At 33.6% G+C, this 72,089-nt stretch overlaps 4 protein-coding genes across 4 annotated transcripts in view; 2 read left to right on the top strand and 2 right to left on the bottom strand.

Annotated features, from left to right (window-relative positions):
• LOC132715138 (uncharacterized) overlaps positions 1–7,361 on the bottom strand; it is a 7,387-nt gene extending 26 nt beyond the window's left edge. The window contains exons 1-3 of the mRNA XM_060698111.1: positions 7,203–7,361; positions 3,310–3,532; positions 1–149 (exon numbers count right to left, since the gene is read on the bottom strand). The exon at positions 1–149 is cut by the window's left edge and continues 26 nt beyond it. Of these exons, the coding sequence (XP_060554094.1) occupies positions 1–149; positions 3,310–3,532; positions 7,203–7,215 (385 nt within the window). The 5' untranslated portion in view covers positions 7,216–7,361. The remainder of the gene's footprint in view (positions 150–3,309; positions 3,533–7,202) is intronic.
• Positions 7,362–22,696: 15,335 nt separating this feature from the next.
• LOC132715137 (mucin-2-like) lies at positions 22,697–29,185 on the top strand. Its single transcript, XM_060698110.1, has 7 exons — positions 22,697–22,851; positions 23,485–23,971; positions 24,320–24,538; positions 24,887–25,957; positions 26,282–26,397; positions 26,917–26,940; positions 28,843–29,185. The coding sequence occupies exons 1-7, from the start codon at positions 22,716–22,718 to the stop codon at positions 28,869–28,871; spliced, it is 2,082 nt and encodes a 693-aa protein (XP_060554093.1). The 5' UTR covers positions 22,697–22,715; the 3' UTR covers positions 28,872–29,185.
• A 7,617-nt stretch (positions 29,186–36,802) lies between these two features.
• LOC132715136 (uncharacterized) lies at positions 36,803–42,139 on the top strand. The gene is made up of 5 exons (XM_060698109.1): positions 36,803–36,821; positions 37,442–37,529; positions 39,174–40,858; positions 41,180–41,254; positions 41,607–42,139. The coding sequence occupies exons 1-5, from the start codon at positions 36,803–36,805 to the stop codon at positions 42,137–42,139; spliced, it is 2,400 nt and encodes a 799-aa protein (XP_060554092.1).
• A 1,075-nt stretch (positions 42,140–43,214) lies between these two features.
• On the bottom strand, positions 43,215–63,024 carry LOC132715135 (RNA polymerase-associated protein LEO1-like). Its single transcript, XM_060698107.1, has 15 exons — positions 62,909–63,024; positions 61,693–61,931; positions 60,517–61,188; positions 56,386–57,286; positions 56,182–56,219; positions 55,743–55,844; positions 55,034–55,152; positions 53,516–53,667; positions 52,672–52,756; positions 51,928–52,046; positions 51,310–51,444; positions 50,603–50,738; positions 49,656–49,836; positions 48,151–48,263; positions 43,215–46,372 (listed from the first exon to the last, which is right to left on the bottom strand). Exons 1-15 carry the CDS (start codon positions 63,022–63,024, stop codon positions 46,211–46,213), a joined length of 3,270 nt encoding a protein of 1,089 aa, XP_060554090.1. The 3' UTR covers positions 43,215–46,210.
• Positions 63,025–72,089: the final 9,065 nt, after the last annotated feature.

The raw sequence follows: 72,089 nt of genomic DNA, 5'->3' as shown, positions 1-72,089 counted from the left end.
CTAACTGGAGCCATTCAGAGACGTCATTGCCGTCACAAAACATGCTTATCTTGTTTCTTAACGAATCAGCCACATCGGCAAACTGTTTGGGACATTCCACAGACAATGTCCCCATACAGTTGATGTAGGAAGGTAGAAGTGTCTCGTTACTGTAAGTGTGTAACTTGTAAATTATTATGATTATTCTTTGCTAGATCTTTGAAACTACGTGTCTAATAGTTTTGAGTACTTGATAAACAACAATATAGCAATAATAGCATTAATAAAACTACGTTTGAAGATATTCCAAAACTGTTCAGTTTGTAAAAAAAGAATTTGTGTTTATAACATCTAAATATCTGAAAAATCTTCTGATAAAGTTATATACTTGTAGTGTTGTTTTCTTTCTAAATGGTGTGCGATTTTTGTAAAACAAGCGAACAAATAGACATATAATACTGTTATGAATATGATTCATTGAGACGTCGCGCTCGCTTGAAAAATGAAATGTTTTAACGGTTACTGCGCACAACAAGATAATTACCGACGATAGAAAAATAACATAAAGATTTATATTTACTAAAATCAATGATCGTTTTGTATAATTGTAAAACGTCACCCCGTTAATGTTGTTAGCACGGGGGTGGAACCCCATATGTACTTCAAAAATGAGCATCGGTAAAAAATACATGTGAATTTCCGCTGCTCCAGATGTGAAGCATAACACCAGATGTGACTGTGAAATTAGGTCAATCGCCTGGTAAGTTTTCAACTTTTTAATAAAATCCAATCTTTTTTTTTTTTAAGAAAATCGAAATGTGATTCTACCCTCCTGACTCTCCTCTATATTGCCCATTTTTGTTTTGGATTTCTATGCAGTCTTCATCGAGATATTCTTTCCGTCGTGGGTTCTGGTGTGTCCAAAACGTGCAATGTGTATGAGGAAAATGTCACTAAACGGAATAAAAAAACAGAGATTTTACGAAAACTCACTACAGACCGATGCTTAACATTCAGACAAATCCTGATTTAAACATTTATTGAGATTTGGGTACAAACGAAGGAATTGCTGCTCAAAAAAAAACATTTGAGCTCCATATGTGCTAAAGAGATCCATAAGTGATATAGAAAACCATCTACAAAACTACTGATCACTTCCATATAATCATTAAATAGCCAATGTAAAGTTCAATAGTAACATAAGTGTGTTTGATCGTCACAATGACAGGGCTTACTAGCTTACGCTAGCATTAGAAATACTAATAGGTCCGAGTACATGAAAATGTTGACGCAGAGCGGATAGTACTCGTATGCTAAACAATTCACTAATAAAGGATATGGAACTTTTACAAGTCAAACTGAAAGTATTGAACTTTGTAAAACTATCGTCTCAAATAATATGTTTCTATAATAGTTTTACATTTATAATAATATTTATCACTTTAAGGTTCCACAAGTTTTAGTTATAGCGACAAGACTGTTATGTGGAAATATCTTGGCCTGTTGCGACATCGAAGGTTTTTCTTTACAGAATATGGGCCGAGAACATTGTCTGTATGCCACCAGGCCATGATGTTTCTACATAATAGTCGAATTCGATATATTATAAATGCTTTATAGCATGATAAACAGAAATAAGAATTTTAATAAACATAAAATTTCAATTTCTATTTGGCTTCCCTTTTATAATTTAAATCCCCCACTCGGAACCTCGGTCACTTTTTATGTAACGTGTCAATGACCGACATTGTAAACCCTACACCATAAACGCCAATCGGAAGTATGTTGGGTGTTCCTGATTGGTTGGATGATCAAAGACACAGAAAAACATTGCTGTAAATAATTGGGACGCGCCAGTAATACGCTAACCACTGTTTCATCAACATTTTTAATGACATGCCAAAAGATAGATTTTTAAATTTATATGAATAAATCGATTAATAACGAGTATTGATTTTATTTTTATTTTTTTTTTTTTTTTTTGGGGGGGGGACTTAAAATTGGTAATATTGCAAGTAATGCTACTCATTAAAAATTCTTAGAGGCAGTACATCTTTGCGCAAATGACATTTAGGAAAACGGATTAAAAGGTTTATAAACAAGTAAGTATGCACTAGACTAAACCCATTAACACATTACCTATCCCCAATCTGAATATATTCGTGCTTTCTTTTGTTTTTTGGGGGGTTTTTTCGGGGAGAGGGGTGCAGCCTTAATTTTGGTACGCTCCAGTGACCCTTGTGTTTTTTTCTACGGTCACAGTTATACACCAACCAAGTGTACTTACATAGCTGTGCTTTATTTGAAATTACGCACACTTTTTCTAAAGAAATGTGCGTTATCTGAGATATCCCACTGTCTGTTATTGTCAAAAGAGCATGCTACTGGCGTGTAACAGTTGAGGAGTATCAAAGAAAAATCACCGCACCACGGGATAACTGAATTTAATAGATGTTCACTCACGGACAAAAATATTTGCTTACAGGTTTACCATGCAGTGATATACAAGTAAACCTCCTCATCAGAATTGTCCCGTAAGAATTATTCTACTCTAGTTCGCGTAAATAACGCAAAAACAAATGAATATTTAAAATGAAAATGGTGCCTTTCTTGTGAATTGCATTTCCTGCAAGAAATAATAACTTTTTGGTCATGTTTTACTCAGACATACGTTGAAAAGGAATTTCTATATGGATACTATGTTATTTAAGCTCGTCTCGTGAAAATGTGTCTATTTCGGATAATAGATGATTCACAAAGGAATAACTTATAGATTGCTTTATGAAAGTGATCCGTAATTATGTTGCTGTTTTTTTTATATTATGCACATATGGATCTCCTCAAAACATATGGAGCTCAAATGCAATTTTGAGCAGCAATTCCTTCGTTGTCATAAACCATGTAGCCAAATCTCAATAAATGTTTAAATCAGGGTTTGTCTGAATGTAAAGCATCGGTCTGAAGTGAGATTTCGTAACATTTTCTTCATACACATTGCACGTTTTGGACACACCAGAACCCACGACGGAAACAATATCTCGACGAAGACTGCATAGAAATCCAAAACAAAAATGGGAAATATAGGGGAGATCCAGGAGGGTAGAATCACATTTCGATTTTCTTAAAAAAAAGGATTGAAATTGATATAACTGTTTTAAAAGTTGAAAACTGACCTTGCGATTGACCTACTTTCACAGTCACATCTGGTGTTATGCTTCACATCTGGAGCAGCAGAAATTCACATATACTTTTAACCGATGCTAAATTTTGGAGATACATATGGGGTTCCACCCCCGTGGTTAGGGTATCATTTTTATTTATTGATACTACCTGCAACGTGCCCCTGCTTCACGAAGAAATTCGTCTCCAGTGATAACATCGTCTCTTAGTTTATCGTCATCCAGCATATCAAACAAGTCGGCAGGTCTACACGAATAGTCGTGTGAAGAATAATCCCCATATCTGTTACAGTTGAAAGGTTCATCAGGAAATGCACCCGGCATGCAATGTATTAGTTGTATATAGAACAGCACAAGAAACAACAAAACTTCGTCTGCAATTGAAACAGTATATATAAACTATTTGATCATTAAAAGAAAACTCAAAACGAATTACAACTTACACAACAGTTAACATTAAGGGTCTTAAGTCCCGGTCTTTATTCACCCGAAACGAAGTTTGGGAGGTATATAGGAGTCACTCGGTGGTCGGTCGGTCAAGCGGTCTGTTGCATTTTCCTTGTCCGGAGCATAACTTGAAGACTAATGATTGGAATTCAATACAACTTCATACAATGATCAAGCACATTGAGAGGAAGTGCAGTGCACAAGAACCATAACTCTATCTTGACTAATAACAGAGTTATTGCCCTTTGTTACTTTTCCTTGTCCGGAGTAAAACTTGAAAACTACTGGTTGGAATTCAAAACAACTTCATACATTAGTCAAGCACAATAAGGGGAAGTGCATTTCACAAGAACTATAACTGTATCTAAAGTAATTACAGAGTTATTGCCCTTTGTTACTTTTTCATAGCTTTCTTTTGTCCGGACCATAATTTGAAGACTAATGGTTGGAATTCCATATCATTTCATACAATGGTCAAGCACATTGATAGGAAGTGCAGTGCATAAGAACCATAACTCCATCTTGACTAATTACAGAGTTATTGCCCTTTATTACTTTTCCTTGTCCGGATCATAACTTGGAAACTACTGGTTGGAATTCAAAACAACTTCATACAAATGGTCAAGCACAATAAGAGGAAGTGCAGTGCACAAGAACCATAACTCTATCTAAAGTAATTACAGAGTTATTGCTCTTTGTTACTTTTCCATTTTTTTGTCCGGAGCATAACTTGAAGACTAATGGTTGGAATTCAATACAACTGCATACAATGATCAAGCACTTTGAGAGGAAGTGCAGTGCACAATAATCATAACTCCATCTTGACTAATTACAGAGTTATTGCCCTTGTTACTTTCCCTTGTCTGGAGCATAACTTGAAAACTACTGGTTGGAATTCAATACAACTTCATACAATCATCAAGCACATTACGAGAAAGTGCAGTGTACAAGAACCATAGCTCTATCTCGACTAATTACAAAGTCATTGCCCTTTGTTACTTTTCCTTGTCCGGAGCATCACTTGAAGAGTACTGGTTGGAATTCAAAACAACTTCATACAATGGCCAAGCACAATAAGAGAAAGTGCAGTGCACAAGAACCATAACTCTGTCCAGAGTAATTATAGAGTTATTGCCCTTTGTAACTATTCTATTGCTTTTTTCTTGTCCAGAGCATAACTTGAAAACGACTAGTTGGAATTCAAAACAATTTCATACAATGGTCAAGTATATTGAGAGGAAACGCAGTGCACAGAAACCATAACTCTTTCTTGACTCATTTTAGAGTTTTTGCCCTTTGTTACTTTTCATTGTACAGTGCATAACTTGAAAATTGATGGTTGGAATTCAATGAAACTTCATACAATGGTCAAGGGCAGTGAGATGAAGTGCAGTGCACAAGAACCATAACTGTATTTTGACAAATTACAGTTATTGCCCTTTGTTACTTTTTTATCCAGTGCATAACTTGAAAACTAGTTGTTGGAATTAAATACAACTTATTATAATGGCCCATTGCAATGAGAGGAAGTGCAGTGTACAATAACCATAACTCCATCTTCAGTATTTGTAGAGTTATTGCCCTTTGTTCCTTTTCCTTGTCCGGTGCATAGCTTAAAAACTAATGTTTAGAATTTAATGCAACTTCATACAATGGTCAAGCGCAATGGGATTAAGTGCAGTGCTCAAGAAGCGTATCTCTTTCTAACCTTATTGCAGGTAATTCAATAAAACGTCATCTATGGTCAACCACATTATAAAGAAATGCAACATACAAGAACCACAACTATCTTTAATTGCCCACAACCATAACTCTATTTCAATTCTTTGTAAGGTATTCTGTTACTAGTAACTTCCTCATTTGCGAGGTATTTATCACATTTAGTGATAGTTCTAGTTAGCATATGATATATTATGAATGATCCCAAAATAGCAGCCAGGGGTGGTAATAATTGGTAATTGTAAATGTTCTGTTTATCAAAAGATTCAAAGTATATAGGGTTTGACAGTTTATCATATTACGAGTTATTCCACCCGTCGGTAATGACTGGCGGACGGAGAGTTTTAAATTATGACGTATGAAAAGTTCTTATTAATTGAGAAGGAAATAATTTATGAAGATACAATTATTTTCAAGTGCAGAAATAACCACTAATGATAAGAATTTAGTAGAACGACTTCTTTGCCTTTCAAAATCGCTTTCATTTAAGCAGCGTCACTCCAGATTTATGCTAATTTTCATGAAAAAAAATGAAAATGTATTTTTTAAGTGCACTGTGAGTTATTTACACTTACTATAAATATAATTACAAAATATGACAAAAAAGCTGTGTTAGTCATGAAGAAACAATATGGTGATAAATAAAATAAAATCAGTCATAAATCGCTCAAATCTTGTAAATGATTACCTTTTTTTCCTTTAAAAAAATCTTAGTATATTTTGCTTATGTATAATTATATTGAATATTTTGGATCAGCTTAAATTGTCTTCCTCTTAAATCACAATAAAGTTATATTTTTTTCTTGCATATCAGACTGGCGTTTCTGCTAGTTTTACCCATGCCGGAAATTTCATCTGGCAAGGGGGGTTCCAGATGAGTCGCGTGCTGTACAATGGCACGATAAAGATGACGTCATTTTACCGTTATGAATGATTTTGTAATTCATACGCTGTTGAATGAAAGTAGTTACGGTTGTAATGATATAAATTTTCATTGGAAATAAAGATAAAGAATTTAAAATATAATGGAATATGGTAGAATATGCAAGAAAAAACATCTGACATATGTTTGCTGTTCGGATCGGAATATCCGTCCCTCGGTCACCCGCCCATGGGCGGTAACTCGGCAAGCCTCGTTACCGCCCAATGGGCGGGTCACCTCGGGACAGATATTCCGATCCGAACCGCAAAATATGACAGATATTATTAGTCTAGTTCATTTCCCAGGTACTTTGGATTCTTTCTATGTATGGAATCTATCCAGCTAGATTACGGAACATCGGTTGATAATTAACGCACGGACGGGCACCTGAGGTCTTCCTCTACTAGTAAAGCTCGCTATATGATCTCTAGTTCGTTGCTGCTAAGTAAAACCCAACCAAAATAAATGTATTGACTTAACTTTATGTCAATATACTGTTATATAAACCTTAAAATATCTGGCATAATATAATCTCACTACAGTTATAAAAATATATTTATATCTCGAATTTAAATTTTTAATTTCCAATATGTTCTTCATTTGATATGATACTTAAGAAAATCACTTATAGACATTGTGATATTCTGAAAGTTAGGTTGTATTGTTAATGACAATATATTTTAATTCGAATTTAAATATAAGTTCAATGTACTTCAAGCACACATACAGAAATACGTGTTTTACAATTTACATTAAAAAGTTGAAAATAAATAGAGGATATTTAGAAGAAATACTTTGTCTAGCAAAACACCAGTGAAAATTCGGATTATCTATTTCACTGCAGTGAAAAATATTTTTCAACAGTAAAAATACGCAAAATGAAAATACGCATTTTATTCCATCAGTATTTCTCAATAATCAATTTATAAATATATAATAAATATTAATTCCCGTACATTGAAATCCCATTTTGAAAACGTCAAAACACTGCTTGTTTAAGCTATATGATATAGCGTTTACCGTCTCACACCGTATAAGGTCGGAAAATAAATGTTTTGCTCGTTATAGTTTCTGTCTAATGTCAAAAATATATGTGGCTGCATTGACGATATATAATGATGATAATATAACGGTAATAACAAAATGATACCAATTACTTGTTAGGATGACAATCGGTGGATGCTTTCATCATATACGATATATAAAAAAATAGACATTTTGAAATGCTATCAGATGTAATATGCCTATAGTGAGCAGATATTTCACTACTTGAATTTACGAAAATAATTCGTATGGCATTCAGAAAACGTTATTTTGTACATTTGACAATTTATATAAATGACTCATATGATAAAGCAGGAAAAACATTATTTTCTAGTCAACACTTACGTTTACAATTTGATAATTTACAATAAACGGTTCATGTGCCATGAAAACACATTTTAGCTATTATATACAATTATATTATTATATTGTAGTTGCTGATGTTGTTGTTGTTATTTTAGATTTAGTTATCAAATTTGAGTGCATTGTTATAGAAGCTTGTTAGAATGCTGTGTATTTTCATTGAGCCATAACTATAGTATCCGGTCTGAACTCTTTGTGGGATGTGTTTGTAATAAAGAACGAACATTCCCTCACCATGCCCCGCCCTTTATGGCCACTATTGTTTCTGTTCGGTACCGTTAGGGGTCGAATAAAGCTGGATTATGTCGGAAAAAGCATTATTAGCTGTCTTATTTGCTCATGATATGTGTTCTCATTCTATTGATACCACTTGTTTAAAAAAAAAGACTTAAAAAATCAAATAATATCATTTGATATACGTACATGTATTTACGGTACAAAGTTTTACGTTCGACTCGTGCACATAAAAATGGTGTTAAGCTATGGTGATATATTTTGGATGTAGTCAAGGTTTTGTTTTCATTAATTGTAAGCTATGGCTTAAAAGAGCATCGGATTAAGAACCTCCAAAACGCCCAAATTTTAAATGTTGCAGGTTCGGTTTGATTGAGCCTGTTCGTGGACGATATTGGCAAATGCATACGTCCGTCCGGGCCCCCTAGCATCGAATAAAGCAGAATTCAACAGATTGCATGAAATAATGAAAATTTGAATTTAGATACATCATTGAAACTTCAATGTGACATGCTTGTGCCGTTTCATGAAAAGCGATGTATGGTCCGCAAGTAAAAGCTAAACGAGTAAACAATAGGTGAAACTAAATTAAACGAATTTTGAAAGGGGATCAAAGGTTCTGAAAATCGGGAAAAGGGGTGATCCCTAAGAAGCACTGAAAAAGCAATATAATTTGAAAATTGCAAACTTGGTTTGATTGAGTCTGTTCATGAGAGATAATGAAATAGAATGATTTTTTTTTATCAAATGGAGTCAAAAGAATGCCTGGTTTGCACGCATTTCTTGTGTCCCTTATTCACTTGTCAATCACATAAACATAGAAGAGAGGGAGGTCTGTGTTGTATACATAACATAAGATACAGTACATCGTTTTTTAACTATTTTGTACATACGTTCTTCAACATAAACGAGTACTGTGTTAACACAGGTGTTATATTTAATACGATTTTATTTCATGCTTTCCAGTGTTTTATTGTAGTATATAGCAGATGATTCAGTACAACGTTTTTTAACTATTTTGTAAATATGTTCTTCAACATTTACGAGTACTGTGTTAACACAGGTGTTATATTTTATACGATTATAATTTTGAATAGAATGTTTTATTATGTTATATGTATGGATGAGAATCAAATAAAGATTATATATATTTTATACGATTCTTTTACTAATTTCTCATAGTGGTCTCGTACAAAGATTTACACACAAATTAAAACAACGCTTTTCAACGACACTATGCCAATCTATAATTTGACTGTATAGCATCAAATTAATACTAAATCAGTGTTAATGTTCATTACCTTCTTATATGGAAATCTGGAGAAAGAGCGACCCACGGAAGTATTGATCAAATCCAAATTACATGTAAATTTCAAATTCGGTTTGATTGCGTTTGTAAATGAGGGATAATGCAAAACGTGCAACATCCGTCACGCCCACTAGCACCGGCTTGAGCGTTACATACAATTATTTATAGTTATCATAGTAAAGACAGTAGTACTTAAACAAGAATTTTTATATAAAGTATATCATATTTGTCGGAACGAAGATATAGATCACGTGTCATTGGAAATTACATAGTATAACAATTCTGGAAAAGGTGGGCCCACCGAGGAAAAAAGATGAAAATGGCAAACTGGGATGAATTAAGCCTGATTATGAGTGATTATAAAACGTGCAACATATGTCACGCTCCATGACACCGCCTTATGCAGGATTCAATCGTCAAGGTTGAAATAATTAGAATTCAATGATTTCGAAGAACTAAAAATACAACACTGGGGTGACATTCATAGCAGCTTTATACACATGTTATTATATTTTATCGCAAATTAAAGTGTTAAACTTAAGAGACGAATCTGACGATTCCAGCAAGACCAAGATAATTTATGTTTATGTACGCTGGGTATAATAGCCAGTCACTTATAAGAGTTACTTCCCTGTAATTGTTCAAATATTTTTGTTCCTTGTCCTAATTGTCCATCAAGAGACGAGTATATAGCCAAAATTAAAACAATATTATTATAACGTGTGACCTTTTTTTGATAAACACATAACCTTATGATATGAACTCAAGTTTCAATCCGACAGCGAGAAGAATTACGTCCATTAGCAATATTTTGAGCAAGTTAGAGTAAACTGAAAACCTCCTCCCCGCAAATTCAAAAGTGTTTGTCCCGAAGAGTGAAAACCCCAATTATTTACAGCTCGAATGATTTAAGATTTAGATTTATTGAACAATAAATATACAAAAACCGTGTTAGCGTACAAAGGTAATCATCGACCGGAAGTGAATGATTATGCAAGACAGTCTTCGACCGAAAATGTTCAAATTTTGTCTTACATTTATGGTGGGTTTTAGTATAACTTGAAACAAATGTTCATCATTCTGAGACGTGGTGTCGTGTACATGTACTTAGATGCCTGTCCCGGTCTAATTAAACATTTTAGACATTTGCTTAATATGAGTTTATTTCTAATAAATTGTATGAAATTAGTTTTTTATCATTTTATTAATCACATTGCGATGAATAAAAATGTACATAAATACTCAATTGAAGTTACCACAATTTGTACTATGATTTACTATGAATTGAATCAAATGAAACTTTTTATTATATTTGACCCGAGATACCAGTACGTCTTCCCAGATTTGGCCGACTTCTTATTGATGATAAGTGTCCGTTTTAGAGTGCACAAAAAGTTGTGAAAAATGTTTTTATCAATCGGTTTTAAATGTTTTATAATCCAAATGAGCTGTCACAACATTTCCATTGTAATTGTTCCAATTCAGACTTTATTCAGGTATGAAGACTAAATTATATACACGTGTATCGTGCATTCATGTTTCAAACTATGGCCGTATTTTCTAAGTTTTAACTTTATTAATTTACTGTATATATATAATATATTTGAATGGTTGAAGCGGATAAAAGATGGAGTTTATTTCTTTTCATGATAAATCGACGCATTATCTGGCCATAGTATGAATAATTTCTACCTATGTAAACATAAGAAGTGTGTACGTTGAATAAACTTTAGAAAAAATCAAAACAAATTATGTAGCGGGAGACCGTACTGTATTATGGGTCTTGACTTATAATTATAGCATTTTAATCAGAATTTTGATGAAATAAAGTGTACGACTTATAGAAATATGTGGACGAGGAGAGGTTATGCTGTTATGTTTCATATTACTTTTAATTTAATCAAGGACAATAGAAATAAAGTGGTATTAAAAAAGAGGCTACCTTGTGTTTTTTGACATGACGGGATTTAAACTATTTTTCCTAGATTATTATACCTATACATATTTGATGAAGGTCTAGACCAAAAACTTGCGTACAAAATTTAAGAACATTCGCTTAATTTGATTCTGTAGAAAAACTATTCCAACTGTGCAAAATTAAGCGTTACTAAAAACTGGCTAAGATTGCACACCCTTCCCTTCCCCCCCCCCCCAAAAGAGAGAGAGAGAAATCGATGCAGTAAAGAGTATATATATTTTTTAATTATTTCCGCATATTTTATCCTGTTTAACTATGTAAAAATGTTGATTTTTATATTTTTTATGCTTTTGGGCCATAGTATGGTGCCCCTTTCAAAACCAAAAACAGACAAATGAGAAACATTCTGTTCTTTATATAGGTTAACAGGCGGAGTTTTAATGTAAACAGATCAATGGCTCCTCTGATTCTTTTCATAAAACCAAACTAAAATTGTAAGATTTGTGCAAAAAATATATAATGCAAAGTTGATAAAACGCATGGCAATTTTAACTTGCTATAAACGGGAAAAAAATTGTTTTACAAGATCCGTCCAAAACTATGAGAAAAACAGATATTTTTTATAACAGAATAAGCCGTGCAGACTTTTTCTCTTTTACGTGCAGAATTCAGACCCCCTGCAAAGTTAAACATCCTTACATACTCGTTTGTGAAACACGCATTAATTAACACATAATTACCACGCTAAATACGCACTTGTTCATCTTTTCATTTAGGGCAAATCCATTGAAAATTAAAAATGTATTAACTGTTTTTGGCGCATGGGTAGATAACATTCGTTTTATGTCTTGTTCCGCTTCAATTTTTTTATCTGACGTCAGGGCCTCGCATTTAAAAAACAAATACGAAAAAACCGTAAACATTCGTAATAGTAGAAAAAAGAAATAAAATGTAGAAGTGATAATGTTAATCTTGGGAAGTATTTTAAAATATGCATATATTTGCACATGTTATTGTTTTGACAATTTTGACATTTTCTTATGGTAAGAACAAGTATCATCCTTTTATTATTTTTATTTTTATTACTTTTATATAGCTTTTTTACATTTGTTAGGTTAACTCTTGTAGTTATTCTTATTATGTACAGTTTTGTTTTCAAGTAAAATTTTCAATGTTTTAAATTAGGAAGAAGACATATTTTGTAGTTTAATACATTTCACAATTATTGCCTTTAAATTTGTTATTGTAATTGATTCTATGTTGTTTAATTATTTACATTGTTATTGTTGTTAATGTGATTATTATTATTATTATCGTCATCGTACGTTTCTATTTATTATTTATTTAGTTATATCAGTTCCGTCGTTTTCGAATCTTGATGCAAGCGCTCAAATCAGCAGCAGCCTTGGTGTGGGGGACGTCGCCTTCTCATTCAAAACTAATGACGACGTAAATAATATTGTTTCCATGACAACGGGCTCCGGCTTCTTTGAAATTGATAGTTCTAATGACAGTAAGTATTCAAAGTTTTAAAATACATAAATATGGTATAAACTGTTACTGTACACAGTTATTTCGTTTTTCTGTCTATTACTTCATTGCAAAGAAAACTCAATCATTCGGGGAAAAACACGTTATTTTTTTTTTGTGATATTCGAATTTTTAACATTCAAGACATTTATCAGCATTATATAAATGGTTTCTCATATTGGGTGCTGCAAAAGACATTTTACACTCATTTTCTGATATGATGAAGTAATATTGAGCATGGCTGTAATGCCTTGACATAGCGTTTTTTGCATGCACACTGTACGAAAATACTTGAACTATGAGCGTGATTCCCGTAAATAAACGAACATTTTGGGCAAGATTTCGGACAACAAAATAGCGTGGTAAAGTCAATTTCAACTTGTTTTACACTGAATTTTATGGAACGCCGTGACTGTCTTATGTTATCAAAGTTTTTGTTATTTTGTGAAACTATGATATTATTTTGTCTTTTGAGCTTGTTAACATGTGCAATTTACATCATGTCTTGTCAAAGGAACATGCTGACTTGTACAAACAACATTTTAACTTGTCAAATGATTATGATGACATGTGCAGACAACATCCTAACTTGTCAAAGTATCGTGATGACTTGTGCAAACAACATGTTAACTTGTCAAAGGGTAATGATGACTTGTGCAAATGACATGGTAACTTGTCAAAATGTAATGATGACTTGTGCAAACGACATGTTAACATGTCGAATTATTGTGATGACATGTGCAAACAGCATGTTAACTTGTCAAAGAATCGTGATGACTTGTGCAAACGCCATGTTAACTTGTCAAAGTATAATGATGACTTGTGCAAACGACATGTTAACTTGTCGAATTATCGTGATGACATGTGCAAACAGCATGTTAACTTGTCAAAGTATAATGATGACTTGTGCAAACGACATGTTAACTTGTCGAATTATCGTGATGACTTGTGCAAACGCCATGTTAACTTGTCAAAGTATAATGATGACTTGTGCAAACGACATGTTAACTTGTCGAATTATCGTGATGACATGTGCAAACAGCATGTTAACTTGTCAAAGTATCATGGTGACTTGTGCAAACAGTATGTTAACATGTCAAATTACCATGATGACTTGTGAAGACAACATGTGAACTTGTCAAAGAATCGTGATGACTTGTGCAAATGACATGTTATCTTGTATCATGCTGACATGTCAAAACGTACTGTTAACTTGTCAAAGTATTATGATAACTTGTGCAAATACCATGCTAACATGTCAAAATTCCATGATGACATGTGTAAACAGCATGTTAACTTGTCAAATTATCGTTATGACATGTGCATACAGCATGTTAACTTGTCCAAGTATCATGATGACTTGTGCAAACGACATGTTAACTTGTCCAAGTGTAATGATGACATTTTTAATTTAGATAATTCGTTTTTTGATCAAATGGTGTCTAATATTTATCCTACGGAGCTACAACTTAATAAAACGAATTCTTGAAATTTAACTACATCATTTTTGGATCTTCATATCACTATCAAAAACAATTCGATTCACACGAAAATTTATGATAAAAGAGATGACTTTGATTTTAGTATAGTAAATTATCCTCATTTGGATGGAGACGTACCGCACGCAACATCTTACGGAGTTTATATATCTCAGTTAATTAGATTTGCTAGAGCTTGTAGCGACGTAAAGGATTTTAACGAGCGAAATATTTTCATTACCGGTAAGCTATTAAAACAGGGCTACCGCTATTATAAATTACGTAAATATTTTACAAAATTTTACAATCGTAACTTTGATTTAATTTCAAAATTCAATAGTGATCTAAAAACACTTCTGCGACAAGGGATTAGCCAGCCTGATTTTTACGGTGATGTTGTTTACAAACTTCGTAAGATCTTGGGTCATTGTAATTTTTCTGTTGTGTTTACTAAAATTATAAAACGTTTTATTAAAAGGGGTTATGACCCTACTATCTTAAGACATACCGCATGCTTAGTGTTCAACCCATTTACAGTTGGACACTACGCTTTCCTCTTTTGATTACATCTGACGGGCCAAGTGGGAGACTATATGATGGACAGTTCTTAAAGCCCTTTGGGACTGAATTGCCTTAATGTTTGTCTTCTGTCTTGCTTCGTCGGGCCCTTGTGGGTGATTTTCTTGTTGCTCTGTCTTCCTTTAAGACATCGAGTACTTTTGTTATGGTCATTGGGGTTTTACTTTTATATGTTTCTACATGATCATTTTGGTGTTTTACTTATTTAACCTTTTGTAACCATAACAACTGTTAGAATTTCACTTGGCGGGGATTCATTTTATTTACACTGTCTCGTTTATAGGAACATGGTGGGGCTAAGAGCGAGGTTTGGTGCACCATTAACCGGTTTAAACTCCCCAGTAGTCATTATTATGCTGCTGACCGTTCCAAGGCGGCGCCCCTCTGTGTTCCTCAGATGTATGTCTATGTTGTTTTATACTGATTTGGTGACACTTTTGCTCGTGTCTCTTGTTGTTTCTCGTCTACGGTAAGTATCTTCCCTTGTCCCTAGTTTTTATTTATTTTATCCCCCCCCCCCTTCCCCGTGTCTCATGTCCCCTTCCCCTGTGCCTTTTGACATAATGGGCCTTATATTAAATCATTTATTTGTTTTGTTTTAGTTCCTTATAAGTTACTAATTATGTATTCTGATGTAGTGGTTTGCCTGCCCGTACTCTGCCTTGTGCCCTGTCCTGTTTTTACTTTGGAGTCCTCCTGGGCTCCTTGCCGCTGACGCTTGTTGCTGTGTCGGATGGGGGCTGCGTTCATTGAATGCCGCCTTTCCTTGTCGATCTTGTTTATCATATTTTGTGCAAATGCCATGTTAACTTGTCAAAATTTCATGATGACATGTGCAAACAGTATGTTAACTTGTCAAACCATCGTGATAACATGTGCAAACAACATGCTATTTTGTCCAAGTATCATGGTGACTTGTGAAAGCGACATGTTAACTTGTCAAAATTTCATGATGACAAGTGCAAACAGCATGTTAACTTGTCAAGGTATCGTGATGACTTGTGCAAATGCCATGTTATCTTGTCAAATTATCATGATGATTTGTACAAACAACATGTGAACTTGTCAAAGAATCGTGATGTCTTGTGCAAAACATATGTTAACTTGTTAAGGTATTTTGAGCATGTCATCACGATAATTCGACAATTTAACATGCTGTTTGCACATGTCATCATGACATTTTGACAAGTTAACATGTCGTTTGCACAAGTCATCATGTTATTTTGACAAGTTAACATGTCGTTTGCACAAGTCATCATGATACTTTGACAAGTTACCATGTTGCCTGCACATGTCATAATGATTATTTGACAAGTTAACATGCTGTTTGGACAAGTCAGCATTGTCTTTAGACAAGTTTTGATGTAAATTGCACATGTTAATATGCTTAAATGACAAAATAATACCATCATTTCAGAAGATAGCAAAAATATTTATAGCATAAGACAGTCACGGCGTTCCATAGAATTTATTACCGCGCATGTTTTATTGTGAATAGGTTAAACACTTTTCACACAAGGCAACGAGTAGTCTAAAACTTTATATAAATAACATAATGTAACAAAACATAAATAGAGGAATAAATCTTGAATATATAGAGAATATTCAAGATTTTCAATAAATACAGGATTTACTTTCATCGAGTGGTATGAAATATGATAATTTTCATATCAGAAGATGAATATCAATCTTGTTTTTATAGGGGAAAAAACTTGTTTTTTCTTTTTGTTTTATACATTTTTCTCTATTTTTTAATTTTGCGTATCTTAATTGCCTGAATTTAAAAGAAAGTAGTCCGGTAAGACACCAGTAAAAATACGGAAAATGTTTTTTCTCTGCAGCAGGTATATATATGTTAATATACGTACCTGTCTGCTGCGAAAAATAAATTTTTACAGTGAAAATATGGAAAATGAAAATACGAATTTTATTTCATCAATATTTCTCAATCTTTCATTATTAGTATATAATAAAACATGTTATTAAAAATCACATAAAAATATAAAAAGAAAACAAAACCAAAAACGTAAACCTTTTTATTCAAATCGATGAGTAGGGGTATTCGTGATAGACACAGAAGCTACCACCTACTTTAATTATATTTGTACAAAATACAGCAAGTTGTCCTTCAACAATGACTGGTGTTTGCAGAATAAAGTACCACGGTATATTTAAAAATAAGGATTCAGCCAAACTTGCAAAAGGTCAAAGTTACAATAAGGTGTCGCTGAAGTTTTCACAATGTTTTGATATTGTTTATTTAGCTTATACATAATTTTGTATTTTCATTAGTTACCGCTTTTGTAATATTTATTCTAAACTTTTTTTTTCAAATTTGCTTAAGTTACAAATACAAAACGTACTATAAAACTGTCTTTCTAGGACATTTAGCATACACCCGCGATGGAAAAAAAGGTGAATTTACATTATTTTTTATGTCATCTTGGATATGAAATAAGACAAGATAAATTGGTCCTGTGTGTGACCATGCAGTATAATCAAAAGAAGTCACTGTCTACATAAATTGAAATGTATATACTTAGGATAAATAATTAAACATGAATTACATGTACTTATTGCTATTGAATTACGTTAATATTAGCTCCTGTTTTATAGGTGAAGAATAAGTAAATTGAAATAATAAATGAGCCGCTTCATTACAAAACCAACATAATGGGTTTGCGACCATTATGGATTCAGACCAACCTGCGCATCCGCGTAGTCTGATCAGGATCCATGCTGTTCGCTATCAGTTTCTCTACGTGTTATAGCGTTTGTAAGCGAACAGCATGGATCCTGATCAGACTGCGCGGATGCGCAGGCTGGTCTGGATCCATGCTGGTCGCAAACCCATTATGTTGGTTTTGTCATGATGCGACTAAAATTATTTAAATATTGGATATTGTTCCTATCACATGACTTCTTTTAACCTATCTTTAATTCTAATTGATTTGAAGTAAAAAGAACAATTGTGTTAAGCAAAACTGTTTTATCGTATGCGGAAAATACATTTACGTACATATAGAAGATGTACAAAACTTATGAGCAATTAGATAACTTTTAAAAACATGCCCTTGCACAGCCATGTTATTGTATGCTTGTAGTCGATCCCTATAGTTCTTTCAATATAATTTACTAGTAAAGTCTTTTTTAATCAAATCTTACTACACTTTTAAAGCTGCATGCCGCCGGATGAACAAGAATATTTCAAGACAAAAAACTTGAGAAAAAAGTGCAGATAATTTAACAAAAGTAAAAAGATTCAAGATATAAATAATAATTTCCACTTTATGAACGATTATCAATGATTTTGCAGTATTTTTCACCATATTTTTACTGCGTGACTAACGAAGTAAGGAATATTTTTGCATGTTTTTTGCCTCTTTTTTGGTAATTTACACGGTTTGTCAATGCTGCTTGCAATATAAAAAAATATGACTTTGTTTAATTCACAATATTCAATGTTTTATTACAGTTTCAAAATTTTCATGAAAATTAGCATGAATCTGGAGACGTGCTGCTTTAATATGCATTTATTATGTATGTAACAAAGTTATCATTAATTATATGTTTGGAAGCCCAGGAATTTATATGCTATAAATGAATTTAAACATCACCAACAGTATTGTACATTTACATGAAAAAACGCTTGTTTATAATACCCCGGTAACACTTGAACGTTAATACATGTATAATAAAGATAATTTGTTCAATTATGAAAACTATAAAAATAAAAAAATAATAACAAAGTTAAATAGAGAATATTTAAGGTTTCTTTTCTAAATACAGTATTAATTTCCATCGAGTGGTATATAAAAAATAAATATTTCAAGAGTGACGGTAGCCACGAGTGAAATATGATTATTTCCATACCACAAAATGAATATATAATCTTGTATTTAGAGAAAAAAAACTTGAATTTTCCGTTAATTATATACATTTTTATTTTGGCATTACAATTTGGATGAATTTCTGTTAAATTATGTGTATTGGCAGAATTTAGAAGAAAGTAGTCGGGCAAGACACCTATGAAAATACGGAAAATATGTTTCACTGCAGTGAAAACTAAATTTTTACAGTGAAAATACAGAAAAATATAATGATAATACATATAATAACTTTATTTTGAGAAGATAACATATTAAGAGTACATAATAAACATACAACTTATTTGCAATAATTTTTACAGTGAAAATATAGAAAATCAAAATACTCATTTTATTTCATTAATACATATTTCTCAATATTTCATTGATAAGTATATAATAAATAAGATCAATTAGAAAATGAAATGATCAACGGAGAGTTTAAAGGTGGTGACCTTGACCATCTGTAATCAGAAAAAAATAAGCCAAAATTCTAGTACGGGATAAACATCCTATGTTCAACAATGTTCAGATAAATGGATATTCACAGTATGGTCATATAAAATATATTTTATATTGCGATGACTGCCCAATACATGTGAATGGTTCAACATGATAAATGGGAATCATTCAATACAAAAATTGGTCTATAGTCATTTTTTTCTTTCAACATTCACTTTAATCGTATCCACATTTACGATAATTTATGACTTCTCTTTTGTTATATTAAGTGACGAGTGTAAATACAAGTAAATGCCTAAATGAGTAAAGTCATTAGAGATTTATATCAAATAAAGCAATTAACAAAATATATATTTATGACATATCCATGAAATGTTATGTTCATTAAAATACTTGAACTATAGAATGGCTAAAAGCTCTTGTCAAGTATGTGCACTCAACTTTTTAAAAAAAGAATTAAGTTGAACCACTTAAAGTTCCTTTTTTATGCAACGATATTAATTAGGGGGTGGGGGTTGAGTGTAGAGTGGGTCGTTAAAAGATTAGCACTTGGATACCCCTTAACGAATTCTTCTTTCAATACAAATATACTTAAGTCAATAATATATACTTGTCTAGTGTTATAAGTAAGAAGAAGGATATAAAGTTACAAAAATGACAGTAAAATCGTTGTCCGGATTCAGTACAACGGGGGAGGGATTTTTTGTGGTTTAGGAACAGTAAAAGAAAATATTAGGAAGAAAATTATCCTGGTTCCGAAAGTAACTTGAAGGGAGATGTCCGGGTTCAGAAAATACGGATGGGAGATTGTCCGGTTTCATTTAGTAACGGGAGGAAATTTATCCGGATTCAGGAAAAAAACGGGAAGTGAATTTTCTGGGGTTAAAAAAAGAGAATTGTCCGAGTTCAGGAAATAGTGGGAAGTGAGTTGTCCGGGTTTAGGAAATAACGGGAAAGGAAGTGTTTGGGTTCAGGAAATAACGGGAGGGGTATTGTCCGGGTTTAGGAAATAACGGGAGGGGAACTGTCCCGGTTCCGTAAATAAGCGGAAGGGAATTCAGAAAATAACTGAGAGTGTCCGGGTTCAGAAAAAAAGGGGAAGTGAATTGTCCAGGTTCCGAAAGTAACCAGAAGGGCATTGTCCGGGTTCAGGAAATAATGGGAAGGAAGTTGTCCGGGTCCGAGTGTCCGCGTCCAGGAAATAACGGAAAGGGTATTGTCCGGGTTAAAAGAAAATCAAAAGGGAGATTGTCAGGGTTAAAAAAATAACGGGGATTCAGAAAGTAACGGGAGGAAAATTATCCGGGTTCAGGAAATAACTGGAAGAAAATTGTAAGAATTCAGGAAATAACCGGAAGTGATATGTCCGGGAAATTGTCAGGGTTCAGGAAATAATGGGAAGGGAATTGTCCGGGTTCAAAAAATAACAGGAAGGGAGTTATTCGGGTTCAGGTAATAACGGGAAGGGGGTTGCCCGGGTTCCGAAAATATCTTGAGGGAATTGTCAGTGTTCAGGATATAACGGGAAGGGAATTGTCAGGGTTAAGGCAATAACGGGAAGTGAGTTTTCCGGGATCAGAACATAAAAAGAATGGGAGTTGTCCGGGTTCACGAAATAACGGGAAGTAAATTATCCGGATTCGGGGAATATGTACAGGACTCTTTCAAGACATGTCCTGTAAAATATCTATGAGAATACAACAAATACGGTTTAATTCAAATGATAGTATTTATATTGTGATTTTCTAACTTTGATAAAGTTTTAACATTTTTAGATACAATATCATTATCAATTAAGCAATACGATTGGTTTTGTTGTCAGTGGTTTATTATATTTATGTATTGACAAACATTGATCATATTTACAAAGTATCGACGTGTCAAAATTCATTGACATAGTTCTTCTAAAGCTGCGTAGGAAATTAAATGTTTGTCAATTCATGCAACATTCAGTTTTTGTTCCTGTACACCTGGTTGCAGTAGCATTTTTGTATAAGTTTAATACATTGTTTCTTTTTTTTATATTATAACATAATATGTGGGTTTTTTTCTAACACAGAATATATTTTGGTTAAATATCATGCCGGGTTTCAATACGTTGAATTTTTTACCCTCTTATGATCGTTTTAAACTAATTGATCACATTGACTTTCAATATGAAAACTTGATTAACAATATCATTTACCCCACGGATGGTTTGGATTATGCACATAACAAGTTTTGAACCAGATCGCCATAGTTATCTGTACTGATTGACCACACAGATTATTTTTGTCACCTTGATTTAAGAATTAGGAAGTTGATAATAAACGGTTAAAATAGGATCTAAATTTAAACTGGGAAGATGATTATTATTCTAAATCTTTCGTTGCATTACAAGTTATAATAGACTATCAGGGAAAGTAATTCGAGTTACGTGACAGGAAAACGTAATGCGTACAAGTTGTCTAATTTTCTTGATCATGATATTCCACTCCACCCTTACCTAAATTATATGTTTAAAAAATACGATTTTAATGCAATATTTGACAATTTGCAAGACTGTGAATTTATTATTATTAACTATAGATTTAGCACTGCGAATACTTGCATAAATACTCGGTTGTAAATGAAATAAAGCCAATGTTAAGCTGACATATATCAGTGAAAGTAGTTTATAGGTATATCTCTTCAAATTTAAAGTTATGAAGTTTGTTATTGAATTATTTTCTTGTAGAACAACTACTCGTCACAACATGTCTCACACCTGGGGAATAACATATTCTCAACTTTATTGCTACCGACCAGGATGCAGCATCAACATCCGGGACACTCACTCTTAATATTATTGAAACGGTAAATATAAAACATGAATAGAATGGTGGATATATTTCAAATATTGCTATTATTTTACTGTCCCTGTTTTATACATTTTAAACCCGTGAGAAATTTTACCGTCAGTTTATAAAAGGTCGCGGGCAACTTTAAAGTCCGCGAAATTTTATGTTGTAATTGTATGAAATAAACTTGTTGAGGAACAAATTGTCGCAGCCTATACCCACCCCTCCACTTTTTGTAGAGTTTCTACAACACTTGCAAACATTTCGTGGATTTCTTTGTATTCCTCGACCTTTTATAGAAAACGAGGCATAAAATGTCAAACCATGGACGCTACCAAGTAATTGAGTATATTAATGTTGCATTCTCTATTAAAGGAACTCCACAGAGGTCCAAACCTAAAATAATAAATTTTGATTTTTTTTTCTTAAATCAAGTGGTACACTTAAATTTGAAACCAAACAATAGATGATATATAAATATAACGGGTATTAAATTGATAATCGATTTTCATGCGATTTTTGACCGATTTGGATGAAAAGCGTTGCAACGGTTTTCATTTTTAGGCCAATTTGCACAATAAAATTGATTATTTCTGGGAAACGGAGTGAGCGAATGATGTGAAAATTTGTACATGAGTTATTGGTCTAGACATACATCTAGTTATACAAAAATCCAGAGACCCTTTAAACATGTCATTGCAAGGGTTCCCCAATTTTCAATATCTGTAAGTCAGGTATCATAATTATATAAATGTATGGAACTTTTTTATAACTTCGCCATATTTCTGAAATGTAGAAAAAGCCTCACTTATGATTGAGCAATGTACATTGTTTTATTTTAAGGCGCCGATTTTCAACAACCTTCCCATGACGATAAGCCTTGATACAACAACAGAAAGTAACGGATTTATGTCCCTGTATATACTGGATATATCCAATGGCTGCTCAACTTCTATCAATAGTTTTTGTGATATTGAAAGCAATAAACAGATTCTGATTGTAGGTGCGTATTATTATTTTTATTTCTTTTAACTGATTACAACGTGTACAATAAACGTCAACTCGTGGAAACTCGCAATATCTCCTATATATAATTCATAGAGCATCAGTGCAACCAGGATCATCAATCTTGTTCGTTCAAACGCTTTTCTAAGGAAATTGACTCGGTTTACCCGTTTTAATGATGACAATCTCAACTTTTTAGGTTGGCTATGATTTCCGAGATGGTTATGAATAACCGGCATGGTGTTCCGTATTGATTGATGGTTAACATAAATTAAGTAAAACATTTAAAGCGTGGCAATATTTATCACAAACATTGTATGCAAAAATTGTATGATAAATACTTAAATAAATAGATGTGGCGCTCACACACAAATGTGTCCCGATTCTTTGATCGGTAAACCCAGAACATCGGCAGAATTTAAATGAAAATGACATTTTTACAAATTTCGATTTTTTGTTTGTTTGTTCTAACTCGGGGTGATATGTAATCAATGGTAATCCCTCCAATATACTTTAATCAACACATATCAATTTTCATTTACAAAAAATTAAAAAAGAACATAAACCATCATAATTTTATTCAATATACGATATATAAAAATTGTTGTACAGTTTACAGATTATTTTATAGGTGATGAAATAAGGGCAAAGAAAAAAGAGCTTAGTGATGACCAAATATTTACAATAACAGTAACTTGTTATAACGATGGTCAAAGTGAATCTGCAACATTGACATTGTATGTCGGAGTTACACCTTCAACAACAACGCCCACTTCAACAACTGCGCCTACTACTACTTCAACAACAACAACTTCGCCTACTTCTACGTCAACAACAACAACTCCGCCTACTACTACTTCAACAACAACAACTCCGCCTACTACTACTTCAACAACAACAACTCCGCCTACTTCTACTTCAACAACAACAACTCCGCCTACTACAACTTCAACAACGACAACTCCGCCTACTTCAACAACAACAACAACAACTCCACCTACTACTACTTCAACAACAACAACTCCGCCTACTACTACTTCAACAACAACAACAACTCCGCCGACTTCTACTTCAACAACAACAACTCCGCCTACTACAACTTCAACAACAACAACTCCGCCTACTTCAACAACAACAACAACTCCGCCTACTACTACTTCAACAACAACAACTCCGCCTACTACTACTTCAACAACAACAACTCCGCCTACTTCTACTTCAACAACAACAACTCCGCCTACTACTACTTCAACAACAACAACTTCGCCTACGCCTACTTCAACAACAACAACAACTCCACCTACTACAACTTCAACAACAACAACTCCGCCTACTACAACTTCAACAACAACAACAACTCCGCCTACTTCAACAACAACAACAACTCCGCCTACTACAACAACAACTCCGCCTACTACAACAACAACAACAACTACGCCTACTTCAACAACAACAACTCCTCCTACTTCAACAACAACAACTCCGCCTACTACTACTTCAACAACAACAACACCGCCTTCTACTACTACTTCAACAACAACAACAACTCCGCCTACTACAACAACAACTTCGCCTACTACTACTTCAACAACAACAACTCCGCCAACTACTACTACTTCAACAACAACAACTCCGCCTACTTCAACAACAACTTCGCCTACTACTACTTCAACAACAACAACTTCGCCTACTACTACTACAACAACAACAACTCCGCCTACTTCAACAACAACAAATCTGTCTACTACTTCTTCAACAACAACAATTCCACCCGCAACTACTTCAACAACAACAACTTCGCCTACGCCTACTTCAACAACAACAACTTCGCCGCCTACTACTACTTCAACAACAACAACTCCGCCTACGCCTACTTCAACAACAACGCCCACTACAACAACTCCGCCTACTACTACTTCAACAACAACAACTCCACCCACAACTACTTCAACAACAACTCCGCCTACGCCTACTTCAACAACAACAACTCCTCCTACTACTACTTCAACAACAACAACTCAGCCGACTTCAACAACACCCACAACTACTTCAACAACAACAACTCCGCCGCCGACTACTTCAACAACAACAACTCCTCCTACTACTACTTCAACAACAACAACTCCGCCGACTTCAACAACAACAACTCCTCCTACTACTACTTCAACAACAACAACTCAGCCGACTTCAACAACAACAACTCCACCCACAACTACTTCAACAACAACAACTCCGCCGCCGACTCCTACTTCAACAACAACAACTCCGCCTACTACTAATTCAACAACAACAACTCCGCCGCCGACTACTTCAACAACAACAACTCCGCCGACTTCAACAACAACAACTCCACCCACAACTACTTCAACAACAACAACTCCGCCGCCGACTACTACTACTTCAACAACAACAACTCCGCCTACTACTACTTCAACAACAACAACTCCGCCTACTACAACAACAACAACTCTGTCTACTACTTCTTCAACAACAACAACTCCGCCGACTTCAACAACAACTCCACCCACAACTACTTTAACAACAACAACTCCGCCGCCGACTACTACTACTTCAACAACAACAACTTCGCCGACTTCTACGTCAACAACAACAACTCCGCCTACTACTACTTCAACAACAACAACTCAGCCTACTACTACTTCAACAACAACAACTCCGCCTACTACTACTTCAACAACAACAACTCCGCCGCCGCCGACTACTACTTCAACAACAACAACAACAACTCCGCCTACTACTACTTCAACAACAACAACTCCGCCTACTACAACTTCAAGAACAACAACTCCGCCGACTACTACTTCAACAACAACAACTCCGCCGACTTCTACTTCAACAGCGAGAACTCCGCCGACTTCTACTTTAACATCAACAACCTCGCCTACTTCTTCTTCACCATTACAAGTATTGCTCGGTACCGAAGCAGCATCGAAATCTGAGGAGTCGTCAGATTCCAGCAATAATCTTGAAAAGTATGCAGGTTTAAGTGCGATTCCATTTGTATTCGCTGCCGTAGGAAGTCTGATCTTTTTCTTGAGGAAAATTAGAGGTTGTAAACCAAAAATCCAAGCTGCCAGAAATAGGTATGGTAACCATTGTACCTTTTTCATCTTCTTCTTCAAATTGTTTTGTATAATTGTGACAGTATTAAATCATAATGTATACATCTATATTTGACTTGTATCACGATTTTGGTTGATTTCAAATAATAAGTTACTGAATTTCACGCGTTTATTTTAAATAAGCATAGTTTTAAGTCCTGCCAATCTGCACATGCGTGATTCATTTTAACAATTCACTGATATTGACACCCCATAAAAAAGCTAGAGACATTGCCAAATTCAAAACAGGACAAATTGATTATACAAATTTGGGGGTTTGAGATAACTAAGTTATATATAATACAGGAGACAAAGTGATCAGGACTCGGAGAGCGATTTCAACATGGTGGACGATTCTACTCCTGTAGAAAATAGCCAACCACCACGATCACAACAATTCCATTCTCATCCCAGCGTACCAGGTTTGTGAATTATCTTCTACATCATATTATCAACTAAGTTTTCTTATAAATAGATGCAAGTTCTGTCTATTAGGTGACCGTAATTGCAAATAAAAACCACGTCCAATTTCAAACGTTGTCTGATTTATATAAATCTAACTTAAATGTTATATGAAAATATTTATTGAGTCCTTTAAAAGCAACTTTTCATTAAGTCCGAATTACTTATGTTAATTTGGCAGTAAAAAATATTTTCGTTGTTGATTTATTATTATTATTGTTATCATTATAATTATTAAAACATATATTTGTTGTTAATTTATTATCATGATTATTAATCGATGTATTTATAAATCAACATAACTAAAGAATTGAATTAATTTATTGACGATAAAATCAATTGCTTAATAAATTAATTAATTAATTAATTAATTAATTTATTGATTGATTTAACTGTTAATTTCTACAATACTTCAAGGGGTTTAAACAGTAATAAATACGTTCTTACTGTGTATTGAAAGTCTGTTTGTTTCTTTACAGGTGGAAGATCTCTCACTCCTGTTGGTAAGTCATCTTCTCTTTTCACGTCAATACAAATATTCTTTCTTTCTTTCTTTTTTTCTTTCTTTCTTTCTTCTTCTTATATGAATTTCATCAACCAGCCACTTCAAAGAACATGTTTTACTATGCATCGTACATACTTTACTGCATTCTAACTTATATATTTTACCACTTTTACCTTCCATAATTTACCATATTTTTAAGTTACATAATTACCACATTTTAACTTACACACTTTGCACACATTTAACTTATATGATTTACAACATTTTAACTTTTCAAATTTTACCACATTTTAACTTGCATACTTTGCCTTTTTTAAACATAACTTCATTGCCAACTGTTAACTTACATACTTAACCTTATTTCAACTTACAAACATGACTTGCGTACTTTGACACATTTTAACTTATTTTTTTTATATTTTGCCACATTTGAACCTATATCTCTTGCCACAATTTAACTTTCATCACACGTTGCCAAATATTTACATTCATACTGTGTCACATTTTAATTTACATTCTTAGATATATTTACCACATACATAATTAACTTTACCACATATTTAAACTACCAACTTTACCATCTATTTAAACTACCAACTTTACCACATATTTAAACTACCAACTTTACCACATGTTTAAACTTACAACTTTACCACTCATTGAGACAACAAACTTTACAACATATCTAAACTATCAACATAACCACATATTTAAACTATCAACTTTGTCACACATTTAAACTACCAATTTAACCACATATTTAAACTACCAACTTTACCACATTTTTAGACTACCAACTTTACCACATATTTAAACTATGAACTTTACCACATATTAAACTACCAACTTTACAACATATTTAAACTACCAACTTTACCATGTTTTAAGATTACCAACTTTACCACATATTTAAACTACCAACTTTACCACATATTTACAATACCAGCTTAACCACATATTGAGATTACAAACTTTACCACATATTTAAACTACCAACTTTACCATGTTTTAAGATTACCAACTTTACCACATATTTAAACTACAAACTTTACCACATATTTAAACTACCAACTTTACCACATTCCTAGACTACCAACTTTACCACATATTTAAACTACCAACTTTACCACATATTCAGAATACCAACATTACCACATATTTAAACTATTAACTTTACCACCTACTTAAACTACCAACATTACCACATATTTAAACTTTTAACTTTACCACATACTTAAACTACCAACTTTACCACATATTTACACTACCAACTTTACCACATATTTAAACTATCAATTTTATCACATATTCAGACTACCAACATTTCCACATATTTAAACTACCAGCTTTACCATATATTTAAACTACCAACTTTACCACATATTTAAACTACCAACTTTACCACATATTTAAACTACCAACTTTACTACATATTTAAACTACCAACTTTATCACATATTTAGACTACCAACTTCACCACATGTTTAAACTACCAACTTTACCATGTTTTAAGATTTCCAACTTTACCACATATTTAAACTACCAATTAAAACACTTATTTACACTACCAACTGTACCACCTTTTCATACTTCCAACTTTACCACATATATAAACTACCAACTTTACCACATATTTAGACTACCAACTTTACCATATATTTAAACTACCAACTATTAAACATATTTAGATTACCAACTTTACCACATATTTTAACTATCAACATTACCACATATTGAAACTACTAACTTTACCACATATTTAAACAATCAACTTTATCACATGTTTAAATTACCAAACTTTACCACATATTTAAACTATCAACTTTATCACATATTTAAACTACCAACTTTACCACATATTTAAACTACCAACTTTACCACATTTTAACTTTATTTTCAGAGAGACGAAACAGTTTATATTTCGTATAGATGCCGGAAATAAAACATCACTACACATGTTGTACATTTCTATGTAAATGACATTCTACGTGAAAAAATGGTTGATGGAATATAGCTGTCAACAGGATTCTACTGTGAGGAAAAACAGAAGGGCCATGAAATATAATATTGTATTCACTAATTTTGTTTTTAACATAACTGCTAAATTATAAACTGTTAAATCATAACTTGTAAAAACAAAAGACAGAAACCAAATAGCAAACATTTATCATATACATGTACATGTATATCTCATTGACTCAGGATCAACAAAATATTTCCTTTGACTCACCCAGGATATCCGATAAAATGTGATTTATACTTTACATGTCTCGTTCAATAAATATTTTCTAATGTCGTTAGTGTTATTTACTGTTATTATTATTATTATTTTATTATTATTACTATTATTATCATTATTATTGTTATAACATATTCATCTCCAATTGTATTATGATATAAAAAGCTTTGTGAACACTGAAGAAAATGGATGTCATAGTATTTGACTATGAGGCGGAAAGTTCTAAATTGTTTCTTAATATAACCTTAGAATTTTTATGACAAGATATGACAGGTGTTTGCATTTTAGTTGTACTCGACCCTAGCGGAAAATAGTAACTCCATATTCGGATATGTATTGATATTATTTTGAGTACAACAAAATATGAACAAAATGGCATATCTTGTCACAAAAAAACAAAGTTTATGATGAGATTCTAAGGATGTTTAAACGGTCAGCATTTTTTCTAACCGTGACACCTCTACTGAAGAATGATCCCACGTGATTGACACGTACCTTGCTACAAGCTCATATAGTCTCGTGCATCAAAACCACCAACTTAGCAAATCTAAAAAAAATTACAATACTGTGTTATGATAGAGACTGTAATTATCTAATTGAGTAAAAAATCTATTCATCATCACACGATAATGTTACTTGTGTATTGTACTGTTACTTTACTTACTTCAATATATATAATTATTTGAATAAATAAATTTTAATTCAAAATAATTAGTATTAAAATCCAGTCCTACAGGCGGTGATGATCAAACGTAAATTGTATAATGGTTTTTCTTTGTACATTTTATTCATTACGAAAATTAATTTTCATGAACAAATACAGTTTCAATGTTTAAGTATCCCATCAAAGCGAAATAGTTACTACTTTAATAGTTTTATACCTGAGTGGGTTAAATCCTTCTTTAACAATTCATGTCTTTGTAAGTGATGGATTTGTTTTTTTCAATTTCCGTGAAATTGTTCGAAATAAATTAAATTTAAAGATCTTTTTTAATTTTCGGTATAGGGTATAATCATAGAATTGTTCGGCATTGATGAAAAAACATTGATAACTAATTTAGAGCAATAAAAATGTTAACATGGTGGCTTTAAAGAATATATTTTTTTTTTATTATTTGTACTTTATCACTCCTACCGTCTCCGTGGTCGAGGGGTTAGAGTCGATGACTTCTTATCCAGTTACTTCTCTGGCGTGGGTTCGATCCCCGCGAGATGCTTTGGTAGTTTAGCACGGAGGAAGGTAGTCTAATACTGGTGTACTCTCCAGGAACGATGGTTAGGAAACTACCCGCCTATATGACTGAAATACTGTTGGAAAAAGGCGTAAAACGAAGCAAACAAACAATCTTTATCACTTCCGTTCAATAACATCACGTTTAAAAATGGGTCAATAACCTTAAATGTCGGAGATATTGGCCTACATTATATACAATGTCTTTTTTTTACGTACATTTTTTTTCTACGTCATTCGGTATTTGAATGTCACAATTTCAAAAAAGCTATTAAGAAAATAATTGAAATAGATATGTACGTGCCTTGAGACCAAAGATAAAAAAAGTTTGTTAATGTTCAAATATACAATAAATTTTCTCGTTTAGTCATATGCTGTTACATTGTGTGACGTAATGAATGGTTTTGATCGTGTCGGCGTTACCATTGTTTTCTGGTAATTTATTTACTTATACCGAATTCATTTGTTTGATCCAGTGCGACAGAAGCTTTACAAACATAATGGAGGAAACAAGAAAACCTCTTTGAGCCATACGAGAGGTATTTTGTATACGAGAGGTATTTTGTATACGAGAGGTATTTTGCATACGAGAGTTATTTTGCATATGAGAGTTATTTTGCATACGAGAGGTTATTTTAGCAACTGCAAAATGATGAAGACGTTGAATATACATGCGTTGCAAAGTTGTTATTGTTATTTGAAGAAAAACCTAATACATGCATATTGTATTATCTTTGGATGGCAATTTAAAGGTATTCTTTTAGTATGATTAAAGTCATAAGGTAAATTAAATTGTGCATTTTTTTTCTTTTCAGAAACCAATATTCTTTTGCTAGATAATGTCCATTTTGTCACCTTATAATCCTTCGAAACATTATAATTGCCAACAAATCTCTATTGCTAATTTAATTAAGTCAATCGAAAAAACTTAAAACGTAATTGACCATTCACATTAAAACATGCAAAAAAAACCACATGCAATAGCCGTGTGACCGAGTGGTTAAGATCGTTCATTTCAAACCACTTGCCACTCGGTCCTCATCGCTGTAGGCATCAGCCAGTGAAGCTAGAAAGTCGCCATATGACATAAATTGTGTTGGTGCGATGTTATACCCAACAACAAAATGACAGTAACAAAAAAAACAACATAAAACAGCTTTACAGTCATTTATTATCCATTTGGAACGTGAAAAATATCTATCTAGTCACGTCAAGAAGTTCTTAAAATGAAAATGTAACCATGAAGTTCGATAGCAGAAAAAAGTTTGATTGCATTAAACATTAAAGGGACTCAGCTGAGATCTTTTTAACATGACAGGACTTGAAATAGCTTTGAGATTAATGTATCGTTTTATGTACAGTAGGTTTAGACCAATAACTTGTGTGCACAATTTCAATTCAATCGATCACTCCGAGTTTTTTTTTAAGAATAATTATTTTATTGTGAAAAATGACCCAAAAGTGAAAAGCGTTTAAACGCTTTTCACTCAAACCGTGATATGGATAGCACACAATATAATCTTAAATTTATACCTGAGTATATTTCTCTATTACCTTTGGCATATCTTTCATTGATCTATGTGAGATTTTCAGCTTTTATGTTTTAGGCCTTTGTACCTCGATGGAGTTCCTTTAAGACAGACAATTTCATTAATTTACTGTTTTACTTTTGGACAATTATGAATAGTCATATTCGACTGGGCATTTTCGTTTATATTGAAAAGAGGTTGGAGGAAATGTGCAGCACATATAAAATGCTCAACGAAATTGTTCCTGCCAAGGTACGTGCTCAACATCTGCTGTAACGCATGCGCAGTCAAAGAAAAAATTAAATGTACATCCGTAAAAAAAATGTGTTTCCTTTGGTTAAGCTATTTTTTTTGTAGTATCGTTGCTGCATAGTTGGGTACATGTGTATCATATTTTAACCACTAGGCGGTTTCAGAAAAAAAAATATTTACACGAATTTGTTTTAGTTCGATTGTGATGGAACACTCTCGAATCCGTTTCTGGAATCTTTGCAATTCATAAGTTTCTTGCTCAAGGAAACAATGGCCTGGCCGTAACGTGGGTTTGAACCCACGGAATGTCGAAGCTCTACGGTTATTTGATTAAAAATATACTTGTATTATATAAAGGTATTTCAAAGGGCTATGGAATATGTTATAATTTTGTTCCCTAAATGAATATTTGTTCATTAAGTGTACCATTCGGCTTAAGCACGTGCTATTTCTCTGACACTTTCTTAAATACACGAACTTAAAGTGACATTATATAAGCTCATGTTTTCGCTGTCGAGATGAGAGATGAGTTGAATCAGTGACTGGCTATTATAATATGAAAAATATCTATTATACAATACTAAAACTAGAGCTGCCAAATTAATGATTTGAGCCGTGCCATGACAAAACCAACATAATGGGTTTGCGACCAGCATGGAACAAGTAGAGAAACTGATAGCGAACAGCATCGATCCTGATCAGACTGCGCGGATGCGCAGGCTGGTCTGGATACATGCTGGTCGCAAACCCATTATGTTGGTTTTGTCATGGCACGGCTCATTTTTTAAGAACGATATATATATAGACATTTTTATGGGTCACGCGGGTTATTGATAATTTTTTCATAGTTAAACATAGAATTAAACACAATTATGGCAAAATGTTTTATTTTAACCAATTCAATAACAAATTTATTACTTTAATGGCTTACTATCAAAATAAGTAGATATGACAAATTAAAAAAAGGTATCTTTATTCCACAGCAGTTTGATTAGTTTGTTTCTTCTAATCAGTCTTTTACATGTTAACTTCTAATTCGATGGTCCATTTTCGGTTGATAAATTTTAATCAATTTCGTGAAACTTTTCTCTTTAAAAATGTATTTATCTTCCAAAATAGAACTTTTTATCAAAGCAATCTAGTGGCGTTTTTATCTGAATTGTGAATTATTTGTAAGGTCACAATTGTAAAAAGGAGTTATCTTTCTAATGAAATTGCAGGAAGCTTTCATTTAACAAATCGTTTTAACTTCATTTTTATTGTTTTAATGATAAACAGAGCAACATTGATTCCTATTCTACGACTTGAAAGAAAGTTATAAAAATCTTCTTAATCAATTATAGATAGCATTAATCTTATTGGTTTGCACCGGTAAACATTAAAGGACCGAGAAGACACTTTGTCTTTATCGACTAATTGGCTGCATTAAAATTCTGCAGTGTTTAACGAGACAGTAACTAGAAAAGTAGCAATAAGTTGTTCAAAGAACGGTAAAGAATAAGATATGAAAACCTTTGATATTTGGAATTTTTGGGAAATTTCAACTTTTTTGCAAATTTTTTGGTTTTTGTAAAGGTAACTTTTTCCTTGACAATCTTCAAAAAGCCCTTTAAAACCATCGTCGTTTTTCACCAAAACTTTTTCCTTTTATTTTCCATCACCAACATCATCATCATCAACAACAACAACATCATTATCATCAGTTCATCATCATCACCAATTCATCATCACCATCATCAACATAATCATCATCAATTCACCATTATCATAATCGTCATCATTTTTTTTATCATCATCCTCATCATCACCTTTTCCCTTTTTTTCATCATCATCATTATTTCCATCAAATGAAAATCATAATAATATTGACAATCACAACCACTATCTATCTCGTGATCTTTCAGGCCTGGGCAATCAATGCGTGACATCATCACTTCCGGTTTTAGATGTATGGCAGTCAAGTACTTATCAAGGGTATGTGTTTATTGTTAATATTGTTATAGCTTCTACATGTACACATTGTTGCCGTTCTAGCAATATTGGGTGACACCAAGCAAGGACAAATTGTTGCCGCTCTGATAATATTAGATGACACCAAGCAAAGAAATCCCGAATCAATTGATTCTTACACACCGGCTGTGTATTCATTTGGGAACGGGGAAATTTCTGCCCCTTTTTTTTATAAAAAATTTCAACTTTTAAGGGTTTTTTGCTTTGGGGATACTGTTTCTTTCTGTGATTTCTTTTTTTTCCCGAAATTGAAATTTAATTTACACAAAACAGAATGACATTTAAATACCCCTTTTTTTATCTATTAAAAAAAACTGTATTAAAAAACAATTTTATTCTTTCATTTTTGGGTTTTTCATTCCCCAGAACCTTCATTGAAAAAAATTTATTTCGGTTTTTAACGGGGAATTTGTCCATTCTCGGCTTGAAAAAAGCAGTTGATGGGCCCAAAAATTGGGATCAGGATCTATTTCCGGTTCATGCGCACAAACGGTAAATGAGGAGGACCCCTGGTGGCAAGTTCAACTTGACAATAGTTATCCGGTTTCTTCCGTTACTATTACAAAACCAGAGTCATGTAAAACATGCCGTAAGTGATTTATTATATGCACCATTTGTAAAAAAAAATTTCGAAAATGTAGAAGTAACAAGTTAAGACCAATCTACTTTTGTAACGCTTCGTGCAAAATTGTCGCGAATGTTTAAAACATCACAGCGTACACTCCATCGTCCACGGTAACTTCCGCTTGCGAGCGAGCTGTACACGGAAAACGCCACCGTAGAGAGAAAAACAGGTACCATATTTCAATACGATTTTTAAAGCTTACCATGTAATATACGACCAAATCCACTTAATGCTTTGAAGATCTACTATTTTAGCACCAAATAAAAAAGAAATACCCGTTTTGAACACATCGGTTAAGAAAATATTGACAATAAACTGGCACTGGTGAAGTTTACTCATTGTACGGTTGCTTGCTAAATCTGAAAAACAATTCGTCCAGTTGCTTGCGAGGTCACTGAACTGTTGCTTGCGAGCTTATTGGCATTATATATCGTCTAAATACAATGTTAAAATAGTTGCAGAGATGGTTAATTATTTTGATTTTTCAAAGAGCATATAAAACATATAGCATCTCTTTACCGGCGTATATGTTACTGATCTCAATAAATTTGTTAACTTGTTCATTATTATCACAATTATTTTTAGACATTTGAATTTTACACAACAGAAAGTTCATCTCTGCATCGTGTATACATGTACAGTTATTGTTTATATTTTTTAATTTTATTTTGTTATTGCTGAGCAGATACACTCGACATTATTTTAAGACTGTGATCATATCTGATTTTCTGTGATTCATTTACTTATTCATTTTTACCATTTTCTAATGTCTTTAATAATTCTAAATAATAATAAACTATTTTGATAATATAAGCATGACTTTTTTTTATTTTCAGCAAGACTCATTTTGTAGTAATATGTAAAACTTAGGTTGTAACATGACACACTGGTTTATCTTTGTCTTGTTGTCCCAAACTCCGTGCACCGGTTACGCTACGGTAATCGCTATTGACCCACCGTTAGCGGTAGGTACATTTATCGGGGACACCAGTGAGAAGAGGTTTAGGTTACGCTAGGCCAATCCTGTAAGGGGAGATCACTGCGTAGGAGATTGGTGTTGTCCATTATCAAACTTTTTACATTCCGTTTGAAATGTCCATATGCCTTAAGAAATGAACAGCTTTCAAGCCCCAATGAAATTTTCCTATACATGTTTGGAAAAATTATAGCTAATTGTACCATCTTGTAAACTATGAGCTAGTCAGGTTTCAACCGATGTCTTGATAAAACAGCACCCTACTATCTAAGTATCTTCTAACTCACTGAGGTCAAAATATTATTCTTGTATCCATATCATTTTTCAGAACTACCGTAGTTAAGTTAGACTTCAAATAGTTTACTGTGAAAGCATAGTCATGACACATTTTCTGCTTGTGGAGAAAGTCCTTTGCATCACTCGTTCAATAAACTCCGTAGATAGTTTCACTCTTTTAAACACTTATTAAAATATTGTCAGTGCACAGTTTTGTCAGTATGTCATTATTAGATGTCCGACAAACCACCGTATCTTTTTTCTTGCGGTTATCAATATTTTCATTTAATCTATGATATTCTCGCACAGGTTGAACTCCTCGTTCCTGACAATGCCGGTTGTGATATTTCTCCGCTTTTCCTTTTAGCGCATGTTACGCTTTGCTCTCAAAGTATATTGTTGCTGCAATAGAAAAAAAGCAAAAAAGCAGTGCTCTATAGGCATACAGAGCCAAACATAATAAAAATCATTAACTTTATTTCTTTTTATTTTACATTCTAAAGTAGTAATCAGTCAAATCGCTATGACTTGACACTTTGCCCCTCTGATAATATAATTCTTATTTTCAGGTTCTCGTCAGGATGTCTTATAATCACATGATCTATTAATTCACAAAACTGTTTACACTCTAAATCACAATAGATGCACATATATGTGTACATGATTAGCATTAACCTACAAAAAAGAGAAGTTACAATAACGTTAAATATACATTGAACATCATGTCATGTAAACATGCATGTACGTTAACTGCAGTTAAATTCAATCACTTAAAGTATATATTAGAGTCTCAATTTACCATCACAAAGTTTGACATACATTAGTTATTAAACCCACATTTACTTTTATTTTGGTTTAAATGCATGGCCAATGCCATTGTTACCTTTAAAATGGGCCAACTGTTCAAGAATTGTGTTTTTAATTGTAACAAAATTTGTAGCTTGCTCCCAGGCAACCGTACAGTTTTTTTTCAAGTCCTCATAAGCAACCGTACAGAGAGGTAGCAAGCAACCGTACAGTGAGGGAACATCAACAGTTGCTAATTTATTGTCAATACTTTCGCAACCAAGACGTTTACAAATAACAGTTTTTAATTTTCTGGTGCTTAGAACATAATTCTCGATAGCATCAAAAAGATTTGTTCAAATATTAGGTTAAAAGCTTTGAAATCGTCGGTTTGATGCAAAACAATTTTGATTTTTTTCGAGAAATCTGAGTGAGAAAACCGCATTTTTGTCTGAAAATATATGCTTGCACATTAGAATATTGATTATGAATAATTTAGTTTATGTCAGTACCACACATATAAGTAAAATAAACCAATGATTTATTTATTTTGACATGTTTTACCTGTTTTTCAGCCTTGTTCTGCGTTTTACGGTGTATATTTCGCTCGCAAGCGGAAGTCACTGTGGACGATGGAGTGTACGCTGTGAACATGTTCATATGGTATCCATGACCAAATGGTTAAGGTCGCTGAATTCAAATCGCTTGGTCCTTGCAGCTTACGGTATGAAGAAGTTATGGAATTAGTTTACTAAAGGTCGGTGGTCATGGTGGTTCTACTCAGATCTCCGCTACTACCAGTGCAGTCCCTGGGGAGCTTTTGTGTGCAAAAAAAAAAGATCCATGGATAAATGTTATACGTACCATTGTAAAGCTACATATTGGAAGGTTACAAAAATTTTGGGGAGATATGTTAAAATCAGGGTTTTACGTTTTTAAAAAAATGGAAAAATATAATCAAGAAAACAAAAAACCATGTTCTAAAACTCGCTTTCTAAAAAATTTAAAAATTTTTAAAATGTGTCGGATTTTTGCCCTTTTTAACGATTTATTGAGGTGCTTCAAAAAAAAATTTTTTTTGAAAAAGAAAATAAGCTTTGTTTGTGATTTTTCAGCGGAAAAATTTAAAAATTAGAAAAATTTTTTGTTGGGTTGCTGATGTCTTAGAAAACTTCGGTGACGAAGGATGGCAAATTGCTTGGAATGCTGGGAAACAGAATTGTTCCTACATTTCTATTGAACTAGAGCCAGGAACAAGTGTTGTCGTAAACTGTAGTACGCCGGTTTTTGGAAATTATATCCGTATATCAAAACATGGCGGAAATGAAGACACATTATCATTTTGTGAAGTAGTTGTTTCCGGTAATAAAAGAATTTCTATAATGCACAAATAACGTTAGAAATTGAGAATTCTTTCTTTTTCATGTTTAAAATTTTATGTGCCCCCTTTTTAAAAATTTCTTTATATTGATGCCCGTTTTTTAAATAATTTTTTTTAGTTTATTTTTATTGAATTTTTAAAATATCCAATGTCAAAAAAAATTTTTGGCCCTTTATATCAAATCATTTTTACAAAAAATGAAATAAAAAATGAGTTTTAAATTCACTTTAAATTTTAAATAACTCCTTTAAAAAATTAATAACCCCCTATGGACAAATAGATTTATTTAATAAGTGTTGAATTTAAGTAACAAATTTCGTGTAATGATTAATCCTATAACATAAAATGTTTCCTTTTGTTTTGGGTGAGTGTGTAGTTAAAGGGAACCCTCTTATTTAAAAGGATTTAGGAAAATTAAACCCTGTTTTTTAAATTAATTAAATTTACTTGAAATTCTTTTTAACATGAAATAAAAAGAAAAAACGTTTTTCACATTTTTTTAAAAGAAAATAAAAAAAAATATTATTTTAGTTTTTTGGAATTGCACGCTAAATAAAGGGAAAAACCCTTTTTAAACCCACAACATTAAAAAACTGAAAAATATCAACATTTTTTTACCAAAAACCCCCGTTTTCTAACATTTTGACTTTATTGATGCCGTCACTTTCCAAAAAGATTGTTATATCTACTTCAATGGATATAAACTACTTGTTAACATCAAACCTTGTCGGCGAAACCTTAAATACGATTACATCTTCACCATTTATCCTCCAATCTTCAGTTTTGTACACTTCTACGAATGAAGTCGGATTGAGCGAATCATCATCAGTTTTTCAAACAAAATCAACAGCTTCAGGTTTATATATTTTGTCAGTGTTTTCAAGTCTGCATGAAGTGTCTCAATCAAATATACCTATATATTCTAGTTTATCCGTTACACCCCAACTAGTTACATTTTCTGCACCATCTGATTTGACAGCTAGTGACGTTTATACAACAAAATCTTCTAATCTGCTTCATTTAGTGTCCTTTGCTACCAGTAATATATTAGTGACATCAACTAGCACTTCGACATTGACATCTTCTAACGTCCAGTACTTGACGACATCTAACATATTTCATTTGACAACATCTTCTGACGAACCTCAATTATCAACATCTTCATGCTGTAATTATTTGACAATATCATCTGACGAACATTTATTGTCAAAATTCTCTCGCGTTCCTGATTTGATAACATATTCTGACGAACCTCATGTGGCAACATTATCCGACGAACCTCATTTAGGAACATCTTCTAGCATTCTTTACCTAACTACGTCATCAGTCATACCTTATTTGGCAACATCTTTTGACGAACCTCATTTTGGAACATCTTCTAGCATTCCTTATATAACTACGTCATCAGCCATACCATATTTGGTAACATCTTCTGATGAAGATTTGGTAACATTATCTAGCATTCCTTATATAACTGCGTCATTAGTCACACCATATTCGGCAACTTCTTCTGACAAACAACACTTTGGAACATCGTCCAGCGTTCCTTATCTTGCTACGTCGTCAACTATACCATATTTGGCAACGTCTTCAAATGTTCACTCTCTAGTAACATCTTCTGACATAAATCATTTATCAGCATATTCAAGTATTCCCAATTTAACCACGTCGTCTAGCGAACCACATTGGCCAATATCCACAAGCGTTCCATATCTTATAACATTTTTAGAAGTGTCTCATACGTCAACATCTTCAAGCGTTCCAAATTTGAAATCATCGTCTGACACTTCTGATATGGGAACATCGTCAAGCAGTCTGAGTTCAACAACATCGTCCGTCGTTCCTAATTTCGCTTTATCTTTAAGCGTACCCTTTTTAGCAACATCTCCTGGACTGCATCAGTCGGAAACATATTCCAGCACTGCCAAACAGCATCTGCCAACATCCACTATCGTTCAGTATCTATCAGCATCTTTTGACGGCAGTATTTTGGAAACATCTTCAAGCGTTCAATATTCAACAAAATCATCTGAAAGACCACGCTTGGCAGCATCAACTACCGTTTCCTATTTACCAACATCTTTTGACCTACAGAATGTGTCAACACGTTCTAGCCTTCCCTATTTATCAACATCTTTTGACGTGCCTCAGTCTGCAATACATTCTCCTCTCCGTTCTCACTTGAAAACATCATCTATTGTTCTACAATCAGAAACGTCTTCGAGTAATACAAAATCGACATCTTCTTTTGCTCCACAGTTAACATCGTATTCTACTGCTTTTGAATCAACGCCATTATATGGCACCAGTTCTATACCTACATTATCTAATGTATCGCCTTCAACTTTATCATATGGATCTTATCAATCAATATTGTCGCGATCAGCAAAGTCTTCTGGTGTTACTCAAATTGCGTCATCAGAAAATTTTGCATCAACAACAAATGCCGGCGTTTCTCCATCTTCCTGCGTTCGTCTTTTACCAAATTCCCTTATTTCTTCTCATTCAAAGACAGCATATTTAGCAACATCAATATTTACAAAAACCTACATACTGAGTGAGTCAACAACTTCATCTCGCTCTCCTATACAACAGACTTGTACTACTGATCGTAAATACCAATTTCTTATATCAAAGTAACAAAACTTTTTTTTCTTATTACAAGAAGTTAAGATTAATTAAATTATCGAATACATAATATATCCTGAAATCTACTTGTATTTTTTAAGTTAAGTTTTGATTTTTTTGTTTCTATGTTGATAACATGGTCATGGTGAGTGTGAAAATTTGTTATACAACAATGCCTATTCCATATTACGCCTTATTCATCTACATTAAAGCATTATTGCTCTATATTACGCATTATTCAACTATATTCAAGCTAATCAAGCATTATTCCAAACAGTATCATTGTGAATATTCATTCTTTCAGGTTCAAACCCATCAGTAACTAGTAAACCTGCACTAGCATCTTGGATTTCCTCAAGATTCGCAACTTCAAGCACAGGTATTTTCTTTCAAAAATATTATAGTCTTTACTCTTCTTATTTTGCTGTCAGTTAATTGTAGGAAAATAATAAAATATTCGACTCTCCTGTATTACGGAAGTAAAATACCTTTTAATTTTTAACTATTTTATTTGAATAAATCATAACAACTTTCTTTAGAAATAATCGTTAAATATTATAATTTTATTAGTTATAATATCCTTGATGTAAAGAGATATAGAATCTAAGGTTCGTTTCTATTTCTTTTAGGGTGCTTTATTTTTAGATAAACCTGAATTTTATCTAATCCATATTTTCGTCATTGTTGTTAATGTTCGCCAATATTAATGCTTAAAACTTTCAACGTTTCAGTGGCATATTTATCTTCTTCGATAAATAGACCCGTTTCAGGAAGCAAGCTCATAATTTCTTCTAAAGCTGCGTTCAGTATAGCTGATATATCTACAACTAAAACTCCATATCCGTCCAACTTATTGAGGTCATCGAACCAATTGACAAGTGAAACTTTAAAACCTACAAAATATTTACGAAGTTCAATTGATCTCTCTACTAAAACAACGGCATCTTCGATTACCGCATCTTCTATAATACCCGTATGGTGTCCATGTTCGTGTGAACAAGCTAAACTTATTGCTGGTCTTACTAGTACAAATAAAACAACTCAAGAAGTTGAAGAAGAAATAGAGGAGGCGTTGATAGAATTAACAGTCAATTCCAAGACAACTACTGTAAATGAACGGAAATTAGTAAGTGTTGACGACAAACGTGACTCAGCAAAAGTTGTTGGAACAATAGGTGTTGTCTTCTGTTCCGTAATCCTCACTTTGATCGTTCTTTCTGACCTACCAGAGCTTATTCGAGCTATCAAAGCCGTGTTATGTTAAATCATATATTGATAATAATAAAGTTCGGAAACAATGATCATATTTTCAAAAGGCTCTATCGTGTAGAAAACAGATAAAGATTCCTGTGAGATTTGTGTACAAAAACTTCAAGAAGTTAATTGACATTTGTCCAATACCGTCAAAGAAACATCAAACTCAAACAACCTCATAACATAAAAATTGAATTTCTTACATATACTAACCAGGGCATTTAAACTGGATATGTTATGATAAAGATATATCATCAGAAAAGAAGCTTTTTTTCATGTGATGCTTGGCTCGTGTCAAAAGTATTTAACGCGTATCACGTTCATGGGTGCAAGTTAAAAGTATCAGAAAATCTTGAATCAAGTGTTATTTCAATTGGCTTTATACATTGTATAGCAAAAAAGAGCTTTTAAGACTAGAAAAATCTTTAATATTCAGGCAAATGCCTTAAAACTTGTACCCATGCACTTTTTTCTACCATTAAAAAACTTCTGAAAAAACGGAATGAGCTTATAATCTGAAAATTTGCACACAAATTATTGGTCCTGACCTACATCAAATGGTACATAAATGTTAAGAAAAATATTTTCGGTCCCATTATGTCAAATCACGTCACTTAAATTTGGTTGTTTGGTTTTTTTTCACATGCAATAGTAATCTTCAATTTTAATTTATAATTCAGCCATTGCTTGATAGGAATTTATTAAAATATTTAATTCGCTTGACCTTTAAATCGGTCCAACTAATGTGAACAAAACTTTAAAAAGAAGACCATCTATGGATATTGTAAACAAATTTAGTTGTGATAGACATTGATTCAGGAGATGATTACCTTTAAACGATTAGTTGTTTCGATTTATTGGTTTATTAAGCTTTGTAAGTGGTTGTCCCATACTTCCCATTTTTAGTATACATTTATGTATATTTTCCTCCGGGAACACCACATATGTCACAATTTTCATATCTCCAATGAACAGACTCAACCTAACCGAACCTATTCTGCAATTTTCACCTTTTATTTTGTTGCTCTTGGGGGATCAGCCCTTTCTCAAAAATTTTATGGCCAAGAAATCAGCAAACATTGACATAAATTCATATCAATTTTATTTTGCTTTTCAAAAATTAATACATTGCAATTTACAGCATCATAAATGTGTTGTAAACAAAATGATTCATGATTTACATAACATTGATCTGTACCCTTTGGGCTTCTTTGTCTAACTTCATGATTTACATTGTTAAAACAATTAACAAAACAAAACAACATATCTCTTTATAGACTCAAAGTCCCTATCAGCAACTGTATGTCTACACTAATATCTTGTGTCAAGTTATGGTTACTCTTGTATGTCTACAGATAGGTTTACCATAACTTGACACAAGATATTAGTGTTTCCTCAAATAATAGAATTCAAGTCCCAAGTGATATTTGATAAGCATCTGTTTTAAAAGTCAGTTGCAGATGTACTATGCTCAAATCTTAAACTTGAAAATATTCATAATTACTACACCGTCTCTACTTATACATAAAATTAACGTGTTTTGACTTCACACAAAATATATATGTTATGTTCATACTATACACACTATGGGTGGTCATAATATGAATATATAGTGCCATTAATAATTAAAAAACTTGCAATTTTTTTAGAACCATCTTTACTTGACCCATAATAGGCAATGTAGCTCCCCTTACACAGTTTCTATATTCTTTTATTGAAATAAGATTTACTTATCAAGAATTTCATAGATGTCAATACATTTATACAATGAAAGTTTATTTTACTCAAAGATAAACATAGCATATCTTTAATGACCGACAGATCGTACTATACAGAGATCAGAAATAACTTTTTATTAAATATTGCACATTTCTTAGTCTACTTGTTTATGAAAAAAAAATAGATTTCTTATATTTGTATTATAGAATTTCACTAAATAAAATGAATATAAAACATGCTTAATTGTCTAAGAAAACTTGAACTGCCACTATCATGGCTTGAATACCCCCGCATACCACTTTGTCAGAATCAACAGTGGCCATTTAGAGCTCAGGGACAACCTCCCTGCCAAATCTGAGGTTACTAAGCCATTGCAATGCTAAGTTATGTATTCTACATGCTTCAAATGCGAAAATGTCAAAATCAATACACTGCAAACAGGCATTCTTTAGCAATTGAGAAGAAAAGCTTTTTTTTGTCAAGGTCCCTGTGACCTTGACCTTTGACCCAGTGACCTCAAAGTCAATAGGGGTCACCTTATGGTCATGATCAACATCCATGCCAAATATGAAGACTGAGGGTCAAAGGAATCGTAAGTTAATGGGTGGACAAACTTTTTGAAGTCAAAGTGTTTGTGACCTTGACCTTTGATCCAGTGACCTCAAAATCAAAAGGGGTCATCTACTAATCATGACTAACCTCAATTCCAAATATGAAGACTGTGGGTCAAAGGAATCTACAGTTATTGGGCGGACAAGCTTTTTGAAGTCAAGGCCCCTGTGACCTTTACCTTTGACCTCAAAATCAAAAGGGGTCATCAACTAATCATGACTAACCTCCATGCCAAATATGAAGACTATGGGTCAAAGGAATATTAAGTTATTGGGCAGACAAGCTTTTTGAAGTCAAGGCCCCTGTGACCTTTACCTTTGACCTGGTGATCTCAAAGTAAATAGGGGTCATCTACTAATCATGACTAACCTCCATGCCAAATATGAAGACTGTGGGTCAAAGGAATATTAAGTTATTTGGCGGACAAGCTTTTTGAAGTAGAGGCCCCTGTGACCTTGACCTTTGACCTGGTGACCTCAAAGTCAATAGGGGTCATCTACCAATCATGACTAACCTCCATGCCAAATATGAAGACTGTGGGTCAAAGGAATCTGAGTGGCCAAGCTTTTTGAAGTCAAGGCCCCTGTGACCTTGACCTTTGACCTGGTGACCTCAAAGTCAATAGGGGTCATCTACTAATCATGACTAACCTCAATGTCAAATATGAAGACTATGGGTCAAAGGAATATTAAGTTATTGGGCAGACAAGCTTTTTGAAGTCAAGGCCCCTGTGACCTTTACCTTTGACCTGGTGATCTCAAAGTAAATAGGGGTCATCTACTAATCATGACTAACCTCCATGCCAAATATGAAGACTGTGGGTCAAAGGAATATTAAGTTATTTGGCGGACAAGCTTTTTGAAGTAGAGGCCCCTGTGACCTTGACCTTTGACCTGGTGACCTCAAAGTCAATAGGGGTCATCTACCAATCATGACTAACCTCCATGCCAAATATGAAGACTGTGGGTCAAAGGAATCTGAGTGGCCAAGCTTTTTGAAGTCAAGGCCCCTGTGACCTTGACCTTTGACCTGGTGACCTCAAAGTCAATAGGGGTCATCTACTAGATCATGACTAACCTCAATGTCAAATATGAAGACTATGGGTCAAAGGAATATTAAGTTATTGGGCAGACAAGCTTTTTGAAGTCAAGGCCCCTGTGACCTTGACCTTTGACCTGGTGACCTCAAAATCAATAGGGGTCATCTACTTATCATGACTAACCTCCATGCCAAATATGAAGACTAAGGGTCAAAGGAATCTTTAGTTATTGGGCGGACAAGAAGAAACCGACGTACAGCCGGACAACCTGATTCCAGTATACCCCCCTTACAACTTTGTTGTGCGGGGGTATAATTTTCCAGTAGCTAGATAACAATGAAATGAAGAAAAAATTCTCAAAACATTGAACTACAGACATAGATGATACGATTATGTTTTTGTTATATCTACTTTTTTATTACATCAAAACATGACAAATCAATCAACTTCATTTGTCATCATGAATTTTTTCACTAAAACAAACAAAAACATTACAGTTATAAAAAGTGACTGTTGTAGTGTGTAGTTTTGTAATCCTGCAGGCAGCTATATGATGTTGCTAAATTATACAGTAAATTCTTCAGCATATGACAACGTAACCAAAAACTGCATCTTATCCCACCACTCTTAAACCCCTTGTGTTACTGCTACACAAGACAAGCACTTGTCACTATTATACACTTCCATACTTCAGAACACTTTTTATCATTTTCAGTCTGAGTCACTACCACCCCCTCCACCACTGGCATTACCCCCTGTGTCCATAGCTCCACCCGCCTCATCTTCACTACCCTTGGCCCCGCCCTCCTCTTCATCACTACTTTCAACAACCCGAGCTTTCTTCTTCTTAGGTAACGTCTCAGTTTCAGAATCCTGAAATTTCAAGTTATTCCATAATAATAACAACTTATTCCATAATAATAATAAGAGGATATTTTTCGTTTGAGTGAAATATGGAATATATTTATAATATAATATGTGGCATTTTATCATGTTGAGTGAAATTCTAACACGACCCGCATTTTCCCTATTGAACATAGAAGAACCGAAAGTGTGTGTTATTATGCAATAGAGTCACTGTTTGACGCTCTATGTTTAGACATGTGACGTAATCATTATACATGTGACGTAACCACTATAAAATCCGACGCGCTGACAATAAGTACGGAAACAAATCAGGCGCAATTTTGCTTAATAGCTGGTACGGCAGCATTTTTTTGTTTATGTTGTGTTAGAATCGAAATAATATATCCAAATCGGTGATTTTATCGCTGGATAACATCACTGTTTGTCGTTCGGATGCGCATCATTATATCACTCGGGCTACGCCCTCGTGATATAATTCCTCGCATCCGAACTCCAAACAGTGATGTTATTGAGCGATAAAATCACAGTTTGGGATATATTATTTCTTAAATATATACCATATTTCACGTAAATCGAAAAAATAACTTTTTTATTTAATTTCATTATCAGAGAAAAATGATGACAGACTCAATTGCATGCTACGCAACTGCAATTGTACAGCGAGCAGTAATATAATATTGCGTCTTGTTTTGCACATTATATTTGACGCTACATTGTGACGTCACGTAAACAACTCTTTAAACGTCTGTACAGCGTTAATAACTGAATTAAAGATATTGGTGTTCGGAGTTATGTTCTTAGTTAGACATTAGAACATTTTCTATCATTCTAGTTTTCAAAACAGAATTCAACAAAAAGTTGTTTTTTATTTATCAGATTTTTTTAAAAAAATGGTCCAAGAAGTCCTTTAAATAAATATGAGTTTTGACTCCGCCACTTTCATATTTATATTTCATATTTATTTTTTACTAATATGAAATATATTTGACTGATATACTACCATACTTCATAGGTAAAATTAAATAATAACAACTTATTCCATAATAATAACAACTTATTCCATAATAATAATTATTTTATAAATACAATTTTTTTGATTGATAATATGTAATGATTTTCAAATTTTAACAACGTAATTTAACCCACAATCTGCTACATTTCTTACACAGACTTCCATTTACAAATGTTTTATTAATTTAGGGGATATCAAGATGAAAATTAAAATCTAAGTCAGTCACCAGTATAGAGCTTGATGAGACAGCATAAAAGTCCAGGCTGGCCTGGCTCTATACTAGCAGTCAAGGTTAGTCTTTTTTTTCTCCCTCAGACAGACAGACAAACAAACAAACAAGCAAAAAACACTGGCTTGCAGCCCACTAACATAAAGGTGGGTTTATCTTGAATGTTTATCTGTATTTTAAGCTGATCTTAAAAAAACTTTTTTGTCATAATTTGGCGCTCATTCTACCTAACCAGCATTCCTGGCTAACTAAACCAGTGTAAACAGTAATAACTTATTTCTCTGCAAATGACAGACTATCAAAGTGGGAGTATAAAAACAAAACGATGGAATGATATATCCTTAGAACAATTTACAACAGCGTTCTGATCAACTCTAAAATATCGCTCATTCTAAATGATGTATAACAGTACAAAATATTTGCATTGCCTGAAGATCTTACAGCAAACATAATCATATACTGTTCTGTTCTGCAATTACAAGAAGGGGAATCAGTTATAAACATGTGAAATTTATAGACATATACACGTAGTAAAATATTTACCTCATCATCGCTGATGACTTTTTTAGCTTTCATTAATCGTTTGGCACCAGTATCTTCTTGTTCTGAATCATAACCTCCTTCATCACTGTCTGATGAATATATATGAGGACGATCTAAAATATAACATATATATACAGTTACATTTTAAGTTCAATAACGGGTCTCAGAGACCTTATATCTTTGAAAATCGGTGTGGCAGAAACTCATCAAGGCACATTCCCTGTCCCCTGCCCCCAAAATGGCAGAAAAGAGGACATTGCAAAATCTTTGGGGTTGTTTACATTAGTTTTAATGGCTGATAATGAACTTACCTCTTTTATCGCCACGTTTATATTTATTTTTTTTGGCTGATAATGAAATTACCTCTTTTATCGCCATGTTTATATTTGTTTTTAATGGCTGATAATGAAATTACCTCTTTTATCTCCACGTTTATATTTATTTTTAATATCTCCACATTTATATTTATTTTTAATGTCTGATAATAAAATTACCTCTTTTATCGCCACGTTTATATTTATTTTTAATGGCTGATAATAAAATTACCTCTTATCGCCATGTGTATATTTATTTTTAATGGCTGATAATGAAATTACCTCTTTTATCTCCACGTTTATATTTATTTTTAATGGCTGATAATGAAATTACCTCTTTTATCACCACGTTTATATTTGTTTTTAATGGCTGATAATGAACTTACCTCTTTTATCACCACGTTTATATTTGTTTTTAATGGCTGATAATGAAATTACCTCTTTTATCTCCACGTTTATATTTGTTTTTAATGGCTGATAATGAAATTACCTCTTTTATCTCCACGTTTATATTTGTTTTTAATGGCTGATAATGAACTTACCTCTTTTATCACCACGTTTATATTTGTTTTTAATGGCTGATAATGAAATTACCTCTTTTATCTCCACGTTTATATTTGTTTTTAATGGCTGATAATGAAATTACCTCTTTTATCTCCACGTTTATATTTGTTTTTAATGGCTGATAATGAAATTACCTCTTTTATCTCCACGTTTATATTTATTTTTAATATCTCCACGTTTATATTTATTTTTAATGGCTGATAATAAAATTACCTCTTATCGCCATGTGTATATTTATTTTTAATGGCTGATAATGAAATTACCTCTTTTATCTCCATGTTTATATTTATTTTTAATGGCTGATAATGAAATTACCTCTTTTATCTCCACGTTTATATTTGTTTTTAATGGCTGATAATGAAATTACCTCTTTTATCGCCACGTTTATATTTATTTTTAATGGCTGATAATGAAATTACCTCTTTTATCTCCACGTTTATATTTGTTTTTAATGGCTGATAATGAAATTACCTCTTTTATCTCCACGTTTATATTTATTTTTAATGGCTGATAATGAAATTACCTCTTTTATCGCCACGTTTATATTTATTTTTAATGGCTGATAATGAAATTACCTCTTTTATCGCCACGTTTATATTTATTTTTAATGGCTGATAATGAAATTACCTCTTTTATCTCCACGTTTATATTTATTTTTAATGGCTGATAATGAAATTCCTCCTTCCTCCTCCTCATCCTCGTAACCCTCGAGATAACTGTGACTGAGACCCTTCGCATGTGACCGCTCACGTACACGACGTTTCTGACTCTCTAACCTCGTTGATGCCCGTAATCTTTCTTCCTCTTTCTATACATGATAAGGAAATTCAGAAATAATTTGAGCCGCGCCATGACAAAATCAACATAATGGGTTTGCGACCAGCATGGATCCAGACCAGCCTGCGCCTCCGCGCAGTCTGATCAGGATCCATGCTGTTCGCTTACAAACCCTATAACAAGTAGAGAAATTGATAGCGAACAGCATGGATCCTGATCAGACTGCATGGATGCGCAGACTGGTCTGAATCCATGCTGGTCGCAAACACACTATGTTGGTTTTGTCATGACGCGGCTCATTTATACTTTTTGTGTAGTCCCGACATTTCTGCCTACTGCCTTCATATGATACAATTACATTCAACAAAATTATTTTACATATGTAATGTAATGAACAATTTTAACATAGCTTTGGAAATGCTTCAAGGTTGTTAAAGTTACTTACTGAGATTATACTATAATATAATGCAATTTTGATATTAAGAAACTCAAAACTTTCTTTTTTTGGTTGGGTTTTATGTTGGACCAACACTATAGAGGTCATTTGGCGACTTTCAAATAAGACCTCAGGTGACTTTCCATGCATTATTTCAGTACACTCCAAAAGTGCCTTAAAAGCTACACTTGCACATGTACTTTGTTTTTGGTTCAGCATTTCGTACATGACAATAGATAAAGGTGATGAGAGAAATGGTAAAGTATATTTAACACCTTCATTCATTGACTCACATGTTAGATATTCTTTACCATTGCTCATACCGTCTTCATTTACATCAACAAATAGACAATATACTTACTTTGATCATTTCCGATCTTTGTGATTCAGGATCATGTCCTGATATTGGTAGAATTTTAACTTTCTGTTTCTTTGTAGATCTATCAGCTAATGACAGGGTCATCTTTCTATGTGTAAATGATTCTGTGGAATGTGGTCTGAAAATATATATCAAACAAAACTTAGTTTACTTCTGTCTATAGGAGAATTTGTATTAAATCACTTAGGACAAATAGATTAAAACCAACACAAATTTAGATATCAATACATGTTTAGATATAATACATGTTTTGCTTTATTAGCTTCGTCAGTTGATACATAAAGGAAATGACGTAAACGTACAAAACAGACGTTTACGTTAATAGACGCCTCATATTAAATCACTTCGCCATTTATCTTAAATACAAAACCTGGCAAAGCAGTGTGACCCTGCTTGACATACTTGTGACTTTTTATTTTCAATATTTTGCTATTTAAATCCCTTAATCTATCATTAATGGACACTTTCTTAATCAAAACAGGAAGAAGTCTATTACAAAACTAAGAATGTGAGATATCCTTCATATTTCACTGTAAAGTCAGTCTACAGTCAGCTTGACAGACAAACAAGACAGTGGAAATCTATATCATATGTTCCGACCCATTAAGTTGGGGCATAAAAACATTTGTGCCAGGATTACAAAAAGAATGGGTTTTTTAATCATTTGAATCATAAGAAATGACACTTACCTAAATGTAAGTTTAGTTTTGAATATAGACTGTCCCTGTAAACCAGTTCCTTGTCGTACAAATAAATGGTTAAAATCTCCTTGAATTGGCATAGTGTGTATGTCAAATATTTCCTCCCCTAGATGTAGTGACATACTGAAATTATAAAACAAGGTTATTTATAACTGCTTATTATACTACGTATTTGTTACATCAATTTTCATTGAATAATTGTGATGTTAATATAATCTATATTGACAGCTGCTTTGAAATTCTGTTTCCACAAATAAAGGAATTTTGTTGTTTCATAAATTTATCTAAAGATTTTTTACTCGCTTGTATGACCTTTTATAAATGATTGTTTGCTTAATAAGATCATAACTGTTTACATTGGGCCATATAACCTGTCAAAAATCTTTATAACTAATACTTAACATACATAGCTAAAACAACAGACCAATGCAACCCATATTGAGTACAACAATACTATGCATAACCTCAATTTTTTAGATGGCTTTATCTTTCATAAATAAAACAAAATTCTAACTTTACATATCACCAAATAAAAATTGCTAAAATATTTAAGGAGCAAAAACAGCCTCCAAATAAACATTTAAAATATTATGACAGTCCATTTACCTTCCGTCTGACCATCTGACAACCCTGGCATTACTTTCTCTCATTGGTTTACCTTCCTCATCTTTTAAATCATTTCCTTCCTCGTCTTTCAATGTCCGCCATCTTATTGTGTTTTCAACCTGAAGAATAATAAACATATTGCATATTCTAACACTATTGGAGTTTTTCTATATAAACAAAAACAGTCAGACTCCATGCTTTATTTCACAGCAATGCACTTGCCATTGTTATTGCCTCCTTCGAATATTTCACATTTTCATTACTTAAAGTGACATTATGCCCATCCAAGAATATATAGTGAGTGAACAGGTGAATATCAAAATAAGTTTTCAATTTGCCATAATTCCTTTTAATTTAATAATTTGCTTCCCATAAACAATAAACAATTCACAGATCCAAATAAAATTTCTGTAAATATCTATTAGAATTTACCTCTAACACTCAGTTTATAAAAAGAGTGGGGCAGTCTTTTTATATTTTATGCAGATTTATAATTTTATCCTGATAGTTTTCCAATATCACCTGTTGGTCAAACACCATTTTAACAGTCAATCTTTTGAAATATAAAGTCAACTCAGCTCAACTTGACTATGAAAATATGAGCATAATGTCACTTTAAACACAGCATCAAAGTGTATATAAGTTTACAGGGAACATGTCTGATAGTTTCATTGCTATATATCTACGTCCGATTATTCGATATTAATGAAATATTAAACAAAAGCAGTAAAGTCTAAGACATACTTTTAGCTTCATTCTTGTTCTACCTTCTTCATCTAACACTTCATCTTCATCTATCTCATCTTCATATGTCTGAGAATCAAATGGTCTGAAATTACCAGAAATATAAACATCTTATAACAGTTATTATTAGTTTTTTGCTTGTTCCTGAAAACCCTTAGCCAGCTAGCAACAACAGATTCTACCTATGACACCAGTGCAGACCAAGATCAGATTGTACATTTGTGCCGTCTGCTCATGGTCTGCACTGTTTGGTATTCAGTCAGTAATTATCTTGAATGTGCCACCAAATCTGTACTTGTGCTGTCACATCATGGCTTGCACTGCTCGCTATTCAGTCAGTATATATTTTAAAATTTTCCCTAAAAGTGATTAATGGTATTGTCCAGAATGAAAGATGTTCAAGTCCATTTAAGATATTTAGGATTGCAAAGGTAAAGTACCAAAATACTACTTTAATTATGTTTGTCATATTCTGGCAGGCAGAACCTACGTGTTACAAATGTGTTGTCCCTTGCTTTTTTATTTATGAGTAACTTCCAGAGTTAAAACCAACCAAGATTACCATGGATACAATATTGTAACAGTGGGTAAACAGTTTTTCTAAATATTATTGTTAAGCAAAATGGTCACAGAAAAACATAAGCTGCTGTCCAGGGTTCAAACTTCCAATGTTCAGGTCAACCTAAGTTTCTGTTTGCTAAGACAATAAAATTACAAAAATTACAATTTAGTAGTAAGCATCTTATTACAGTAATTTTTAGATATACATGTACACTTAAAGAACAAACAAAGTAATCAAATATTCATTATTTCACTAGCACCTCAAGCATCATGATACACTGACCTTGTTTCCACACTGAGAAAGTTGGGCAATTTAACATAATGTACAGCTTTGCCGAGGTTGGTTTTGATTCTCGGGATTTCAACTTCAATTCTCGTTTCCGGAGCCTCTTCTGGTTCCTGGTTTTCTTCATCCGAACCTTCTATCATTGGTTTCTATAAATAACAAATCCGAACCTTCTATCATTGTTTTCTATAAATAACTAATCCGAACCTTCTATCATTGGTTTCTATAAATAACAAATCCAAACCTTCTATCATTGGTTTCTATAAATACAAAAATCTGAACCTTCTATCATTGGTTTCTATAAATAACAAATCCGAACCTTCTATCATTGGTTTCTATAAATAACAAATCCGAACCTTCTATCATTGGTTTCTATAAATAACAAATCCGAACCTTCTATCATTGGTTTCTATAAATAACAAACCCAAACCTTCTATCATTGGTTTCTATAAATAACAAATCCGAACCTTCTATCATTGGTTTCTATAAATAACAAATCCGAACCTTCTATCATTGGTTTCTATAAATAACAAATCCGAACCTTCTATCATTGGTTTCTATGAATAACAAAACAATTGAGCTGCATCATGGCAAATGGTACACTATTAAATGCCGGTAAAATCATAATATACAATATCATATACTGTATTTTTAATGGCCATTAATTTATTTAATTGCTTTTATCCATAAACAAAAACTGAATATTAATAAAACATTCAGAACCAGACATAGGTTCATCATAACATTGTTGTTTTGTTGTTGTTGTTTTTTCATCTAAGAAAACCACGCGCTCAAAACAATTACTTCCAATAAACTGATGAATATAACTGATATATCAATGTGAGTCATACTTAGTAGTTATCAGCATTAAATTGAAAAGTTAAATCCAGATTTTAAAAAGCAAAGTTTTCTGGACATTGTTTCACTGTAGAGAGATCTTCGTTGAATATGGCTAATTTATTTGTAGCCACACAATGTATTTTTCTGCCAAGATTCATAACAATATAAGCAAAATTTACAAAACAAGTAAAAGCATGAAGTTAACCAAGTATTTAGATTTAAATTAGTCTAAATTTAAAGGGACTCCAACTGATGTTTTATGACATGACAGGACTCGGGAAATAATTTTTCGAGATAAATGTTCTATGCGATGTAGGTTACACCAATAACTTGTGTACAAAATTTCTGATCATTCGCTGTTTCCATTTTCCCTAAATAATGATTTTAATTGTGAAAAACAAGCCAGAATTGGAAAATGTTGCAATGCTTATCACTCCAATCAAGCTAGGAATAGCACCAAATATGATTTTCAATTTATGTCTGAGTATATTTGGTAATAATGTTTTGCATATTTTCCTGTTTTAAGTGCCAAAGCTAATTTATTTAAGAAATTCAGATTTTTTTGTTTTTAGGCCTTTGGACCTCAGTGGAGTTCCTTTAAGATACAACATGTTAATGTAAAACTGTCTTCTAGTCTGTGTACAGGTTTTTACATGTATAGTCTGTTTCTATTACCTGAGTTCTACCTTCATCATCATCATCTCCTCTATCATCATCTTTTTTATCTAAATCTTTCTTAGCCTCTTCATCAGAACTTATATCATCAGCATCACCAAACAGATCATCCACAGTGGCTGAAAACAAAACACTATACTTGTACATTTAAATTTTTCTTCAAACATTGCACTAAAATCCAGAAGAATTTTGAGAGCAATGTAACAATTTACAAGAGCACCACAAAGTCCAGAATATATGCCTAAACGAAAATTTGACTGAGTATTAATCTCTCAATTCAAGAAGAAACCTATTTATGAAACTTGTCAGAAACATGTTTTATCTAAAATTATACTAAATGACCTTCTGGGTGGGAGCATTTATAACTCATATAACTGTAGAGGTCTACTAGGCAATGCTACAAGCAAATTATCTAAGTTCTAGAAATTGTAGTTTCCAACAAAGAGATAAGGTATGTTTTCCAATATTTAGCAAGTAATCCTGTTGGTGTGGCCAATTTCTAACTCCGGTTCTGTGGGTGTGGCCAATTTCTAACTCAGGTTCATAATTTATATAATTTCTGAAGAGTTCCACCAAGAAAGCTACATGCAAAATATCAAGTAATGTTACAGGTGTTATCATTTAAGTCTAACAATTACAATCATTATTTTACAGATATAAGAGAAAAGAATATTAGAGAGAACAGAATTATTATATTATAGAGTTATACCTTGCACTTGTTCCCCACCCTCGATGTCAGACAGCCCATCATCTTCTGACGGTACTTTCTTACGACCTATTATAGAATCATCTGAATCAGAAGCATGCCCATCTGAAATATTCAGTTACAACTGTATACCAGATTAAACACAAGAGCATGCGGTGATAATGATCGCCTGTTAAAAATTCTACAGTAAAAGGGACGTAACTCCAAAAATACTGCTTTTAGAATTATGCCATTTGTCTAAGCTCACTGTTGAGTAATATGTGCTCATGCAAATTGAAGCTAAAAACAAATTGAACTTTAATTAAAAGATTTCTAGTTTATAAGGTAGGACATAGATGTAGCTTAGCAATCATTGTGGAAAAAAAATTATGAATTGAAATCTAAACTGTTTACAAAATGTTCTGAAAAATAGAATATCATTACAGACAACAATATAACCTACCTTTCTTCTGACTGCCATGTTCTGATGGACTCCCAGATCTATAAAATAAAAACAAGTATTATCACAGAATTGCATCCTCATGTCATAGAGTTAACCAGTGATACTTTTATACATTATTTAAAGCATAAAAGGGGGATATTAAATAAACAATCAGATGGTTTTATAAACTATATTTTTGGCTAAAATGGGATCTAACAAAGGTACCTGCTCCTGTGGCTTCCTGCTGGACTCCTCGAACCTGACCTTGACCTTTTGGATGCTGGACTTCCTGATCTACTACGAGCAGGGCTACCTGAATGGCTTCTTGATCTACGACTACCAGCTGGGCTAGCTGAACCTTCTCTGCTTTGTGCTGGGCTACCAGATCTGCTGCGAGCAGACCTATGACTATGTGCAGGACTACCAGACCGTTCACTGTGTGCAGGGCTACCAGATCTACTACGAGCAGACCTTTCACTGTGTGCAGGACTCCCTGATCTGCTACGAGCAGACCTTTCACTATGTGCAGGGCTACCAGATCTACTACGAGCAGACCTTTCACTATGTGCAGGGCTTCCAGATCTACTACGGGCAGACCTTTCACTATGTGCAGGGCTTCCAGATCTACTACGAGCAGACCTTTCACTATGTGCAGGACTTCCTGATCTACTACGTGCAGATTTATGACTGTGAGCAGGGCTACCAGATCGACTTCTAGCAGATCCTCCAGACCTATGACTTCCTGCAGGACTTGCTGATCCTTCTCTACTGTGTGAAGGACTGCCATCCCCACCACTGTGGACACTCCTAGGCGAGGCTGACCTACTTTTGTCCGGAGAATGTGACCTTGCACTATGAGCTGGTGAGGCAGATCCTTCTCTGTGAGGGCTCCCTGACCTCTGACCAGGGGACGCTGAACCCTCTCTGTCAGGACCTCCTGAAGCAGCACTATGAGCTGGGGAAACTGAACCCTCTCTGTCAGGACTTCTGGAACCTTTACTGTGTGTAGGAGATACTGATCCTTCATGCATTGGACTGCCGGATGCACCACTATGGGCAGGAGATACTGACCCTTCCCTCATTGGACTTCCAGATTGATGGCTTCTAGGACTACCCGCTTCGCTTCCTGAAAGACAAAATCAACATTTATTATCACATTAAATCATACAATGTGAGCAATAGTAAATTTGTCAACATCAATATTAAAACAGGAACATTAAATAAATCAGAATTACTGGTTAACATGCCTTATAAAGATGGTAACTTTATGGATGTTAGTGTCTTAGTGATAAAATATTGAGTAAACACAAAAAGTTGAGATGGCATTGGTTAGACTTAGAGTTTCACATAAGTTAATTGACAGAAAACATTTAATTCCTATCTTAATCTCAATCTGTAAAATATTACGGGGAAGTCAAAGACCGGGCCCGCGAAGCGGGTCCGGGCTTTGGCTTGCCCGGCTATAGACTACACGTGTATATTTAAAAGAAATAAATAAAAAACAATTAAAAAATATTTAGAATTCTATACCTATCAAGGAAATTTTCAGTGTCAGTTCTAGTCGAGCGCCGCCATTTACAATGTAACTCAATGATAAAAGGCGGGGTATTCCGATAACGGAACAAATCTCAACTTTTCGGATAAATAATAAACGTCGAGTGTTCCGAGTGAAAACGGAAGCGGTGCATGTAATACCGAATGACAATTTTAAAACGGAAAGAATGAAAGGAATTTTTTAACGACTTCCCCGTTCATAGGCTTTGCCTAATTTCATATTACTGTATATGTGTAGGATGATTCTAGACTTGGAGTCGGAGTCAGATAAAATCAAATTAATCATAGACAATCAGCAAAAAAAGAATTTATATACTTTTGATACTTATTGAATTTATAATTGTCGCAGGGTCATATTGATGTGTTAATGTTCTATGTTGTTTGTCACCGTAGATTATGTTATTTACATGTCCATGTCATGTATGTCGTATTTGATACTGTATATATCTTGTGAAGTCCTATATTTGTGTCATTTTCCTATATCCCATTCATTCATCCTTTTATTCATTTACTCATTCATTCATTTCTTCATTCATTCATTTATTAACAAGTATGTACTAACCACTGGTACGGGCCTCAATTCTAAATATTCTATTTCTGCACTAAGTACCTTCATGCATGCGCACTCCTACTGAAGATTTTCATGGCGCGAGCCAGACTTCAAATTCATTGATAATAAATATTTTCTGAGTGCGTATTTCTGTATTTTATAGCAACGCTCAAGGCCCAGAACCTCTTAGCAGCACCTTTCCCATATCGTTAGAGTGAACTGCGACATAATTATATATGGAGAGTCAGAAGCCAAATAATAAAATTCTTCGTAAAGGTATGTACCGTCAGGGCTCGCGGATCTGATCAATAAATGAACATATCCAACAACTCTTCCTAACCGGCTTCATGTGTAGATGAAGGGAAGTATGAATATGAAGCCTAGAATTCAACAATGAATCACACCAATATTTGTAATTAAAATAACTTTACCGTGATCAAATACACCTCGTCTTAACAAATTAATCCAAATGTCATTGAAATAACAAAGAAAATAAAATTTACCCTCGCTAACTTCCATGTCCGCCATGTTGAATTTTACTAAAACCCAACGTTTATTTAGTATCGGAAAGAAAAAAATGCTATGCATAATTTTATTATCTCATCTTTCATTCTACTGCGGGTACTGTTTTGTTGTTCTTCAATTGTATTTGTGCTATTATTATTTGTGTTAGTAATTGATATTCATACTCTCCTTATCAGATTAATTTATTTATTGAAATGACGCACATTTTGAAATGGTTTATTGTATCAGCATCTAATGTGGCAAAATTGAATTCGGGATTAATAGTCCTGTTTTCTTCTTCTTCTTCCAATACTGTACATAACCCACTCCGGGGCATTGACGTACAGGGTGTATGTACAAAGTGTTGTGCGGCGAATAAGTGCAGATTTAAAAGAAGAACATGTTAAAAATAAAATCAAGATGGCCCCATGACAAGTCCTCCCTTGAAGGCCTCAAGGTTGACTGCTGTGGCTAGGTGCTCTGGAAGCTGGTTCTACAGGCGGATGGCCGAAGGTACAAAGGAGAACTTTTATCTATTTTATTTATACATTTTAGGAACATAGCACATGATACAAAATATAAAATCATACAGTTAAGAGATAACATATATAAATCATATAAATAAAATGAGATCATAAAACAGCATAAAAGAGCACACTTTTGTCATAAAAAAATAAAATAAGAGGTACTATGCACCTATGGATAGACCATTAAGCTAAATGCTTATTTCCAATGGGGTCCATAGAAATAAAAAAAAAACAAAAAAAAACATAATTTTAACCCTTTCCCCCCTAAGAAAAAAAAACAAAAACAAAAAAACAAAAAAAAACCAAAAAAAAACCCAAAAAAAAACAACAAGATAAAAAACTAAACTAAACTTTGGTCAAAATTTTGGTTGAAAAAGGAAATATATTTATAAAAGTATGCCCTTTTTAAAATAAGCCTAGTATTACTATCACAGATGACTATCACAGAAATATTTGATCACAGTGCCTAACACATTAGTTGTACACATATATATCTTCTGAAAGACTTTTATAACTTTCTAGTAGGTACTTTTTAACAGATTTTTTGTATTGCACAAAATTATTAATGGATTTTATATACTCTGGCAGATCATTCCAGTCTTTAATTCCATTATAATAAAAGGTCTGTTTCATCACAGAATTACACTGGGGGACAATAAAATTAAAATTGCTTGATCTAGTGTTCTAAAATCTTGCATCAGCACAACATCTAAAGTCGGCTCTAAGGTATGATGGACTCTTTTTGTAAAAAAATCTTATACATATGATTGAGTCTTAACTGTTTGACTCTGTTTTCTACATTTAACCAATTTAATTTTTCAAACTCATACACTGTTACAGAAGTTCTGGGCGTTAAGTTTTGGACAAATCTTAATACCTTATTCTGAGTAATTTGTAACTTTCTTTTCAAATGTTTTGATAAACCTTCATACCAAGAGGAACAAGAGTAGTCAAAATGACACTGAATCAGGACTGAACATAAAAGCTGTTTTGTTTTAGTATCTAAAAGTCTGCTCTGCCTGTATAAAAATTTGAGCTTGGCATTCACTTTAGAAATAATGTTATTAACAAAAGTTTCCCCAGATAAATCACTATTGATATATAGACCAAGATACTTGACTAAATTAGTACCCTTTATGCTATGACCATTACATGTAACAGTAAATTGTTCTTGCTTTTGTAATTTTCTTTTGGGGCCAAACAGCATACATTCTGTCTTACCAAGGTGGAGTGACAGCTTATTGTCTACAAGCCATTCTGAACAGCTTTCTAGGGCTGTCCCAAGTTTTTCTGAGATGAAATTCGGGTCTTTATGTGAGAATAAAATAGTGCTGTCATCTGCATACAGTATTAACTTGCAATCATTATCAATACTTAAAATCATATCATTTACGTAGCACAGAAAAAGCAACGGCCCTAGAATACTACCTTGGGGGAGGCCACAGGTCACACTGTTTGATTTAGAGTAAGTATTTCCGATATTAACAATTTGTGAACGTTCTGAAAGATATGATCTGAACCAGGAAATAGACTGAACACCCATTAATTCTAACTTTCCACTAAGAATATCATGGTCTACGGTGTCAAACGCCTTTTGCAAGTCAAGCATCACCATACCTGTGTATAACCCTTTACTAGTATTAATTCTTATAACATCTTGTAAGTGAATAAGACAGCTATCTGTAGAATAACACCTTCTAAAACCAGACTGGTGTTCATACAGTAAATTATTGGAAACCAAAAATGTTTCAAGTTGAACATAAGCCGCTTTCTCTAAAATTTTTGAAACTACACTTAAAATACTGACAGGCCTATAATTACCAACTTCTAGAACACTATTCTTCTTGTAAAGTGGTTTTACTCTAGCCAACTTCATTTCATCAGGTACTTTACCTTCAGAAAAAGATAGATTAACAATGTAAGTAATTGGTATTTTCAAAACACTAGAACCATCCTTCAAAAATCGGGCAGGAATACCATCTAATCCTGTGCTTTTACTAACATTTAAGTTGCATAGTTCCTTAAAAACAAAATTTTCAGATACATGTTGTAGATTTAAAATATTACTATCAGGATTTCTTTTACTATAAAAATTGAAAAGCTTTTCAGACCCTAAATCATACAATTTTTTACTTGAAGGTAATTTCTCAACAAGTTTAGAAGCAACACTTGTAAAAAAATCGTTAAAATAATTTTAAACAGTATCAGCGTCATGGCAGTTTTCCCCATTAATTGATAATACAATATTTGAAGATTTCTTCTTGTCATTTTTATATCCCAAAGTCTTTAAGTTTTGCCAGAGTTTGATAGGATTAAATTTGTTTTCCTCTATTTTGTTAGTAAAATATTCTGACTTAGCAGTCTTTATATCTCTTTGAATTTGATTCCTTAACTTACAAAAAATCTTATAATCCTCTCTTTCACCATACCTTTTGTATCTATATAAATACGAGTCTCTTTGTTTGATACTATCTAGTATTTCGGAGTTAATCCAAGGCTCTGACTGGTTACGTAGTCTTACTTCCTTTACTGGGGCCACATAGTCTAAAACACTAGTAAACACATTTTTAAAAGAAATCCATGCAGTATTAACATCAGTAGAGTAAAAACAAGTACTCCAGTCAGCATTTGTTAATCTGGAAATAAAATCTGTTTTATCATATTTTTTTAAAGACCTGATTTTAACATAATTATGTTCCTTTGCTGGAACTTTCACAATTTTTCATGTGCAAAAAGTAAGCATATGATCACTCAGACCCATAGGAATAACTCCTGACTGAGATATTTTTTCTTTGTTATTACATAGAATATGATCAAGTAGACTAATAGATGAACTACAAATTCTAGTAGGTTCTGAAATAATCTGTTCTAAATTAAAAAGCCGTAAAATATTGTAATAAGACTTGTAAAAAGAACCAGACTTATGTAATACACAAATATTAAAATCACCTAAAATTATAGTTTCACAATCTGTTCTTAAATGAGTTAAAATGTTTTCAAAACTGTCTAAAAAACTAGAATGTTTTGGAGGTCTGTAGACAGTCCCAACAATGATAGGCTTGTTTCTTGGCAAGAGTAGTTCCAGGAATAAGATTTCTTCGCCATCCCATGATAAGTCTGTTCTTATATTGAACGCCAGGTCGTCACGTACAAACATGCACACTCCACCTCCATTCCTGTTGCGGTCACGCCTTATAACTAAATAATTTGGGACATTAACTTCCCCATCAGGTACTGAAGAGTCGAGTCAGGTTTCTGACACTGAGATAACAGCTGCTTTGGATTTTAGTGCAATTAGCCGGAGTTCCGATATTTTAGGAAGTAAGGATCTCGCGTTAACATGAATAAAATGCAGTCCTTTTTGAAAGAAACACTGGAAATGATCTTGACTTATTTCAGAAGGATTTTGTGTTTCATTTGAATTTGTCGTAAACAACAATTCAGAGGCATTAAAATTAGGAGCATCTTGTGAAAATGGAAGTTCAGTAAATGTGCATCCATTACACGTAAAGTTAAATATAACATCACCTCTACATAGGGATTCATAATCTTTTTCTGTTATACTGGTGGTACATTTTATATGAGTCCACTGTTGACAAATATCACAGCTTACTGCTTTACTACGAGAGGTAACTCCTCTTTCACATTTAGTACATGGATATCTGGGTTGTCTCCCTTTCCGTGAAGTAATACGTTTATCTGAAGCTGGACCCGGGTGAGGATGAACATCGCCACACTGAAGCAAGTAGAAAATGAACACTGATCTAAAGTTTACTGTTACTTAATGTTTATCAAGTTTAAAAATTTGTTTCGAGTCTGGGTCGAAATGACTTCCCCCGAGTTTGACAGTTGAGTACGAAAGGTACGAAAGTCTTTCAAACAGATTTACAAGTCCAATCTGCGGGTATGTTACATTTACAAGGATCCCTGAAGAATTGTGTATCGTTCGTTGACAATTTAAAATGTTTTTCTGATAAAAGTTGATTGTAGTACAAATTAAAATCGTAAAAAATGTGGTCAACAAAATTCTTTTTTCTCCCGCCATCTTGACCGGAAGGTTATTAACTGGTCATGGTGTCTGTTCTGCAGAATGGGACATGGAATCTTTGTCCGTAGCCATGACCACCAAGTGTCAGGGGGTGGAAGTACTGTGCAGCTGGGATGGCTATGAGGTTAACTGTGCGTGATCCTGTAAACTTGACATTGGAGCGGCGATGCTGTAGAGTTGGCCAGCCTAGGTCTGTCATCATTGCAGTGGTGCTGCTGGTAGTTTTGTCATCGCCTTTTACAAATCGGGCAGCTCGCCTTTGGACAGCTTCCAGCTGGTTGATGTTGGTGGCTGTGTGTGGGTCCCAGACTGTACATGCATACTCCAGGATTGGTCTAACAAGGGTACTTGATGTCTTGTGGGCAGCTTGTGATGTTTCTTCTAAGGAATTATAGAGAGTTGTTAGCCTTCTTGATGGTATATTCTGTGTGTATGTTCCATGAAAGATTATTTGCGATGTTGACACCAAGTTACTTTCTACTTTTGACAGATTGAAGAGTTGATTGGTGGACCTTGTAGGCATAAATCTTTTCTTGGTGATGTGTATTACTTTGCATTTGCTGGGATTGAAAGACATCATCCACTTGCGTTCCCATTCCTGGAGTCTATCAAGGTCTTCTTAGAGGGCTAATGCGTCAGATTCTGATTTGATTTTCCTGTAGATCAGGCTGTCGTCAGCAAATAGGTGGCTGATGGAAGTCACGCACCTTGGTAGGTCGTTGATGTAAAGAAGGAACAGTAAAGGACCTAGTACTGTCCCATGGGGTACCCCGGATGTAACTGGGGAGGATGCAAATGAATGACCTTCAACGACAACTTGTTGGCTGCGGTCAGACAGGAAGCTCTCAATCCAGCTTCTGACTGTCCCTCTGATGCCGTAGTGATCCACCTTGGAAAGGAGTCGTTGGTGAGGCACAACGTCGAACGCCTTACTGAAGTCTAGTAGTATGGCGTCTACTTGTTCCCCTTGATCCAAGGCTGATGACAGGTCTTGAAGAGTGAGAAGAAGCTGACTTTCAGTTGAGCGTTGTTTTCTAAATCCATGTTGTTGATTTGAAAGGATGTTGTGGTGGTCAAGGTGTTTCATAATTTGGCTATGTAGGGTGTGTTCTAGGAGTTTGCTGCATACTGATGTGAGGGAAATGGGTCTGTAGTTGGTGGGGTTGCTACGGTCACCTTTTTTGAGATAGGTGATACATTGACTTCTTCCAGGCTGAAGGTACTGTTCTTTGTTGCAAAGAGGCGTTGAACAAGAGGGTGAGAGCCGGGGTAATGTCTTCGGCATAGTCCTTCAGAAATTGTGTCGGTATATTGTCAGGACCAGAGGCCTTGTGGGGGTTGAGGCTGGGGAGAAGTTTCTTGACGCCCTCAGCTCCTACTGTGAAGTGAGGCATGCCTGGGTATCTTTCTCCGTCCATGGCTGGTACGTCTGTTGTATCTTCTGTAGTGAACACCCCAGTGAACTGTTTTTTCAATATTTAAGCCTTCTTACTTGGATCGCTGTGAGTCACACCATCACATTTTAGTGGAGAGATTCCCGTGCTGTCAGACCGCTTCCCTTTAATGAAAGTGTAGAGCTTCTTAGGGTTACATAGGCTTGGTTTGTCTCCCTTGGCACTGGGCTTTCTTAAAAGGCTCTCTTCTTTCTTCTAGAAAGGCGCTTGATCTTTGCTGTGATCCAAGGTTGGTTGTGCCTAGTTGTTGACATCTTGGATGGGACCGTGGTTTCTATGATCTGTGAGATCGCAGATGTGAAGTCGGTCCAAATGTTGTCAATAGCAGAGGTGGCAGAGTGGTCCTGTATCTAAGGCTTTAGACCGCAACATGTGGAAGACAACTGTCCATGCCTTATGTGTCTCTTGGCACGGAGAGAATTAAGGTTAAGGTAAGAAATTTGAACTAGTCTTTTCACATCCCTAACCACTTTCCCTGAAACAGATTTGCTCAAAAGCCCCCGTCACCACCAGCGTGTCACGTGTCTTGCGCGCTGTGCTCCAAGAGTTCCATACCGCTTTGTTTATTTCTACCTCCATCATTCGACGTTGCGTTGTCTTTGGGCTTCCCCTCTTTCTTCTTCCCTCAGGCGACCACTCTAGTGCCACAGCACAGTCATCTGCTGTTTTTTTTCTTAATATATTGCAGATCCAGTTCCATCTCCTTGTCCCAATCTCTTCACTGATGTTATGTGTTTCTGCCATCTCCAGTACAGTCAGGTTTGGTATGCGCTGTTGCCATCTGATCTTTAGGATCCTCCTTAGACACTTGTATGGATGGAGTCAATCTTCTTTTCCTCCGTTTTCGTCAGTTTCCATGTCTCACATCCTTATAATAATACGGAAAGGACTAGGCTTTTGAAAAGAGAGACTTTAATCTTTCTGCTGATATTAGTAGCCTTCAAAATGTTGTCTAGCCTCCTGAAGGATGCACCAGCCATTGCTATCCTCAATGATTCAAATTAGCTTTTTGGTGTGTTGTGTTTATCAGATATGACCAATAACAAGTTTTATCTGTTTTTGAATAGATTTATGGAATGGCACTGCTGTGTCACATTGAAGGTTCCATGATAACCGCCATATGAACACATCTGCGGATGTTTCTAGATTCAAAATTTTACTATTTCATGTTTAAATGTTGAATTCTGCTTAAGCCGGTGCTAGGGGGCGTAGACGGTAACTTGCACTTTCCAGTACCGTCCATGAACAGGCTCAATCAAACCGAGCCTGCAACATTTTCAATTTTGCCGTGTTGGGCTTTCTTTAGGGATTCTGCATTTATCTATTTTATGGGATTTAAAATGGGAGAATAACTTTTGTTCAGTTTTACTTTTACTCTTTATTTTGTTATACAGTTTTAGTCTTCGACGTGTTAGTCTTGATATACTCGGAGTGGTTAAGGGAAGGTCTCATATGCTCCTTGTGACTTTGGTAGGTATGGTTTGAGCACTTTTTTACGCCATATGCTCGCTTTTATTTAAGGATTGTCCTTTCCGGTTGGAATGGCCCACCACGGATTCTTCAGTGAATATATGGCATGTTTAACTAGAGTAAAACGGCATTAACAAAGGTTACGCTAGAAGTCGCCTAGAAGACATACAATACTTTTCATGGGGATTTAGCTTAGTGATGACCGGGGATAAGGCATCTTTTACGTACGGCTTATAGTATGATCAAATGCAAAGTGCTCGCCTGTGTTGGTTAATTTGGCCTACGGTAGGTTACAGTTAGGTAATCATTTTAAAATTCTTGAAGCGTTTATGCACTTACGTGTATCATGGACAGTTCCATCATAATCGCCGAATGAAAATATCTGCTGATGTTTCTGAATAGAAAATCTTATCTTTTAAATGTTGGATTCTGCTTAAGCAGATGATAGGGGTGTAAACAATGGACAGTAGCTTGCATTTTCAAGTATTGTTTATGAACAGTTTCAATCAAGTTGAGCATGCAACATTTTCAATTTTGCGGTTTTGAAAGGTAGTTTGCACTTGACAGTACCGTCCATGAACAGGCTCAATCAAACCGAGTCTGCAACATTTTTAATTTTACCGTTTGGACTTTCTTTAGGGTTTCTTATTTTCTCTATTTTTAACTTTCTTTTGGGATGCTTTTCTCTCTTTGTTTTTAAATCCTTGTCAACATCATCAGAGCTATGAATAGACAATATTCCTGACACCGTCGGATAAAAACTGCAACCACCTTCTGTGTACTTAGTCATCAAAATCTTATCATAATGTACAGATTGACTGACATTAAGTATATGTTAGTGTTTATTAAATGAAATTTTAGACCCTAAAAGGATGCAACAAGTAGGGAGCGACCGTCGGTTCCTGATTGTTAAAATGTTCATTAAAGGCACATTATGCCTCAGAAATCCATATTTAAAAAAAAAAATCTTTAGAAATGTCAAACATATGCTTAATAATGTTTAGATAATAGATTGAGAGCATATTCGATGTCGAAAGTAGCGTTGAATGTGCCTGAATGTGTTGTAAAGGAAGCAAAATGTAAATAATTTTAAAGAACTATTTTGACTTCCATACACAATACTAATTCACTATTATTATATACATTGCTAACAGAGCTAAAGGAGCAAAAGACAGTTATTGTATTAGTATTACTCTGGAACTATTACAAGATACCAACAAAAAAAGAGAAATGATTGCTCAGGCATAATGGACCTTAAAAAAAACTAACTTGCTTTGTGTTGAACATCATTTGACCGACCTGGAACACCCCCAGCCTATAGAAAAGTGTTTACAATACAATGAGTGGAGTTTAAGGAGCACATTTCATCTATCAGAGAAGTTAAGCTTTACCCTTCATGCGCCTGTGTTTAAATGATACATGTTCGTTCAAAATGACCAAAATATTTAATTGGGTTTGTCAATGTTTCCTCCATGTATAACCACATTGTTTGAAGACACGTTGACCTAGTTCTCACTTCGAATTTTGTTAAGCGTTCAACTTTATAAATAAGGGAACAAATTTGCCTATCTACGATTAGGAAAAGCATTTTTAATGAAACAATTTCATTGGCCGGCAAATGATGTTGAACACTAAGGACTATTGACTACAGTCTGTTATCTAGAAAAATTTTAATCAGTAATTGCATTTGCATAAATAATATTATTTCGCAAAATAATATATTTAATTGACAATGATATTTTATATATGTTTTAGTCCTAGTTCGATGTATACATACAAAAAAAAAAATTATCTTGTCGTTTATATTGAAAAACAATAAATTTGCGCGACTTTATTATTCTTTCCGCTCATTGTCCGAGACGTTGCGAATTTGCGATAGAAATATTGAAAAAGTTTGTTGTTGACACTTGTAACATTTCTCTTCAATTTTGTTAATGTTACATTTTAAAGAAATCTGTTTCATCTCCATTTATTATCCATGACTGTTAAATTTGTACATGTTTAAATTTGATATATTTTGTGTGACCTAGAGAAATAGATCTAGTGACAAAAAGTTGACAAAGTTCGGAGGTTGGACACACCTATTCTCAATGACGTTTGGTTAATGAGCAAAAGTACTGACTACGCAAAAAAAGTGATGGAAGACTTAGGTAAAAATAAATTGATATATATGTGGCTTTCAAATAAATATTTTAGAGAACTTCTTAATCTTTATATTAATTGATTTTTTAATAAGTGTGTCCTTTATTGGCTTTAACATGTTTTAGATCTAAATTGAACACATCTTTCTATAATCAAAGTTTGTACTAGCCTAAATTATATGCTGACAAGTTAATATGTATGTCGGAGGAGTGACCAACCTCAGATAGATTTACTTGTGCAGTCAGTTGAAATCAGGCCTCACCCCTAGTCAAAATATATCGATATTAAGTGATAAAGCTAGATTCTGAGATATTTTCGTGCTGGGTCAGAATCTCGCTTTTACACAATTACTTGGACAAGCCCCAACCCTGCAGTTATTAAAGATATGATCCGGTCAAAGGCCACTCAACCAAAATGTCTTTGATTTTATACTTGACTATTTGAAGAAAAGAAAGAGCTATTGAACTCACCTGGCGTTGGCGTCACAATTTGGTAAATTTTTTGGTATCTCAAAAACCACTGAAGGGAATTGGTTGAAACTACACACACTTATTTTAGAGCCAAAAATTAGCAATGATTAGGGGGTCAATGTCTTAAGTCTTGCATGGGTTTTTACAGAATTATGGCCCTTTTAAAACTTTTTTACATTATTTATGCTATAGTTTTACTGTCAAGCATTGACAATTGGCAAGTGTGATGTCTTACCGACAGCTCAAAGTGAAAAGCTGTGTAGTGATTACAAATGACCGTATAGTTCATTTCCAACAGCCTTGCTGTTTGGTTAACCTTTTAACAGCGTGGTTAAGTGTCCACCTTGTGATCGAGGGGTCCAGAGTTCAAAACCCTGTCACCACCTGAGTGTCTTACAGGTTTACAATAGCTGCATGCCTTAAAATGAGCCAAAACATTTCAAGAAAATCAAACTTGAGAAAACTGTACAAAGATTTTAAGTAAAGTAAAAAGATTGAAGATCCAAGTAATAATTTACATGTTATATGTGATTAATGACTGATTTTGCAATACATGTACTTATTACCATGACTGATTTTGCAGTTTTTATTACCATATGTCTACTGTGTGAAAGATACAGTCAGTAAGGCCTATTATTGGATATTTTGACCTCTTTTTGGTAATTTATGTGGATTGTAAGTGCCGTTTGCAATGTTACTACTTTCCTTGTTCACAATATTTTACTTCTAAATAAATTTTCATGAAATTTAGCATGAATGATGATCACCGAGGCTTGCATGCTGCTTTAGAAAGAACAACCAAAAGACTTTTGATCATTTTACCTTTTTTGAACAAGGCTCTTTTGTTTGACCATCTAGGGACTTTTGGTCATGTCTCAACTTGGAGCGTTTGTCATTTTTCAAAGAATCAATGAAGGAGCCTGTTTGTACTGCACTACAGTCTTCTCTGTGAGCCAAGTTTTTACCCGTTGTCTGTCCAAACATCTGTCCCATTGCAAGTCATTTCACTCCCATACACTTCACCTTTCAAATTTTGAAAATACTTTGCTGCTCAAGTCAAAACACAACTTAGGTGAAGTATCTCAATAAAATTTCATTAAAAGAGATGGTGATGTGTCTGAGGGTGAAGTGTCTGCAAATAGTTCCAACACTGCCTTGTCAGTGCGATGGTTTGGTGCAATGGTTTTATTTTGGTGTCAGAATTAAGAAGATATATTGAGTTAGTGGTAGCAATGCAGGGCAGAGAATTGTCAATGTACCAGAGTTTGGTTATCTGTAAGTCATAGTGAGTGAGTCCTTGCTATTGTTTGGGATTTTGGGAACCAGGGTTACAAATTTATGACTTGTGTATCCACATATCAATTCAGTTTGCTTTGTTGTTTGTTTGTTTGTTGTTTTTTTGTGGGTTTTTTTTGTAAAAATTTACTGTAAGAATAATAGATAAGAATAATAACTGTTATTAACAGAAAGTTATTTTAAAAAATTATTAGGAAAATAAATTATTTATTAAGTATAAAAAACCAAAAAACTTTTATTGTCAGGCCTTACTTAAACAGAAAAGAAGACTAAAAAAATTGCTTGAATCTGCATGAAATGTAAAAAAATTGCATAAATTTAGATTTTAATACACAGAAGGAAAGCTAATAAACTTTATAAGCTACTACTAGGAAGTTATTAAAAGGAAACTGTCTTTATTAATATTATTCATTTCCTTTTAGTATTTATACTTCCTGTATTTATATACTACTGGTATATTGTATATTCATTTCTATATAGGATGCATGTTAATATCTGTCTTGTCTGAAACCATTGATTTATTGTGTACATTATTATCTAGTTTTGAGTCATAATTGTGTTACAGAGAAATTATTATACTGCATTTAAATATTCATTGTGCAGCTCTCGCATTGCCTTTATAGTTTTTTACAATTGTATATATCAAAAACCATTTTGTCCTCCATAACTGCCCAAATGATTTGTGTGAATAACCCGGTACCGGGTTAATTCTGGTACAGAATTCAAGATAAATATGCCTGCCAGTTTTAATTTTAAATACTAAAAACAACCAATAAAACTAGCTAAATAAAACATACATGTAACATTTATATTAGTGAGATTTAGAGATGTATTTAATACTGTGACTATTGTAAACTAAATACTAATACTTACTAATGCATGTCAAAAGTCAAACTTGAGTAAAATTTAAAAAATGGCTGTTTAAAAATAAAAACATCTAAAAAAAAATGAAGTTTTAAGATGTAAATTAACAGCTAAAATTTAGGCTTGAAGATTTTTTTACTAGATTTTTCATATAGACATAATTTGTCACCTTAATTCACCTAACTCCTATTAGATTTAGAGGGACTAAATAATCAAGTTATTGCACTAAGGTGATGGTATATACTATAGGCAGACTGAAATATGATCTTAGAATATGATAACAGAAATATTGTAAAAAAAATAAATAAAAAAATAAATGAAGGTAGCTGATATTGAAATTGAGCTCTTCTTAAGTTTCAATAAACTCTATAAAATTGTTTTTAATCTGTCTAGTAAATCAAATTAAAATAAAATGAAAATTGTAGCAAACATCCAAAAAATAAGAATAATATTTAGATTTATTTAAATATGAATTAAATATTCATAAGGAGTTGGTATATCTGGAAAAACTTTGTTAAAATGTCATCAATTAATTTATGTAAAAACATACATATATATATAACGAAATTAAACACAGGGTATAATTATGAAGAAAATGACTGTATAGCATCCAACAATAATATAAGGTTCGGTCACTTGTCTCATGTCTATGTGGTATAGCCTGGCTCTTTACTGGTTGCATAAATACAAGGCTGCATTCTTGTGCTTCATGGACTCGAGGCTTATTAAGTTTATATACAATGTAGAATATTTTAAAACCAGTTATTTGAAACCGCCTTCGGATTGGGAGGTTGAAGGTTCGAGTCCCACAGGGAGTGTTAACTGAAGGATAAATGTTTCTTGTGGGACTCGTTTCGAAATGACAGCAGCGTTAGCTGCGAGGTAGTTAAAATGAATGGTTACTGATTTCTATCAGCCTGGCATAGTAGTAGGAGTTGGGCAAGCAAAAGGTGTCTCATAAGTCAGAAATGGCTAGCCCTTTCAGTAGGGGTGATACTATAATAAACAAGACCTTTACCTTTTTATTAGCCAAATATCTACACATTCACA

Source organism: Ruditapes philippinarum, unplaced genomic scaffold (assembly GCF_026571515.1).
Source record: "Ruditapes philippinarum isolate M1 unplaced genomic scaffold, ASM2657151v2 ctg4031_1_1_1_1, whole genome shotgun sequence".
NCBI classification, from domain to species: Eukaryota; Metazoa; Mollusca; class Bivalvia; order Venerida; family Veneridae; genus Ruditapes; species Ruditapes philippinarum.
This window is presented reverse-complemented; position numbering and strand designations above follow the sequence as displayed.

What these genes read in the sequence shown, in the direction of transcription:
- LOC132715137 (XM_060698110.1), top strand. Translation starts at nt 22,716, where the DNA reads ATGACGATAAGCCTTGATACAACAACAGAAAGTAACGGATTTATGTCC. An exon ending in ATCCAAGCTGCCAGAAATAG is followed by an intron (nt 25,958 to 26,281) that starts GTATGGTAACCA and finishes TATATAATACAG; the next exon opens with GAGACAAAGTGATCAGGACT. An exon ending in TTCTCATCCCAGCGTACCAG is followed by an intron (nt 26,398 to 26,916) that starts GTTTGTGAATTA and finishes GTTTCTTTACAG; the next exon opens with GTGGAAGATCTCTCACTCCT.
- LOC132715136 (XM_060698109.1), top strand. An exon ending in GCTGTGAACATGTTCATATG is followed by an intron (nt 37,530 to 39,173) that starts GTATCCATGACC and finishes TATATATTCTAG; the next exon opens with TTTATCCGTTACACCCCAAC. An exon ending in ACAGACTTGTACTACTGATC is followed by an intron (nt 40,859 to 41,179) that starts GTAAATACCAAT and finishes TCATTCTTTCAG; the next exon opens with GTTCAAACCCATCAGTAACT.
- LOC132715135 (XM_060698107.1), bottom strand. Translation starts at nt 63,024, where the DNA reads ATGTTCATCCTCACCCGGGTCCAGCTTCAGATAAACGTATTACTTCAC. An exon ending in ATGATGAAGGTAGAACTCAG is followed by an intron (nt 53,668 to 55,033) that starts GTAATAGAAACA and finishes TGTTATTTATAG; the next exon opens with AAACCAATGATAGAAGGTTC. An exon ending in TTTCTCAGTGTGGAAACAAG is followed by an intron (nt 52,757 to 53,515) that starts GTCAGTGTATCA and finishes TGGTAATTTCAG; the next exon opens with ACCATTTGATTCTCAGACAT.